Raw genomic sequence first — 64,566 nt, forward strand, 5'->3', positions numbered from 1 at the left:
CACCCAGGGGAAAGCCACCGTCCGCCAGGCTCAGGGCTGGGCGGGCATCTGCAGGCTGGCGCGGCACCGGCTCGATTCCCAGCACAGAGCTGCACAGTCGCTCGCAGCCAGACGGGGTCTCCCTCCATCCACACTCCACAGCCACCAGGGGAACCGAGGCCGCAGGCCAGTCCTGGAGCCCTCACCAGGGCCGCCTCCGCTGGGCCTCGGCCACCTGGCCTCCCTGAGGACAGCCTCCTCCTGATCCTTTCTGGGGAGACGGGGATCAGGTTTGTAAGAACTGGCCACATAAACAGCCCAGCTGGATGCAGGACCAGGGCTGATTCAGTGCAGAGAGGGCAGGAGCCAGGCCCGAGACTGGCCGGCAACATCCGGGAGTGGGACAAGCAGGCGTCCCACCTGGCCTGCCGCAGGTCCTGGGACGGGCCGAGGGTCCAGGGAGGGGCCGTAGGTCCAGGGAGGGCCTTGGCTGCTCAGGTGAGGTCTGTGGGCCAGTGGAGGCAGTGTGCCTGAGAAGTGCAGAGCTGGCCCCCCCAGACCTGCGAGACCTGTGATGGACCAGGAGTCCAGGTGACCCCGCTGGGGCAGGCTGGGCTGAGCCGCGGCAGGGGGAGCCCCCCCACAGCGGCAGGCATGAAAAGCGCCCCTGCACATTCTGGTGTCTGTTGAAGGAAGGACCAGAGACCCCCATGGGGACATGTGGAATAGTGACTCCGGGTCCTAGCGGCTGTCCCTGCTGGCTTTGCCTCCTGCCTTCCCAGTGGCCCCAGCCGCCCCCCAGGATGAGGCAGAGTTCAGAGCCAGACCCAGACAGGCAGCTCCTGGCCCTGTGCCAGCAGCCACCTTCCTCGCCTTCAGGTGAACCTGTCCATCACGGTGGGCTGGCCGGAGTGGCTGTGGCCACGTGTGGCCAGCCACAGATCCGGTGCCCACACTGCAGCTGCAGCAGCCCAGCGGTGCCTGGCCACTCGGAGCGGCACCTTCCCTGGCTGCAGAGTGCCAGACCCCAGGGGCACCTGGGGCTCCAGGGTGGCCCCGGGGCCCGTCTGGCTGCAAGGCTGCTGCCTGGGTCCCTCCGCTTGGCTTGCTGCTGGTGTTTCTGCTGCCATCGAGGTGGAATCTGTGTGCCCCTCAGCTGGCATCCCTGCGGGCAGCCAGGAGGCCCTCACTCCAGGATGTGGTGCTGGGGACCCAGGGCAGGGATCGGAACAGGAAGCGAGGCACTCCCCCTGCCCTGGGTGACTCGCCGTGGGGACTTGGCATCCGTGTGTCCCAGAGCTCCTGATGCCCACATCCATGCAGAGAAGCAGGACACCCAGGGTGGCTGGGACTCGGGCCCCAGGGCTGGCGGGCCTTCTGCCACCTCTGCCTTCCACTGCCCAGAAAGGAGGTGACTCTGGGGCATTGCACAAACGGTGTGAGCCCACGGACGCTTGCTGTCATTCACAGTTAGGGACAGACACGCGCCACCCTTGAGTGGGGCTCCTGAAGGCAACTTGATGAAGCGGCAGGAGCCCGGGACACAGGGCGGCCACCGCAGCTCGTCCTGATGTAGTAAGACACTCCTGGGGCATCGGAAAAGTGGCTGGGCGAACCAGACCACTACCGCCCGCCGTCACTGCCGCTCGACAGTGGACGATGGCCTGTCCTTTGCTGTGACCGACTTGTTCGGCTCAGTCTCTATGATGACTCCTGGTCACAACACGAGCTGTGAACGCTGTTCTGCAGAGTTGAGAGCCATGGTCTAGGGGGCCCTGGCCCCTGGGCGAAGGTGTCAGGATGGGAGGCTGGCCAGACTCCCTGTCTCAGCTCCCCCCCACCTCCCGGCTGCCTCCACATGGGGCGAGGGTCAGGGTGGTCCCTGCACATCATGTCCATCTGGCAACGGCAACTGTCATCACTAGTCACCAGGTGAGCAGCCACAGTGGCGGTGGCAGTGCGCCTGGCCTCACCCGGGCAGGGAGCAGGGGATTTCTTCTTCCCATTGGACAGGTGCTGACCAGAAAGGCCCAGCAACTTGCCCACAGCCACACAGCCGCAAGGTGCAGAGTCGGGACATTCAGGAGCCCCCAGTGACCCAGGGATTCCTCTGCTGACCGCCTCCCCATCACCAGCATCGGCACTTGCTGCTGACCTGCTGAGCTTCTCAGAGCCCTAACTCAGCCCCGCTGGTCGAGGCCTGTTGTCTGGGTCACCAGCTCGGCTTCGTGTTTCTCAGGGGACGTTCAGTGGGTTGGTGTTGGGGTGAAGGGTCTGGGGGCAGAGGCAGAGCACCGAGAACCTAGTGGGCCCCAGGCAGGCCAGCTTCTGCCCGCTCCAGGGGGACAGGCACTCGCAGGGCTGACGTGGGTGGGTGGAGATTCAAGGAAACGCCAGAGGCTCTGGCCACCAGAGGCTGGAGCTGACCCGAGGCCTGCTGTGATTCTGCTGCCCACCTCCAGCCTCTCGGGGGCCATCCCGCATCTTGGGCCCTTTCTCTGGGAAGCCCTGGCCCGTCCTTTCAGCTCTGGCCACAGTGGGGACAGGATGGCCTGGTCAGAGCCGGTCACTCCTGGCCACAGGCGCTTCGTGGGGTGGGATGATACTGACATCCTCGTTCTCACACACCCCATCCTCAGGGTGACCTCAGAATCAAATGCTGGCCGAGAGCGGTGGTGCTCGCCTGGAATCCCAGCAGCTCGGGAGGCTGAGGCAGGAGGATGGCGAGTTCCAAGCCAGCCTCAGCAACAGCAAGGCCCTAAGCCACTCAGTGAGACCCTGTCTCTAAATAAAATACAAATAAGGCTGGGGTGTGGCTCAGTGGTCAAGCGCCTCTTAGTTCAATCCCTGGTGTCCTCCCTCCAAAAAAAAAAAAAAATATCTATATCTATATCTATATCTATATCTATCTCAAACGCTGTGCTGGGAACAACACTGAAGAAAGGAAAGAGCTCTGGGCTGGGGAGGGCTTGGTTGGCAAAGCACTTGCCTTGCGTGCACAAGGCCCCGGGTTCAATCCCCAGGACCTCCAAACAAAGAAAGAGGGGAAAACTCTCAGAAGGACGAAGGTGCTTCCCTGGTGGGCCTGGCGTGGACTGGGACCCGACGTGTAGGAAACCCTGTGCTCCACAGTGAGGCGCGGACTGTAAAGTGGGTGATGGGGCTGAGCAGGTGGTCCTCCAAAGAGGCTTTGCCGCAAACAGCAAGCCCAGGGGACGAGGCCCAGCACCCCTGGTCGCCCGGGCAACCAAAGCACAGCCGCCCAGAGGGAGCACTGCCTTCGCCAGGTGCCGTCGACAGAGACAGGGACAGCCAGTGTCCAGGAGGACGCAGAGGGGCGAGCCTCGTGCCCAGCTGAGCGGCACAGCAGCAGCAACTGAGGACCCCGCGACTCCTCTCCTGGGCACACACCAGAGAGGGTCAATGTTTGGGTCCATCCAAAACCTTGTACGAGGTTCGCAACAGCCAGAGCGCAGACACCCGGCCACCCGCTGATGAGCAAGTAACTCGTGGTCCGTCCGCGCGACGGCACAGGCCTCAGAAGGGCCGGGAGCAGACACGCCACGACCGGACCCACCCCAGACAGAGCCGGAGTGAGGGCAGCCAGGCACGGAAGGCCACATGCCTCAGGGTTCCAGGACACACAGACCCACGGGGAAGAGCCGTCGTGGTCCCAGGGCTGGGGGTGGCGCGGGGGAGGGAGGTTTCCGGGTGCTGAGAAGGTGGGTCACAGGACGGTAGCTCACAGGTGGAAGACGGATCACCAAGGACATCGAATGGCAGCCCTCAGGGGGCTGAAGGGTCCGGTTTGTGAATTTTATCTCAATAAAACTTTTTTCCTCAAAGATTCTTGTGAAAAACTCAAAGGGATCTAGGCCAAAAGGGAATCTGCTGATCTCTCCTTGGTGGTGAGTGGGCCAGCGCTCTGGCTGACCCGACAGGGTCTGAAACAGCGGGTCAGCGCCTGGGCAAAGCTCATCCGACACCTGGCTGGGAAGAGAGGAGGAAGCTGCAGCTAGCACCAAGGGCAGTGGGGCCTGGCACCACTGTCCACTGCAGCTGGAGGAGGCCTGAGGTGGGCACTGGTGGGGTGGAAAGGGGCTCCTGCCTGGGTAGGCAGAGGGAGCCGTTGGGGGAGGCCTGGAAGAGGAGCCAGCCCCCATCACGGCTCCATGTCCTAGATGGCTCCTCACCACCTCTCCCTCCACTCTTCACCAGCACGTGTCTCCAGTGTCCAGGGCACAGAGACGCTGAGGTGGGGCTGCAAGTGGACTTGGCAGGCAGGGTCAGCCAGGCCTGCAGGATGAGACAGGTGCTGTGATCTGGACGGCCCCAGGCCACAGAGCCCAGGGCAGGAGCACCCATTCTGACTTTGGAGGGCCAGCGGCCTTCCGGAAGGAAGGGGTCACCAAGCTGAGGCCGCGGCTGGAGCATGGCGCGCGAAGGCAGAATGCAGCCCAAGCCGGTGGGGGCAGGGGCTGAGAGGGTGGAGTGAGGAGGGCTCAGCAGACGCCGGGGCGGCAGGGCCTTGAGATCCAGGAGGGGGAGCACTGCCCCGAGGACCACGTCCCTGATGGCACAGTGTGCCAGGGCCCAGCCCACTACTGTGACTTCTGCCTGCCTCTCCCTAGCCTTGGAGCCTTGTCACTGTGTCACCGTTGGACACAGCCCTTGCCCAGCCTCTGACTTCTGCACCTCAGACGAACCCACAGCCTCCCCAGCCTCTCCTGGCCTCCCACCTGCCCAGGGGTCCCCCATGGGGTGAGCGGGTTGGAGAGGCGGTTTAGGGAAAATGGCACCAGGAAGCCACGGGCCACCTCGTCCTAGAGTCTGCTCACACACTAGCTCTGGAGGAAGATGGGGGCAACGAGTAGAAGCCACCGTGGGCAAAGCGATTCTCAGATGCCTTTGGGTGCTCACCAGCCACGTGCTGAGCCGGAGGACCAGTGAGGCCTCCGTAGCTCTCCCCAGAGCCCGCAGGCTGTGTACCCAAGAGCCGTGCTGGTGATTTCAGCTGGTGTCCAACAAGGTCAAAACGTAGTCAGAAGGAGCCATGGGCGAGGGTCCCAAAGGCACCCGGGGTCGTGCCCTTTGCTGTACGCAATGAGCTCAGATTCAATAAGCGCCTGGAGATGGCAGCGGTTTCCTCACCTCTTCACGGTTCACGATCAGTCAGACAGAGTGCAGGCTGCGTCCTCTGCCCCCGTCACGGTGCCGGGTGCCAAGGGGGAGAGGTCCTCCCAGGACCACAGAGTACAGTTAGCACATGGAAGAGGGACAGGTTCTGTAGCTCGGGGAGGGAACGGGGGCAGAGGGGGCTCTGAGGAGAGACGCCCACCTGGCCTGGGCCCTGGAGAGAGGTGCTGCAGGAGAGTCCAGAGGGGCCTTGGTGAAGGTGCGGGCACTTTCCAGACCACACAGGAGAGGCGTGAATGGCCACACAAACACACTGAATGTGTTTGTGTCCCCCAAGTGTCAATGTGACCGAAGGCGTGGTCCCCAGGTGGCGGACCTTTGAGAGGTGGGTCTTGTGGAAAGTTCTTGGGTCACTGGGGGCATGTCCTTGGAGGGCACTGTGGGATTTCCGTTTGGCTGTGCAAGATCGTCCCCACCCACGGGCGTCTGCCTGGCGGGATGCAGTCCAGGGTGCCTCTCGCTGGAACTGAGCCAGTGTAGATCATGCCCCTGAACTCCATCTTGGTGAGCTACTGTAGAGGCCGTGGTGTTCGCTGTGGTGGCAGAGGGTGACCTGCCACAGAGGTCTCCTTGTAGTGGCATGGAGAGTGATGTTTGGCATGAATGTGCCAACGGAAGAACACACAGTGAAGAGAGTGAACGAACCCACGGAGAAGGGTCTCAGCTGTGTTGCTGGACAGAAGACCATCCATAACGGACGATTCCAGTTACGCCATGTTCAGAAACAGTGCAGCTAACCACGATGCCCAGGCTGCACAGCCACTGGCAGGAGAACTGTTCCCCTGGGAGGAGGAGGCTGTGGGTGGGAGGCACGGTGGGTCTGGGATGCAGACAACACTTGATTCCCGACTCGGTCCCCACTCGGTGGTCATGACGTGGACATTCTCCATATAGTGACTCACTATTTGGACGAATGTGCAGCTTGACCACAGACAGCGGCTCGAACTTCCTAGGAAGGTGTTAGGGTTCAGCTGGGAGGTGTCCCCCAGCTCCCACATGAGACCCTGCAAGACGGTCCAGGGGAGAAACAACGGCTTGTGACAGTCTCACCTCTCAGTGATTAACCCCTGCCAGGGATCAGCTGGGTGGCGACTGCAGTGGTGGGTGTGGCTGAGGAGGGGGCAGTGGGCGTGGCTTTGGGTACATATTTGTATCTGGAGAGTGGAGTCTCTCCTGCTCCCGGACCACCACGATGTGAGCTGCTCCCTCCACCACTGTCCGGCCAGGATGCTCAGCCTCACCTCAAGTTCTGAGGAATGGAGCTGGCCTTCTGTGGACTAAGACCTCTGAACTGAGAGCCCTCAAATAAACCTTCCTCCTTATGGTTGTTGTGGTTCCATCCTTTAGTCACAACAAAAAAGCTAAGGCAGAAGGGGGCATCTACACACTTGAGACAGAAGAGCACAGTGGCTGCAAAAATGTGCTCTGATCTTGGCTGGGGTTGGGGTCAGTGGCAGAGGGCTCACCTGGCATGCGTGAGGCACTGGGTTTGATCCTCAGCATCACATAAAATAAAATAAAGTTCACCTACCACTAAAAATGTTTTAAAAACTTGCGCTCTAGACTTAACTGCCTGCACATTTCCACCTTGAGCAAGTGACTTGACCTGTCTAAGCCTCAGTTTTCTATTTTTTAAAACAATGATAATAATAATACCTGTCTCATAAAGTTGTTTTAGGATTAAGTAGGATAATAAGTGTTAAGTGCTCAGTCTAGCCAGCACATAGACATGATTCTTTACCATTGTCATCGTTGTCATCACCATTATCATATCATTGTCATGATTATCACCATTTCACCTTCCTTATTATCATTGCCATCATCACCATCACCATCACCACCATCACCACCATCACCATCATCACCATCACCATCACCATCATCACCACCATCACCACCATCACCACCATCACCACCACCATCATCACCGTCAATATCACCATTACCATTATCAGCACCATCACCACCACCACCACCACCATCACTATTACCATCTCCATCACCACCATCTCATCATCACCACCATCACCATTACCATCACCATCACCACCACCATCTCATAACCTCCATCATCACCATCATCACCATCTCATCATCACCATCATAACCATCACCATCATCACCATCACCATCTCATCATCACCATCACCATCATCATCACCACCCCCACCATCACCATCACCATCACCATCACCACCACCATCACCACCATCACCATCATCACCATCACCATCATCACCACCATCACCACCATCACCATCACCATCACCACCGTCAATATCACCATTACCATTATCAGCACCATCACCACCACCACCACCACCATCACCACCACCATCATCACCACCATCACTATTACCATCTCCATCACCACCATCTCATCATCACCACCATCACCATTACCATCACTATTACCATCTCCATCACCACCATCTCATCATCACCACCATCACCATTACCATCACTATTACCATCTCCATCACCACCATCTCATCATCACCACCATCACCATTACCATCACTATTACCATCTCCATTACCATCACCACCATCTCATCATCACCACCATCACCATTACCATCACCATCATCACCACCATCTCATAACCTCCATCATCACCATCATCACCATCTCTTCATCACTATCATCACCATCATCACCATCACCATCATCACCATCACCATCTCATCATCACCATCACCATCATCATCACCACCCCCATCATCACCATCACCATCACCATCACCACTACCACCATCACCACCATCACCATCTCATCATCATCATCATCATGACATGACCATGACCATCATCACAACCGTCATCATCGTCACCATCATTGCCATTCCCTTCACTACCATTACAGCCTTTCCTTCTTGCTCACCCATCCAAATCTCTTCTACATTATCTTCCTCTTCCTCCCTCCCTCCCTCCACTTCTCTTTTCACCATCTTCATCTTGAAATTGAATGCCTGATGACAGTGCTCTCTGGGATTCTGGAAGGTTCTAGTTCTCACTAAGTAAGAAGTGAAATCAGCCTCCCATTTTCCCAAAGCTTTTTCACTCTCAGTTTCAAACCATCTGTCCCATCGACAGAACACACGTCCCGACTCTTGGCTCAGAGTGAGCTTCCTCTCCTTGCACTAGAAAAGCCGATCCTGTCTTCCTCCTGCTGTCCTGCTGTCACAGTGGGACCCCACGCCTGGACCACAGCTGGCTGCACCAAGAGTGGAGGCCTGGTCCCAGCTGACCCCAGCCGAGCCTCTTCCAGGAGTCAGGAATCAGGCAAGGGACAGTCAGGATGGAGAGAGCACACAGTGGTGGAGCAGAGAGAGCCGGTCCTGGAAGACAGAGACCTAAGGCAGCCTGGCAGAGGAGAGGCTGAGGGGCCAGGAAGGGAGACTTGGTCCTGATGCATCTGCCAGCCAGGAGAAGGGTGCTTACCAGAAACCCAGCCAGCTAGGACGCTGACCTGGACTTCCAGGCCCCAGAACCGTGGGCAGCGAATGTCTGCCGTCTAAACCCTGCTTTGTGGAGTTGCTGCGGCAGCTCTTGCTTCCAAATGCTCTCCGAAAAGAGCAAGAGGTAAGTGTGTAAGTGATTGGGCCTATGGCTCTATGGCCCCTCTCAATGGTCACCTCTGCTGTCAGAGTGAGACCACAGCCGTGAGAAGGGCATAGCCACGCTCCAGCCAAGCTTCACTGGTACAGACAGGCAGGGGCCAGATCTGCTGCCCAGGCTGCAGTTTGCGATCCCTGGCTTACAGCAACAGCAAACATTTATTTTGTTCAGAAACTTCAATTGTGACAGGTGTGGTGGGGGCTGCTTCGTGGCTTAGCTGGAGTGCTGGCTGGGGCTGGAGGACTGCCCAAGGCAGTGCCTGTCCTTGGTGCATCCAGCTGTGGGCTGGAGCTGCCTTCTCTCCCTGTGGGCCTGTCCATGGCTGCTTGGGCTGCCTTTCACCATGCGGACTCTTGTAAGTTCAAGTGTCCCAGGAGCGCAAGGTAGAGGCTGTGACTGCTCATGAGTTACGATCTGAAGTCACACGGTGCCACCTCTGCCCTCCTCACAGCCAGCCCAGGTTCACCCGGTGGTGGAATGAGTGTCAACACCACACTGCAGGAGGTCCTGCCTGGAACCGCCTCCTCTTGGTAGACACAGTGCAGACAGGAAGGCCTTGGGTGACTGGAGACGGTGGCTAAGTTCTTTGAGCAGGGGACTTTACATAGAAAAGCTAGGAAGCCTCTCTGGGGCTGCGTCCAGAAAGCTGAGGCCAGAGAGGCGCGGTTGGGACCCCGGCAGCCAGGCGTACGTCCTCTGCATCGCCATCCACTGCTGCAGAGGGGGCCCTTTTCCCAGCCTGGAGGGTCCATCTGGGCCTAGGAAAGAAGACTGTAGGCCCCACCACCTGTGTGAGGTGCTGCTGCCAGGCCGTCACCGGGCCCAGGCTCAGGGCCCGCGGAGCCCTGCGTGGGGCATAGTTTTTCTTGCTCCTGACTGTTTTCCGGTTGCTGGGTGGTTCTGTGTTTACAGCCCTGAGAGTTCCCTCCACAATGAAATCAATACTGCCAGCCCTGTTTTATGGGACAGCGATTTCCAGATTGCACAAGTGCCTCTCAGATCTGCGTTCCAGAGAATGGAGCCCGCCAAGCCCGCCACGCTGGGGTTCCTCTGACCAGAGGGGATGAGGGAGGGTCTTTGGAGGCAGGGCGGGATCAGGACTGTAAGGTGGGAGCGTGCACACCGCCCGTGGGTGGAAGGCGCTGGCCAGTACTTGCTTGGAACTGATCGCCACTTCCCAACGGGATCTCAGTTGCAATCCATGGCTGTGTGAGGAAAGGCTGTCGCATCAGCAAAAAAGGTTGGAGATGAAATGGAAGGAAGGAAATGCAGAGTGAACTGAGAAAGATGGAAGGCTTTATCTCAACAGGGCCTGGGGAGCAGGCTGAGGCTGGGCACCCCTGGAGGAATCCTCCACCTCCTAGCAACAACAGCACCCTGCTCCCCAAGGCTTCCTAGGTGCCAACAGCCTGCTCCTTGAATTGTCACGGCAACCCTGAGGGAATCCGTATTATCACCATTTTATAGACAAGAAAACTGAGCTCAGAGATGTTAAGTGACTGTCCAAAGCCACACAGCTGGAGGGCCCTGAGATCAGGACTCAAATCTAAATTTAGCTAGGACAAGTATTTAGCCTGTTGCTCACATAGTCACAACATATAATTTTTAATTAGCACCAAACAGCCCTGAAATACTATTCCATACCCATTTAGATAGATAAAGTAAGCTGAAACAAAATAAGAGATAATCTCCAACGTCGGCCAGTAAAGCGCAGAACTGGACAGTTACACCGTGGGTGAGAGGTAAAAGGTGCTAGGTGGACTGGGGAGCAGTCTGGTCACTTCCAATAAGAGCCAAGGGCACAGGACCCAACATGTCTGCCTACCAGCACTTAGAGGGACTCCTGAGAACCAGAAGAGCCAGCTAGAAAGTGCACAAATGGCAGAAGTGAGCTCCCCACACAGCCCCAGCCGGGGAGGGAGGCCCTGTTCCCGCCCGCCTGGTGGTCTGTAGGGAGGGGCTCTGTGCCAGGACTAGAGGCTGAGGTGGAAGTCTAGGCGCTGGTTTTCTCCAAAGCTTCTTAACCAAAGGTGATGCCCCCCATTGGGAAGCTGGGTGCAGGGTCCCTGGCCAAAGAGGCTTGGAACAGCCTCCTCTCCTGCTCTGGGTCTCAGGGTCCACTGCCTGGTCAGGGAGCCCTGGTTGGCCTGGCTCACCTGAGGCTGCCCAACCTTAGCGCCTCTGCTTCTGCAACCCACTGCACCCACCGCTGCCATTTGCCTTGCCCTTACTAGCAGAGCTGGGGACCTGGGATCCTGCCTGCGAATTCATGGTCCAGGAAATGTGCTTTAAATCCGCCCCAGGAAGCTCAGATCCAAGAATCAGGCACCGTCTCTCGGTGGGGGGAGCCAGTGGAGAGCCAGAGTGGAGAGCCAGAGTGGAGACCCAGGGAGCCTCCCCTAAGCGCTCGGCCCTGGGGTGGGGGGTACCTGTGGCCAGGGCGCACGGGATTTGGGTGATTCTGCTCCAAAACTGTTCGTGTGGCCCGACTTTCACTAACTCGTGGGGGGAAGGAGCCCACCAAGTGCACGTTTTCTGGAGGTCATCGCGCGCCCCTCGCCTACACTGGACCGCAGCGGCTGGAAGGAAAAGGGCAGGATTGTTTGCCACAGGCAAAAGCCACCTGTGGTTCGCCGCGAGCCTTGCGGGTCCGAGTGGCCGATCGCGGCACCCACGCGGGCCGGGCTCGGGCGCCTGGCGGTGGCAGGGCCCGCTGCGCCCGCTCGGGCGGTGGCCGAGGGCGCCTTCCCGTCACGCGGTCGCCGCCCTCCGCACGCAGGCCGGGGCCGGGGGCCGGGGCGCCGCGCGGGACCCCCGCTCGGGCGGCGGCCGCGGGCCGGGAGGGGGCGCGGGGCGGGGCCGGGCGGGCGCGCACGCCGCCGCCGCCCCGGACCCGCCGCATTGCTGCTGCCGCCGCCGCCCGGCGGCCCGCGGCCCGCGATGGTGCAGCCGCCCGCGCCGCCGCCCGCGGGCCCCGCCGCCGCCCTCGGGCGCCCGCAGCGCGGCAGGGGCGGGCGGGGGGCTGCGGCCCGGGGCTGAGCGCGGGCGGGCGCGGCGAGGGGCTCGCGCCGAGGTGGAGCCGGGCCGCCGCCGCCCGCGGCCCCCCCGCGCCCGCTCCCCTCCCCTCCCCCGCCCCTCCGGTCCTGTCTCCAGCGGGAGCGCGAGACGCTGGTCAGGCTCCGCGGCGCCGCGGAAAATGAGCACTCGCCCCCGTTGACTCGAGTCGCCGCGCCGGCCGCGCCGCGCTGCCTTCTCCATTGCTCCCCGAAAAGCGAATCAAAACAAAAAGCCAGCAGCCAACCAAGACTCCGGCTCGTCGCTCGCCCTGTTTTTTTCACCGCCTGCGGGATTCGCGAGCCGCGTTACATGCATGTCCAGTGGGGGTAGGTTTAATTTTGACGATGGAGGGTCCTACTGCGGAGGCTGGGAGGACGGCAAGGCGCACGGCCATGGCGTCTGCACCGGCCCCAAGGGCCAAGGCGAATACACCGGCTCGTGGAGCCACGGCTTCGAGGTGCTGGGCGTCTACACCTGGCCCAGCGGCAACACGTACCAGGGCACTTGGGCGCAGGGCAAGCGCCACGGCATCGGCCTGGAGAGCAAGGGGAAGTGGGTGTACAAGGGCGAGTGGACGCACGGATTTAAGGGGCGCTACGGGGTGCGGGAGTGCACGGGCAACGGGGCCAAATACGAAGGGACCTGGAGCAACGGGCTGCAGGACGGCTATGGCACGGAGACCTACTCGGATGGAGGTAGGTGCCCGCGGGTCGGGATGGGGCCGGGTGGGTCGGGTCGGAGGAGGGACCCTCCCCAATCCCCCCTCTGTTTATCTCCAGGGAAGTTGAGCCTCTCCCTCCCCTTGGACTGTGGGCGCTCAGGGCATTTCTTGGGTTCTCTGGAGGCCTCAGTGGCCCTGGCTACAGGTTGCCCCAGGCCTGGTGGGGGGCAGCGCCGGGGTGCCAACTCAAGGGTGTCGGGGGCTCTCCAGCAGCAGAGCCAGGCTGAGGGCTGCTGCCTGGGCAGTGGATGAGCGCATCACCCAAGAGCAGGCCAGAGACCTGCTGGCAAGGCCAGGCTGGGCCGGTGGCCACCTCTGGGACCCACTAGGGGTGGAGGGGGTGGCTGGAGAGGGCCCACTTTGCTCCAACACTGTTGCCCCCCTGGTGTGGCTGGAGTCAGGTACCAGCTTCTCTGCTTGTTTTCCTGCAGTGCCCAGGGCCTCCCTCAGTTCTGATTCAACCCAAGCCAACGGAGAGGGAGACTGGGAGCGCTAGAGGGGGGGATGCCAACCCAAACCAAAACAGCCAGGCAGTAAACTTCTAGGTGGTTGGACGCGGGCTAGCACTGTCGAGCAGGCTGCTGGAGGGAGGAGGGAGGCCATCTGCTTAGCGAGAGCCCAGGCATCTCTCCTGTCAGTGGCTGAACCATTTTTACCGTTAGTCGGGGAATGGCTCTGGATCTTCATTCTCAGATGCCACCACATCCCGGACAGAGCCAGGTGCCGGAAGCCAGTGAACTGCCTGTAAGATGGTTTCTGTGCAGGAAGCCTTGGCTGGCTTGGCAGCTGCCCTCTTGCCTAGACTCTCCAGTACCCACAACTCCATGCCTCTGAGAAGCAGGGAGCCATAGCGACTGGTCTCAGAAGCCAGACCCAAACCCAGGCGGGCCCACCGCCCCTCCCCCACTGGGAGCTCTTGCCCCCAGGCGGCTCCCGCCTCCCTCCAGGCAGCTCTGCTGTTTTGCAGGCCTGGATGCCTGGGAAGGGAGTGAGACGCAGCAATGACTTGTGCTTCTGCCGGGGATAAAATCATGAGCGTGAGCGTCTGTGAGCTGGCCCTGCCTGCCTGCGCCTGAGTCTCCTGCAGGAAGCCCAGAGCTCTGCCCCTCCTCATCCAGGAGTGATGGAGGGCTGGAGAGTAATTATTATTTTGGCTTATGCAACTGAAAGGCAGGGCTCGTTATTACCCAAAGAGGAGGCGGAGTCTGGGCAGTTAATTATATAATGCTCCCGCCTGCCGACTCCAGGCCCAGCCCGGTCCCAGGAGGCCTGTGCTCTTGTTTTCATGGAGCAGGTCGGAGAGCCCCATGGCCCCTGGGCCTGAGGGCCAGGAGGGAGCAGGCAGCCCTGCTTCGGAGCCAGGCGTGGGCCTGTGTGTGTGTGGGTGCGCGCGCGCGCTTGCACACGCAGGCCTGGCAGCAGTTGTGGGTGGCAGAGGCAGGCAGGCAGGCAGGCAGGCAGGCAGCCTGGCGCTCCCAGCTGGACTCTGGGGGAGCCCAGGGCAGTTGTCGCCCCCAGGGCTCTGGCTGGACTGCTCTGCAAAACTGTCCTCCAGAGGGCTCCCAGTGAGTGGTGACTGCTCCAGAGTGTGCTCCGCGTCCTGGGGCAGGCCAGCTTCACTGGGCAGGTGGGAGGAGGTCTTGGCCTCTCCTTGCCTGGGACGCTGGTAGGGATCTCTTGGGGTGAAGTCATGTCCCCAGGCCTTGAGCAGCTCCGGTGGCCTGAGGAATTCTTTCCCTCATTGAGCAAATACCTCCTGGGCACTTGCTGTGACCAGGTGCTCCGGGCTGTGGGAACACACAGTAAGCCAGGATGGCCTCCCTGCCCTCAGGGAGCTTCTGTTTGGGGAGAAGAGTGGAGACTCCCTGGCGATTCTGCGGGGAGGGACCATCTGCTGGGCTGGCTGTGAGCCCCTCCCTGCGAGGTTGATGTGGGCAGGTTCTCGGGGCCCCCTCCTTGGGCTTTCCAGCCTTGCGCCCAGCCAGTTCCCAGAGTGCTTCCTGTGTGTCCTGCTTTGTCCTGCCCATTTTGCAGGCGAGGCCAGTGAGCCTGGCTGTCCACACTAGCTGGAGTCCTGGTCTCCAGTCTGGGGCAGCAGAGGCTCTGTTCGTCCGGGGCCACGCCCCCTTGTTCCCACCCCACCTGCCTGCCAGCCGCCCGCGTATCCACCTTGTCTCAAGGGACTGTGGTCCTCGGGTCTCCTCCTCCCTCTTGGCTGACCACATAGCATGAGGGAACATTGAGTTGACCCTCTGCCCAGGGTTGACCAGGCTCAGGCATCTGGGGCTAGTGCTCTGAATGTAGTCCCAACTTCTCATGGGAATGGAGTGACCACTCAAGACTTGCATGCCTGGGCAGTCTGTGTGTGTCCACAGTGGGGTGTGGTCACCTGCCAGAGCAGGGCAGGGGTCTTGCCGCCTTCTCCCTCCTGTGTCAGGGGCAGACGGAGCCTTCAGGAGGGAAGGGCCCACCGCCAGTCCACTTGGCTTTTGTCCAGGAGGTGGGAATTGGGGGCAGCAACTGCAGAGCTCCCGAACTTCAGCCCAGCTCCAGTGCTGACGGGGGAACGCGGCCTCATGGAGAATGCAGCAGTGGCGGGTGTCTCCCCCATCGAGCTGGGGCTGGTGTGGACTGCGCTTCAGCTGGGACACTCTGCCAGCTCCTCCTCCGGCTCACCCTCCCCCGGCTCAGGCAGGCGCTGCTCTTCAGTGAGCCCAGCAGCTCCCACCGCCTGCCTGCGTGGTGTGCCTGAGCCTGGGCGGCAGGGCAGACGCTCCCGCAGAATCTGCCACCTGGCCTTGGAGCCTTACCCTGCCTGAGCTCTGTGCTGTGGCCTTAGGCAAGTTACTTAACCTCTCTGAGCTTGTTTCCTCGGCTGGCAGAGGGCTGGTGACAGAGCTGTGAGTGGCCAGGAGTGGCCTTTTGTGTGCAGGTGGACCTGCAGGAATGCAGCAGGCACCTGTTGTGGGCCGTCCTTGTTGCCACTGTTGGCAGTGGTGCCACCGTGATGGCCATTAGAGCCACTGGCCAGGCATGATGGGGTGCCCTGCACACATGAGCAGGCTGCAGTGCCTGTGCCATGTCGGGCTCCCAGCTCCACACCTGCAGAGGTGACCCTGCAGGTCCCACCCTGGCTGGGGAGCCAGCGCTCGCAGTGGGGAATGTGGGGGAGGGAGGGCCGGGGGTCCATGCTCAAGCCACCTCTGTCCCCTCGCTCGCGTGGAATTCCTGTTCTTTCCCATCTCTCCTTCCCTCTGGGTGCAATGCCCAAGTGCAGGCCGGCTACCTCACCTGTCCCTAGGGCCCTGAGTCCCCCCGTGCCTCCCCGCTCGCTGGACGCTGTGCTTTCTGTGCAGGGAGATGTGTCTCCTAGGCACTGTGGGGACGCAGAACCCTGGGACTAAAAGTCACCCCCTCTGATCATCCCGCCCACATCCTGAAAGGTGTGAGTCACTCACACCCGGCCTCTCGCCCTCCTGCACAGGCCGCTCCCGGCCCAGACTCCTCACCCACACAAATCACACACACCCACAGCCAGACGGGCCGCCCAGGCGCCTGCGCACACAACACACCCGCCACAGTCCCCACCCCGCCCCAGCGGCCCTGTGCCCCCTCCCCGTGGCTGCACCCTCACCCCGAGCTCTGCTCCCTGCAGCCTGCCCGGGGAATTCCGCCGGCTCCCGGGTGGCACGCCTTGCTTCCGTGGGAAACTCAGCGCGCGGCTAGTGCCTGTGGAGAGAGCCCCGTCCTCCCCTCCACCCAACATGAACTGCCCACTGGTGTAGTGTTGGTGCTTGCTGAAGTCCAGACGCTTCCTCCTCCCAGGTCAGGAGGAAGCGTCCCCTGGACACAGACACTGCACCAGTAGATGCTCGTCCCACAGCAGAGCACGGAGCCCTCCCGCAGGCTGGGGGACGGCGATTCTCAGGGATGCTCCTCCAGCCACGGGTGGGGTGAGGCTCCATGGCTGAGGGGGGGGGGTGAGCAGGTGACCTCCCCTCACAGCTGGGAAGGGGGTTTGGTGAGCAGCGTCCCCTCTCCCAGCTCCTCCGCAGGGGCCTGCCGAGACCCGGAGGCAGTGAGTGGCGGGCGCTGGTGGGAGTCCCGGCTGAAGCCAGGCTTCAGGGTGGCAGGAGGCAGGAGCGGGCCCCAGCCGCGTGCTCTCGGGGCCTGGGGAGAGGGAGACCTGGGAGGCTGGGACCTTGCCTTCCTCAGTTCCCAGTCGACACGGCCACCCGCCTCGAGCTAGTGATTTGTGTGGAACTTTGTGCCTTTAAATGACAAGTACGTCCAGGTCTGTGAGTGCTAGGAGGGACGCCTGCGGAGTGTCCACGGTAGACCCTAGTGGGTCGCTTTGCCCAGGGCGCAGGGTCCTGGTGGGAGAGGCCACCGCCTCGGGGCTCTGGCGCAGCGGCGGCGGGCTCTTCAGGACCTTGGAGAGCGGCATTCCAGGCCTTCGCTGTGCGGTTCTCTGCAGGTGACCTCCTGGAGCCCACACACGTCCTCACTGGGGACCCCCTGGACCCTGGGCACTCCTCGCTGAGGACCACCTGGCCAGGACTTCCCGCGGGCGGGGCTCAGAAGTGTGCCAGGCCCTGCTGTGTCCGCGTGGGGTTTCCGTTCCAAGGAGCCTTGGCCTGTGTCCCCGACTGTCAGTCTGTTCTGAGGGGGCGGAGCGCCTGCCAGGTGCCGCCACCTCCTGGTGGACTGAGAGAGTGTCCCAGCCTCCCGCCCGCAGGCCTGGGGGCTTGAGGCCCTCCAGGGCCCTGGGCGGCCTCCGCTGGTGTGTGCAGGGCTCTGCGGTGAAGCAGGTGCCCGGCTGGAGGCCGCCAGGGAGAGGCACCGCTCCCCAGTCAGCACCAGTCCCCTGCCAGTCACAGAGGCCCATTCAGCACCGCCCCAGCCACACGTGGCTCTGTGAATTGAAATTCAAAGTTAAAGTGAAGCTTAAGGAGTCGGCTCATTGGCCACATTTCAGGTGCTCGGGAGCCTCTGTGATGAGTGGCTGCCACACTGGGCATCACAGACACTGACCCCTTCCATCATTCCAGAAAGGCCCGTTGGACAGCTGTGGCCTGGAGTGTGCATGGCATGCCGGGGGCGGGTGTGTGGCTGGTCCCTGCTGTGAGACCAACTAGTGACGTGGAGCTACACAGAGCGGTCACTCACAGGATTTGTGGAGTGAGTGGACATGCAAGTGGCCGTGGCCGTATCTGGCCACTTCTCTCACCACCGTCACCGCACATGTCCAGTTCACCGTGAGAGTGAGTCACGGCCTCACTTTGGCTCTCTTGTGAAGTCCCTGTTTTGTCGCGGGCTCTGTGGTTGCCCGTGAGAGACCCCACGTTCTGCACAGGGCCGGCCAAGCAGCGAGGGCTGCGGCCATGTGCTCCTGGTGTGGGCAGTGGTGGAGGGAGGGGGGCTTCTGATGCTGCTGAGTGAGTGGCCTTCTGTGCAGGTGCACAGGTGGCCTGCGGCCCACCATGTCCTCTCCCCGGTCCTCCATGTGGTGTGTCCAGGCGTCCGAGAAGCGCTCCAGAGTCCTCCTGGGTCAGGTCACACAGCTGGGGAACCTGGGCCCAGCCTCAGAGTCCTCCTGGCTGAGCTCGGCGGCGCGTGGTCCCTGGCTGGCTGTGACCATCGATGGGGAAAGAAGAAACAGATACCAGAACCAGGGCTTGTGACTTCCTGAGTGACGAGGGGTCTCCTTGCTGGACTTTGGGGATCTGTAGGACGCTCCACAGGCAGAGCTCTGCATGTCCTGCGGGAGCAGCAGCGGTGCCCAGGGCAGGGGAAGCCCAAGTCCAGTCTGGAAGGATGGGCATGGTCATCCCCAGGCCCCGGCCACTGACCTCTTGGAGGCCTTTCCTCTCTGCCTGTTTTTTGGCGTCCCTGATGGAGCACTGAAACCTTCTCAGGAATGCCGCGGGTGTTCACTGGGAGGCTCCCTGGCGCAGGCTCTCCTGGCCTCTGCTGCGGCGCCGTGCAGGGCTTGGGCAGGTGGAGTGCCCACCGTGGTCATTACCTAGGCCAGTGCTTGTCACACTTGAGTGTGTGTCAGCTGCTGGGAGGCGAGCGAGCGTCAGGACACAGATTGCGGACCTGCCTCTGACTTTCTGGGCCTGGGATGTCATCCCCAAATTTGTATTTCTTGCACGTTTCAGGTGCTGCTGCTGCTGGCGTGGAACCCCACCTTCAGCACCCTGGCTCTTGGCCAGAGCCTCCCGACGCCGACTGCGTGTGGGAGTCACCACCTATGGCCCCTGGGGGGACCCCAAGGGTGCAGAGTCCCGGGCTCCAGGGCACGCGCCACTGCGTGCTCCTGAGCTGCCCAGTGGTCGGGGACAGGTCTGTGACAGCATGCTAGTGTTGGTCTTGGCCATACACAGGTGGTGCTCACACTGGGCCCACTTACAGGTACTGACTGAGGTGGTCCAGGTGCAGCCAGGAGCTGGGTTCTTTTCTGACTCTCCTGGTGAGGCTGAGATCGAGGGCAGACGGAGGACCTCTGTTTCTGGGCGTGGTTTCTGCACATGGGCGCCCTCGGCCCTGGGGTCCATCCAGGACCTCTGAAGCCAGACGCAGAGAGGTGGGGTCCCAGTCCCAGGATTTGATAAAAGTGATGGGGCTTTCGGTAGAGTTTTAAAACTCAGGGTCAAGTGACTCGTGCGGTGGACACAGTGCTTCCTTCACAAAAGATGTGCGATGACGTTGACGTGAACCCCAGGTGTGCGTCACTGGGGTGCACTCAGAAAATCCTGGAGTCAGGAGGACCGCGGCGGAGCTCAGTGGTGGAGGCTTGCCTGGCGGAGCGGAGGTCAGCGCCGAGTCCCCAGCACCACACACACGCACACAGTTTCTGCAGAGCCTCGTGGCCATGCCTGTGATCTCCGACTGGGGAGGCCTAGGCAGCGGATGGCAGTTCAGGGCCAGCCTGGGCAACTCATCAAGGGCCCGTCTGAAAATAAGGAGATAACAAGAGTTGGAGTGTGGCTCAGAGGTAGAGCACTCGCTTAGTATGTGCAGAGCCTCCTTTCCATCCCCAGTACCCAGATAAAATCTAGAAGGCCAGGCGTGGCGGCACACACCTGTGATTCCAGTGGCTCCAGAGGCTGAGGCAGGAGGACCGCAGGTGAGAGACCAGCCTTGGCACCTTAGCACGTCCCTCGGCAACTTAGTGAGACTCTTTCTCAAAATAAAATATAGAGGGGCTGGGGATGTGGCTCAAGTGGTAGCGCGCTCGCCTGGCATGCGTGCGGCCCGGGTTCGATCCTCAGCACCACGTACAAACAAAGATGCTGTGGCTGCCAAGTACTAAAAAATAAATATTAAAAAATTCTCTCTCTCCCTCTGTCTCACTCTTTCTTTAAAATAAATAAATAAATAAATAAAAATAAAATATAGAAAGAACTGGGGAGGTGGCTCGGTGGTTAAGCTCCCCTGGGAAACCAAACCAAACCAAAACCAAAAATATATATTAAAAAGAAAGAGAGAAGGAAAAGAAAAGGAATTGGAGCCAGGCATGGTGACGCATGCCTATAACCCCAGCAGCTCAAGGGGGCTGAGACAGGAGGATTCAAGTTCAAGGCCAGCCTCAGCAACTTAGTGAGGCCCTAAGCAACTTAGTAAGACCCCGTCCCAAAATGAAAAATCAAAAGGGCTGGGATGTGGCTCAGTGGTTCATGCCTCTGGGCTCAATCTCTGGTACCAAAAAGAGAAAAGAAGTTTGAGGTCTCTGGTGGGCTGCTGCCCAGCAGCGTCTGAACCTGGGTCCTCTGAGCTCAAGGAGCCTCGGCAGAGCTGTTGCCTCTCTTCCAGGAGAGAGCAGGTCCCTGCAGACTTGGGGTGTTCTGTGCATTTCTGGGGGTTCTACTCCTTGAGGCCCCTCCACGACCCCCACTGGCACCCTGCGTTTTCCGCGAGGGCCTGACCCTGCCCAGGTCCATCTTGGTGTGCACAGCGAGTGGACGGCCAGGTGGGAAGCCAGATTCCTGGGGTGAGGCGCCTCTCCTGGACCCTCCCGCACGGCCTGCACCCGGGCACCCCACGGCCTGCACCCGGGCACCCCATTGCCTGCCAGCCTTCCGCAGTCGGGCCTCCTTCTCCCGCCTGCACCGCCCAGCGCAGCGGCCTGCGTGTGAATGTGGACTTGGTCGCTGCCCTCTCCCGCAGGGGCCGCCCCTTCTCAGGTGGCCCTCTCCCAGGTCTGCGTCCGCAGACCCCCGTGTCACAGGTGGGAAACGGAGGCTCAGGGAGGGAGTGGCAGGGGCGAGGGGAACCAACAGCACATGGTCGCAGGTCAGATCCCTGCACTTCCAGCCCCTGACCTGGGCTGCCGTAGGATCCACAGAGGGCCACTCGGATGCTGTCCCACCGCCGTCCTGGGGACCCCCAGCCCCAGAGGAGCGCCAGTCTCCCCCCAAGTCTGCTTCTGGAAATGAGAACTGGGTACCCAAGGCGGAGGTGGCAGGGGTCTTCCTGCTGGGAGACCCAGGAGGGGTTTCAGCGGAGGGCCTGGTGCTGAGGGAGGCCAGGAAGCCCTCCCAGGGGCTCTGAGGCTGGGCTGGTTGTGGCCTGTGAGGCCTACACCCGGACAGCTGACCGGTGGTATCTTGGTGACCTTTTTTGATGACATTTTTAGTGAAATGTAATTCACATATAAAACGGGTCCCTTTGAAATGTACAGCTCAGGGCTGGGAGGGTGGCTCGTGGTAGAGCGCCTGCCCAGCTCTGTGTGAGGCCTTCTGTCCCTGGCCTGGCACGGAGCAGGACGGGGTCGGTCTTGAGAGTCACACCTGTGCCAACAGCTGCTCCCCGTCTCCGCCCCTCGGGATGGGTGTCTGAGGTTTCCCGTTTGACCCTTCACGGGGACAGAGTCCTGGGGCCACAGCCCTGGGTGTCTGGCTCTTTCCTGAGCAGGGTGACTGGTACCACCCCTTCTGTGCTGACAGATGGATGTCCGTTTCCCTGGACATTCGGGTGGATTCCGCCTTTTGGCTGGGTGAACACCTGGCGGCCTCTGCTCCTTGGGGCCCTGGACCCGCCAGGCCCCGTGGGGACGTGGACCCGTGTTTGCTCAGCGGCTGTGCCCTTCCGGCCCCGCCTGCAGTGCGCTGCGGCCAGCCACCATCCTTGCCAGTGTGTCTTCGAATGGGCAGCTCCCACGGGGCTGGCGTCCATTCAGTCTTACTGTCGAGTCGTGGGGTTCTCTGCGGGTGGCAGAGCCGTGTGAGTGCCACAGGGCACTGAGCTCAGCTGTGTTGGGGCCCTTCTTGTCTGGCAGGGACTGCGCACACAGTAGGCGCTCAGAGCGTGTGTCGGGACAGAGCTGGGCTCACTGCCCTCCACTCCCAGGGAGGCCGGGCTTGGTGCGCTGCCGCACAACTCAGTTCTCTGGAGGTCGCAGTTGGCGCTCAGAGAGCCATGCTGTGGGGGAAGGAGGGCGTTTTATCAAGCGCCAGCTGTGTGCCCGTGTCAAGCTGGGTCTGGGACCGTGGTAAATATAGGGCCCAGGGCCGCTTGGGGTTGGACTGGCTGGGGCCGTGCCTGTCTCCGTTCAGAGCTGATAGGGCAGAGTAGGGGGCCAGAGGCTGGGGAGTCTGGGGCCTGGAGAAAGCCACTTCAGAAGTGACACTGGACTGAGGGTGGCAGGAGAAGTTGGCAGGGGGCGAGGCGTGGGTGGGGAGGAAGGACGGCAGCCCAAGTGGCAGGAGGGGCCTTCATGCACCCGCAAGGCAGTGGGACAGGACCCAGGCGCATGGGGGCAGACCCTCAGGCCTTCCTCCTCAGGCTGCACCAACCAGCTATGTTGTGGCCAGCGCGAGGACTGGCCAGCATGAGGACTGGCCATCTCGGGTCAGGTCTGAGGACATTACCTGTACCCCCAGGAGAATGCACAGAAACGTAGCAGAGGTCAGGGTTCTTTGGGGGCTGGAGGTGGCATGGTGGCAGTGACGTGAGGCCCTCACAGGAGCAGTGTCCTGTCAGCTGAGAGGCAAAGGGAGGGACATGTGAGTCCTGGGAGAGGCAGGATGGAGGCAGAGCCGGGAGACGGGGACGGTAGGGGACAGGAGGAGGCCAGGAGGCCGTGTGGAGGGTGCAGAGCCCCCGTCTCCTGGGGGGAGGCTGCACTGAGGGCTCCCGTCTCGCCTTTGAAGCTGTGTAGTGACCCTGGGAAGTCCTGGCGCCCGTCCTGGGGGGACGCTGAGGGGAGAGAAGCAGCCGCTGGCCTGCAGCCCGAGCACCCAGGTGGCCCACCGCAGGCCCCTCGAGCCCCAGGGCTTGGCTGTACCCTGGCTGTCCTCGAGCCACGGGGCACCCCTGCCTGCCTCTCCAGCCCTGGAAGGGCCCCTTGGGCTGTAAGGGGCCCTCTGGAAGCTAGGTCCCCGGCTCTGGGACCTGGAACTGACAGCAGGGCCTTCTCCCACCTGGACAGTGGACACTGGGTGGGACTGCAGCTCCAGGCCTCAGTTTGGCCTGGAGTCCCGTCCACTCGGTGCTGGGGGGAGATGGTCACCATAGTCCTGCAGAAGGGGGTTCAGGTGGCCCCGTCGGCATGTCTCAGGAATAGCTGCAGTGGCTGGTCTTGTGTGAGTCGGAGGCCAGCCTGCTGGGCCCCAGGCCTCTGCAGCCCTTCAGTGCCTCCTGCCCCAGGATGGTCAGCGCCTGCCCAGGCTTCCCCTGACACTGCCCACAGCCTCCAGAGTGGGCACTTCCATGGAACCACCCAGCACTCCCTGGTGTGGGGAAGAGCCAGGGCCTTGGGCCAGTGGGGTTCACCCAGACGTGCTGCAGGAAGGGGCAGTTCTCTGATGGGTGTCTCCGTCGCCTCTGGAGAGGGAGCCCAGGGCCAGGCCGTAACTAGTCAAGGAGCAGTGCCCTCCTCTTAGCCAGAAGGGCGTGGCTGGTGTTTGCGGGTGGCACAGTGACCTGCTTTCATCTCAGTCCTGACCTCAGAGTGACTTTGTCCTGGGGTTCCGTGAGGTGCTCATGCCAACAGGCGGCAGGTGGCCACGAGCTCCCAGGAGGACAGGACGCTCGGGAGGCCCCCCATCCAGCCCACCTCCCCACAGGGGCTGGCTGTGGCTGGGGGCACCAGGGTCAGCAAGGACCCCTCCCCTGAGGTGCTGAGTCGGCACAAGGGGCCTTAGTGGCCGTCCAGGACCCTGCCTGGCTGGCTGGACCCTCGAGGGCTGGCCTTCCTCCTCCCGCACCCCCCACAGCCTCAACCTCCCTATGGCTTGGGCCTCAGTGTCCTGGGAGGTCCCCAGGCAGTGTCTGGGCCCCTGGCCGGAGCCTCACTGTGCCAGGTAGCGGTGAGGCAGCGTGCAGAGCCTGGGGGGGGGCGGGACCCTGTCGCCTGGTCGTCTTCCCTGGATCTGAAGCTGCTCTAAGAAAGTATTGGTCAAAAAAGAAGAAGCAGAGGGCAGGATGCAGGCTTTGCTGGGATCACGTGGGGCACTTGGGAAGGGCCGACCCTCATGGCCGACGGGGCCTCTGAGGCTGTGGTCCTTGGTCAGGCCTCACCTGTGCGGCTCCTCACGTCTCTGGTTCCCAATGCCAGGTGGCACGGAGGTGACTGTGGAGGTGGCATGGAGGTGACTGTGGAGGTCCCGTGTGCTGCTCACCCCAGTGGGGTGAGCCCTGGGGTCTGGTCTTGCCTGTGACGCCCGCTGGCCCTGTGGTGGTGGTATCTGGACACTAGGCTGTGGCTCCTGGAGTGGCCGCCCTCCCCTGACCCCTCCCTGCCTCTCTGGCCCTGCGATGGTGACTCCCACTGCGGTTCCTCTGGGACCCGGGCCTGCTCTCGTGGCCTGCTCTTTCTGGCTTTCTCCCCTGGCCTTCTAGACACGGGGTGCTGGCCCCAGGCCCAGCGGCCTCCAGGTGTGCAGGCCTTCACACTGCCAGCCAGGCTCAGGTCCCCAGTCCCCGGCCAGGTGCAGACCTGACACTTGGTTTCTGCAGTTAAGGAGAACAGTGTCACTGGGGGTGCTCTGGCGGAAGTGTCCTTCGTCCCTGTCCACTGAGACCTTCAGCCCTTAACAGGGCCAGTGCCCAGAGTTTACGGTGAAAGACGAGCTGAAAACAGGGTGGTGCTCGGAGGCAGGTGGCCTGGGACTCCTGCAGCTCCCCTTCCCAGGACCAGAGTTTCAACCCGTCAGAGGTGGGTGCCTCTGCCGCGTGCGTGGAGCGGGCGGCTTGTCCCCTGTGGCTTCTGCTGAGGCAGGGGGACACTCAGCTGCTGAGAACCCCCTTCCTTGGCCTTCTCAGTATTGTTAGATCACAAAATCAGAGAGGAGATCCGCTGTGTTGACGGTCACACTGTGCCATCAGGGCCAGCACCCGGGCCGGCCTCGCCTGCGCTGTCCCGTCTAGAATGTCACCGACATTCTTCCTCTCCGTGCAGCTCCCCGCCTGGGACCCCCGCACGGATGCGCCTTTATGGTTGGCCGCCCCTCCCTGTGGCTCTTCCGGAAGCCCCTGGCCTGGGCTGTGCTGGTCGCACGTCGCCCCTTTCTCTCGCTTTCCGCCCTCATGTTGGTGGAGTCCACCGGCAGTGGCTTCTGAGAAAGGACTATGGAAGGTGAACCGGTGTGACTTGGTGACTTGGTTGATGGACTGGCGTAGCGTTGGGACTGGAAGTCACTTCGGCTCGGAGCCCGCGTGGGGCGGCTTTCCGCGGGGCACCGCTGGGTCGGGGTTGGCCGTCCTCCGCCCCTCGCTGCTCAGCCCAGCACCCGCCGCCTGCTTTCCTGGCCTCGGACGTCTGTGGAGTCTGCGTGGGGCGGCCCACCACCTCGTGCTGCGTGTCTTGCTGGGCGCTCTCCCCTGCTCGTGCCCGTGTCTGTGGACCCCCGCGTCCTAGTGGGTGTCTCTGGTCCTTTGCGCCTTTGCTCTCTGAGCCCCTGCGCGGGCCTCCGGGATGGTTCTCGAACTTGCTTGGCATCTTCCACCTCTTCCCTTTCGTTTTGGTTTCTGAAAGATCTAGAACTCATCCTCCAGCTTGCTCACCAGGGCTGAGCTCCGGCCACCCTCTCGTGGGTCCTGGGGGCTTCTCCCTCCGACCTGCTCTCTGCATCTTCTCGTTTGGGGGTGCAGCCTCTTTCTCTTGAGGGTTTCGGTCCTGGTTCCTTGATGTCTCCCCCCCAGGGCTTTTCCTGATTGTACCCACCTTCCCGTCCAGCTTTGCCTGTGGCCTCTCCCCGCGGGGGCTTCCTCCAGATGTCTGGTGACCTTGGCACAGAGGCTCTGGGCGTGGCCTTTGCCACTGGCCTGCCTTGGTTCCTTCAGGGGAGCCCTCCCGTCCCCGGGCAAGGCCATTCCTACTGCCAGCGTCCTCTCTTGGGCAGGCCTCTGTCCCCGTTAGCACTGTCCGGAGTCCAGAACTCCCTGCCTGACCCAGCCCTGGGATACAAATGACCAGCATGGGTGGGCCCACGTCCAGCCCCGCCTCCAGCTGGGACAAGTCCCACAGTGCTGGGCCACCCTCGCCGTCCTCCTGCCCCACACCCCTCTTCTCCTGCAGGTACCCAGCTCCAGATAAGTCCCACTCACGAGGATGCCCATCCTGGGCCCTTTGTGTGGACAAGCTGACCTCTGACCCCCGTCCCCAGCCACTTGGCAGAAGCTGGGTGCAGGGTAGGTGCCACTGCCTCTTGGTGCCAAGGGCTCTCGTGGCCTTTGTCCGAGGCTCTGGCCAGGTCGATGCTCTGTGCACACCTGTCCTCGCCCAGGTCTGGGCCACCTCATGTGGAGAGTGAGGGACCCGCAGTGTGGCCCTGCCCTCAGGGAGGTCAGGGCCTGGTTGAGCAGGAGGATGCACTTGGAACACCCAGGGGCCTGCTGCTGTCCCCAGCCCGTCTGCAGCCTGTACGGCGGCCAGCCCATGGACTGTGGGTGCTGGGTGAGGGGCACTGTTGGCCGGTGTTGTGTAGCAGGGGCAGGAGCTGCTCTGGCCGGGCGGGTTGGACGGGGGTGGGCAGCTTGGGTTAGAGGAGTCTGCAGACAAGGCTCAGGGACAGACAAGCCGGAGAGGTCGGCCGCGTTCTGATGTGGGGTGTGCTGAAGGTAGGGAGGTTCTGGGCCACAGTGTCAGGCTCCGTCTCCCCAAACCTCGAGGTTCTACTCTCTGGGCGGGGGTTGGTATGGAGGAGGTGGCTCGGGTGGCAGGCGGCAGGCAGTGGCGGGGAGTGTGGCCACCGCAGGTGCCGTGCCCTGCTCAGGCGTGGCACCCAGTGGGACCCTGCTGCCAGGATGACTGAGGACCAGCGTGGCCGGGCTGCATGTGGGCAGGCAGTGCTCAGTGACCTGTGGTGCAGAGCGCTGGCTCCTGTTGTGTAGATAGGGACACTGCCGGTCCGCGAGGCCTGGAAACTGGCCTGCGGTCACAGAGCCAGGCCTGCCGGGCCTTCTTACTGTGCGCTGGGCAGCATGGAGTTCGCCATCTTGACCTCTTCTCCCAGGCGGCCTTGGACTCCTGGCCTCCGCGGGCTGGCAGCGTTGCTCGCTGCCCCAGGTCTCCAGCCTGTGGGCGTGCAGCCTCGGGGCACTAGGTCAGTCGCCGTGTGGCACATCGTCCCAGCGATTTCCATCGCCCCAGGAGAGACTTCATACCCAGCAGCAGAAGCCCCCCCACCCGGCCTGGGCAGCCCCTTTCGACTTCCTCTGTGGACCACTGGCCTTCGGGACCCGTCCCTGGGCCCACTGGCCCTGGCCTTCTGTGTCTGGCTCTTCCTGCTGCACGACACCGAAGGCTCCCGTGGTGCAGGCCGTGGGCTGCTCCCCTCCTCACAGCCGCGGGTCCCTCGCAGGGCAAGCGGCACTCCCTTATCCTCGCCTCTGGACGTGCGGGGGCCTCCACCTCTCGGCTCCTGGGACAGAGCTACCGAGAGTGGGGCATACGGTGCCTCAGCCCTGGCCTCTTCGGGGTTGTGGGGTGTGCTGATGGTCACCTGGGGTCACCTGAGGACACACACCGCCCCACACACTGCCTTCTGCCCTGTCCCCACTGAGGCATCTCCTGGGTGCCTCCAGCAGAGTCCCTGCAGCTGCCCTGGGCAGGGTGCTGTGGCCACCCCAGGCTGTGGGCCCCTCCAGGGCCTCCCTGTGTGCTGCAGGCTGCAGGCTCACTCTGGGTCCTGTGCCTGGTTGCGCCACACAGTGATGCCTCTTTCCTGCCCCAGTCCCTAAGGGAGTGGACCCCTCCTGTGGGGAGCAGGAGGCAGGTGTCTCTGACGGTGGCCATCGGGGTGTAGGTGGTGAGCGCTCTGTGTTCCCTGGGCCTCCACGTGAGCCAAGGTGGGAGTGCAGGCAGAGCCGTCCCGCGGAGGGACTGCTGGCCTGTCCCCGTAACGGGGCGCTCGCTGCCCTGGGTACTGACCCCTCTCTCTGTCTCCCCAGGGACGTACCAGGGCCAGTGGGTCGGCGGCATGCGCCAAGGCTATGGTGTGCGGCAGAGCGTCCCCTATGGCATGGCGGCAGTGATCCGCTCGCCCCTGAGGACGTCCATCAACTCCCTGCGCAGCGAGCACACCAACGGCACCGCGCTGCACCCGGACGCCTCCCCGGCGGTCGCTGGCAGCCCGGCCGTGTCCCGGGGCGGCTTCGTGCTGGTGGCCCACAGCGACTCCGAGACCCTCAAGAGCAAGAAGAAGGGGCTGTTCCGGCGCTCCCTGCTCAGCGGGCTGAAGCTGCGCAAGTCGGAGTCCAAGAGCAGCCTGGCCAGCCAGCGCAGCAAGCAGAGCTCCTTCCGCAGCGAGGCGGGCATGAGCACGGTCAGCTCCACGGCCAGCGACGTCCACTCCACCATCAGCCTGGGCGAGGCCGAGGCCGAGCTGGCGGTCATCGAGGACGACATCGATGCCACCACCACGGAGACCTACGTGGGCGAGTGGAAGAACGACAAGCGTGCGGGCTTTGGCGTGAGCCAGCGCTCGGACGGGCTCAGGTACGAGGGCGAGTGGGCCAGCAACCGGCGGCACGGCTACGGCTGCATGACCTTCCCCGACGGCACCAAGGAGGAGGGCAAGTACAAGCAGAACATCCTCGTGAGCGGCAAGCGCAAGAACCTCATCCCGCTGCGCGCCAGCAAGACCCGCGAGAAGGTGGACCGGGCTGTGGAGGCGGCCGAGCGGGCAGCCACCATCGCCAAGCAGAAGGCCGAGATCGCAGCGTCCAGGTAGGCGGCCCTCGTGCCCGGCTCCGGTCCTCATGCCACGTGGGACCTCAGAGGTCCTAGGGGCCCGTGGGCAGGGTGGGGCAGGGACGCAGGCAGCGGGAAGGGCCAGGGCCCCCAGTCTCCCCTGGGCTCTTGTCTGTCCTGCATCTGAAAGTGTTCACTGTGGACTGTCGGGGGACGGTGGCTGCCTGAGAGGGGCTGTGGGGTGCCTGTTGCTATGCGGCTGCCCAGACTGGCACCCGAGATTCTCCATAGCTCTGCCACGGCCCCGTGGACAGAGCAGCCAGGAGGAGCTCAGGCGAGACTTGGTGCTTTGGGCCAGCGGCTTCCTGGCCCTGGCTGTGGGACAGTGAATTCCAGTCTGTGGGACAGTGAATTCCGGGCTGAGCGGGGCTGCAGGGCCCTGAGGAACAGGTCCAGAGGTGGCCGTGGGTGGGTGCCTTATGGACTCAGGGCTTCTCTAGGCGTGGTCAGAGAGCAGGTGCCTAGGGCCAGGGAGGACGCGGGCCTGCTCCTGGGGAGCTGCGGGGGCCAGTGTGAGGACCTGGCTGATCCCAGCTGGTCTGTGGGAGCCCGTGGGAGCTCAGGCACTGCAGGTGGTGCACCTGGCCCAGCGGGTCCTGGGTGGTGTCGTCTGGGCCTCAGACGGCGCCAGAGACAGTGCGCTTGCTTCCCAGGGCCCCGGCTTTCCTGGGACAGTGTCCAGCCCTTGGTGTCCAGGGAGAGCCTGGGGCTGGGGAGGACCTGCCTTCTCTGACCCGCCTGTGGACAGAGGGGAGAGACAGGGAGAGACTGGCGTGAGCTGTGGTGAGCCCTCTCCACCCCGGCTCCTGCCCAGCCTGCGGCACCTCTGAGGCTAGACGTGTGCACCTTCAGTCCCGCTGGCCGCCCTGACCCCAGGCCCATCTTCTGTGTCGGTAGGATCAGAGAGGGTTCGGTCCCACCGGGGTGCAGCAGGTGCCATGCAGTTGGATGGGCCTGGTTCCAGATGTGCTGCTGGGGGCTCTGGAGCCTGGCCCTGGGTGCGGGGCCTGGCTGACTCCAGTGCCTGCTTTGCCCGCGCAGACGTGGGCACCAGTGTGCAGCTTGTCACCCCTCGCTCCCCTCCAGGGTGCTCTCCCAGGCACTGCAAGCTGAAGGGTCTGGCAGGGAGAGTGTGGCTGAGGGAAGGGAGGCATCCGGCCTTCGCTGGCTGGGGGAACCTGCTTCGCAGCCTCTGGCCTCGGTCCCGTGGACCACGTCCAGTATCTCCATGGCTGCTGAGCAGCCAGGGCAAGTGTCTCACCCTCTCTGAGCTTGGACATGGTCTGGTGTGTGGCTGGCCCTGTTGTCATTGCTGATGTCATCTCCAGTCCTACTCTGGAGGCCCAGCAGGGGCAAGCGAGTCTGAGCTCCTGGGTTGTGACCCAGCGCTGCGGCGATGACCTCGGTCACTCAGAGGAGGAGGCGCCAACCTGAACTGTGGACCCAGAGCTGAGTTTTCCCAATGGGCTTAGACTTGGGGGAAGAGGGAAGACCAGAGGCCACTGTCCAGAGAGAAGCAGCAGGTGAATGGCGGGGCCTTGGGCTGGTGTGACGGCCACCCAGCCACCCAGCAGCAGCTGTGCAGAGTCTGGCCTGGGCAGACACGGTCACTGTCACTGCCAGCAATGACTGGAGCTGCTGGCAGGGCTGTTGGGCCAAGGGCGGGCAGCACCTTCCCTGGGTCCTCTGCAGACACTCCAGGACCTCCCTGGGGCTCAGTGGACATGGCCACAATGAGGGCAGGAGAAGCCCGCTGTCCTGGAGACCAGGGGGGACACGTGGAACTTGGATTCTGAGGTCGGTGCCATCACTGCCGTCCCACAGGGGGATACTGAGGCCTGTGCTGGCCCACAGCCAGCTAGGGCCCAGGCCGTGGCCGTCGCAAGGTGGGACGACAGGGCAGAGTCACAGGGAGGGAAGGGAGCCAGTGGCCACACGTAGCCATGTCATCGGTCCTGTCCAGGAGGCTGGGGGCCCATTTGCTCCGTGGGCCCCCAGACTTTATAGCAAAGGGTGTGAGGTGGAACCTTCCGGCAAAGTCAGTGAGGAGACCCAGTCCCCGTGGGGTCCCCCATGGTCGATGAGTGGGGCCCTCAGATGGCATCTCCTGCAGGTCACCTGCTCTGCAGAGGGTGGACGAGGGGTGATCCCCTGGATGCTCCTGGAGGGGACTCGTGGGGTGGTGACTGCGTGCCCTTGGGCACCACTCAGCACAGCAAGTGCTTGTCGTGACACAGCCTGGGGCAGGGACCTCGAGAGACCCTGCAGGAGGCTGGGTAGGGTGGTGTGGGCCGGAGATCCCGTAGTTGTGGAGGCTGAGGCAGGAGGATTACAAGTTTGAGACCAGCCTTGGCAATTTAGCAAGGCCCTGTCTTAAAAAAAAGAGACCTCGTAGGACCCAGCTTTGCCCAACATGCTCTCTGGGTTTCCCCTGGCAGGGGGAGAAGGACAGGGCAGGCAGGGAGGCCTGGACGCGCCCAGTGCCTCTGCTTCAGGGCGTGCCTCCTCTCTGGCACTGACCTTGCAGCCTGGAGTCAGCTGAACCCTGGGAGGGACCCTGCCTGCTCAGGGTGAGGGCCGAGGAGGTCCGGCAGGGGAGCAGCTTCCCCAGGCCTCCCCTCCCACAGGAGCAGCCTGGAGTGGCAGGTGCCTGGGGGCAGGGGTGGGCTGCGGAGGTCAGGAGAGTGCAGCTCCATGACGGTCCCTCCGTGAGTTGTGGCCAGCTGGTGTCCCCGTGTCCCTGACCAGACGCTGCAAGGTGTGTGCATTTGGATCAGAGGCGGGAGGGTGACTTCCCCGTGCCCTACGCTGCCCGGGCTCTCTGGTGACTGGGCTGGAGGAGATAAGACGCTGGAAGATGTGGAACGGGAGGGTGGCATCTTTGTTAGTTCCCATTAAAGTGACGCACTCACATTTCCTCGTGAAAGTAGGACTGTGACGGGTCTGTGTGAAGAGCCACTCGAGCTGTCCGCCTCCTCGGAAGCAGCTCGTTTTCAGACCTTGGTCCACGTGTCTGCAGGACAACAGCCCTGTCCTGCTGTGGTCTCCCTTTCCTCCCTCAGCTGTGGTCTGGGGATATTGTATGGAAACCCCAGAAATCAGTGACCAACAGTTGTGAACTGGTACTGTTCCCCGGGGTGCGAGCCCCTCTGGCACCTCCCACTCCATCCCACCAGAGGAGACGGCCTCGTCCAGGGTCTCCACGCGGAGTACCCCACCTGCCCGTTGCTCACCCAGCGGCCACCAGGTCGGCAGAGAGACCGCTGTGGCGTCGGCGTGTCCAGCCGCCTGGCCTTCCTGGGGAGAGCTCTGTTCACTGCCGAGGACTGGCCTCCGACGGTGGCCGCTTTTCCCTGAAGCTTCGCATGGACGCCTGGGAAGGCGCAGTGTCCGCAGGCTCCGCTCCCGTGGCTCGGGCCTCCGAGTTTGCCACACTAGTGTCCTGTCCTCCCAGCGCTCCCCTCTCTTGATGGGGACCGTCTGCGCTCCCTGTGCCCAGGCTCTTTCTGGGGCTCACTTGCCCTCTGACCTCAGACCCAGGAGAACCGCCTGCTTTACGCCTGAGCGCGAGGCCGTCGTCAGGGCACTCGTTGGGCCTGGCGGGTCTGCGAAGGCCAGCTTCGCCTGGTCCCTGGTGTCATGCCCTGCAGCGGTGCTGCCCGGCCTGGCGTGGTGCAGGCCAGCAGAGTCCTGCCGGTGGGCGGCTGTGGCCTGGCACCCTCAGAGACCGAAGCAGAGAGACGGGCATGTTAGAGTCCCGGGCAGCGAGGAGGTGGGTGAGGGGCTGGTGGGCTCCCCTCAGGGACCTGGCTGCCTCCGGGCTGACCCGTCCCAGCCACCCAGGAAATCTAGACCTCGGGCCTGAGTCTGGGGGCTGCTGAGGGCTGGAGCCAGTGCCCACCCACACCTCAGCACCCCTGGTCCTCGCCCTGTGGGCCAGGAGGACCAGCTGTCGGGTGTGGTTAGCTCAGTCACCGTCCCTGTCCCCTCCTGGGAGCCCATGTGCTTCAGACGGCAGCCCAGGGCCACTGCTCCCCTCACAGAGGCCTTTGCCTGGCTCAGAAAGGCACCGCGTCCAGGGAGCCCTGGGCCTGGGGGTGGAGCCCAGGGCAGCACAGGACCCACAGCCAGGACTCTCGCTTCCCAAGAGAAGCCATCGCCACTTAAAAGGCCCAGGGCTTGGACTGGTCTGGTGACCGGTGGGACCTTGTTCCCTCTACTCTGACCCCAAGCCCACCGGTTGCAGCAGGAGATGGCCGGAGCTGCTGTGGGTCAGCGCCAGGCCTGGGCCTCCCCCCTGCCCTGTGGCCTGGGCTGACACCAGCTGCCCCGTGTCCTGAGTTAGGCAGCAGGACTCCTGGCCTGGGGCCATGCAGCCTCGTCACTGTCATCTCCATCAACGTCACTGCGTCAAGCTGACCCCGTGGCCCTCGGCACCAGCCCCGCAGGGCGTTTGGCCCTCGTGGCCAGGGTCCTGCCCTGCTTGCTGCGTACTGGAGCCCCACTTCCTGCCGGGGGCAGCTGGGTCTCCGGCTGCTGTCCCTGTGGGTCAGTTCTAACCCGAGTCAGATGGCGTCTCGCGGCTCCCGGCCAGCGCCCCAGGCCAGCCTGCCAGAACACCCACCCCGTCCCCTGTCCTGTAGGAGACCCAGTGCAGGGGCCCTCGCTGTCCTCCCTTGTGGAGGACATGCCAAATCAGCCTCCGTTTCCCACAGTGAGGCGGGGTGCGCTGGCCACGGTGCAGCTCACCACCCTTGGGGGTCTGAGGGCCAACTTCCTGTGACGTCCCGTCCAGCCTGGGGTCTAGCCAGTGCCGGGGGAGGCTGCTTTCTCTTCCTGGCTGTCTGCTTCCTGTGTCCAGTCTGCCCTTGGCCACCTGCCTGTGGCTCCTCCCACTTGGACACGTGGTCTGTGTGGTTGGTGGGTGGGGGTGCCAAGCTGGGCCTGGCCAGAGCCCCGTGATTCAGCTCACCCCTTGCATTTCACGAGAATGTCCTGGCTCCGAAGCTGGGAGCCAAGCGCACACAGGGTCGGGGTCTCCTCGGCTCCGAGTCCTCTTGTGGCCTTTCCCCCCCTGCCTCCTAGAGGCCCAGCGGTCCTGTCTGGGCAGACGCCACCCAGGCCCCCCTGCAACCTGCTGAAGGGCCCAGTCCCCAAACAACGCAGCCGGCGGGGCTGGCTCTTCCCTTGGAGTGTGGGGGACGGGGTCAGCCTGCAGCACCTGCAGACTGACCAGAGCCCAGGTCACAGGATCTGCACAGTGAGCCCTGAGGACATGGGGCCCAGGGAAGGAGGACAGCACAACAGGCTGGCCCTGTGTGACCCAGAGAGCCGCAGCCCCGGGGAGACGAGGAGCAGAGTGTCTGGGCAGGCAACATGGCCGTGAGTGCCCAGGGGCAGGTTTCTGTCCAGGTGAAGAACGTGCTGGAAGGACCTCGCGTGGCTCAGTCCTGGGAGGGAGTGGACCACACGTCCTGAACCCTGTACTTTAAAATAGAAAGGCAGCCTCGTGTCGCGTCAAACACTGTGACGTTAAACAGGTAGCACTGACTTGAGGTAGAAGCCGGTTCCAAAGGAGCCCTGAGGGCCCTGGTGCTCAGGCCCCTCTGTCTGAGCAGCCCCGTCCCCGGGCTGGGACCAGTCACCAGGGAGGGAGTGTCCCACAGGGAGGAAGAAAGAGGGTGGGTGCAGCCTGCCGTGAGGACAATCAGGACCTGGCCACCAGGCCTGGGAAGCGTCAGTAACCTGGGCACATGGGCCCAAGTGACCATCGGTGACTTCAGTACCAGGGGTGGCAGTGGCTTCAGTACCAGTGGCTCCAGGAGGGGCCGTTCTTCAGGACCTTGGTGGCCCCTCCTCTGCAGAGTCTGCCCCGAGCACCTGGAGCTGCGGCTGCCGTGCTGCCCAGCCTGGCAGGGCCTCTCACCTGCTCCAGACGGCCCCTGTGAGCATGGAGACCTTTCCTGTGTCATGGGCTCAGGTGCCAGACACCAAACTGGCCTCAGGGGTCGCTCAGCAAACTGAGTGGGTAGGTGAGAGCAGGCACGTGGGGATCGTGGGCCGCAGAGCTGCTGAGTGGCCATGCCAGGGCTCTGCCAGGGCTGTGCCAGGCCACAGCTGGCTCCTGACTCCCTCCTGCCAGGTCAGGGTCAGCGTGGGGGACTCGCCCGTCCCTGGCTCCCCTCCTGCCCGCCTCGCCCTCCCGTCTGCCCTCGCGCTGTCTCCCTCCCACTCCTGCCTCTTTCCCTCCTCCTCACCTTTCTGCCCTGCCCTCCTCCCTCCCTCTCCCGGGTACCCAGGATGTGCCTGGGATGGCTGGCCTGCCGTGCAGGGTACCGCCACGTCGTCACGGGTCGTGGAGGGCCGGCCCCCGCGGGTGGTGTGGTGGTGGGAGCAGCTGCGCTTCCCGACCTGGGGAGTCGGGCCTCTTGCCGCAGCCAGGCTGCCACAGCCGCGTCCTCCCCTTCCCAACCCAGATCCCGTCAGTGACTGGCCCCGTGGGTGGCCGGCTGGTGCCCGAGGAGTAATTACGTGAAGTGCTGAACGGGGAGCGACTACTGGCGGGGTGCCAGTCACAGCGACCTCGTTTACCACTTAGCGCAGCTCGGCTGGAGCACCCACGCGAGGTCCCAGACGGCCCCACCCTGTGTCTGCACTTGTTTGGAGGAGCAGCCCGAGCAGCCTGGCCCCAGGAGACCAGCTCGCGGCCATCTCACATTGATTGGTGGTGGCTGCCTGTGCACTGGGTGGGAAGGATTCTGAGGTCGATCTGGGCTGGGGGCAGGCCTCCATTGATCAGTGGTGTCTGTCACGGCCATACATGGGTGTGAGTGCCGGAGAGGCTGCGTGTCGTCCACCCTGTGTGTCCACCTGGTGGTGTTCATCCTGCCACTCTCAGGCGGTTCCCAGGGCAGAAGACCAGCCTGTTGATTTGAAGTTCTACAAAGTGAGTCTCTCATGTGCTCTGGCCCTGGTTGTCTGAATTTTTTTCCAGTTTTTGGAATTGCAGTAAATCCTTGTGACATGAAATTGTCACCTGAGCCATTTGCGTGTAGTTCCATGGTGTCTGATGCATCGTGCAGCTGTCACCATCCGATGCAGAATTCTCTGCATCTTGCAGAACTGGGGTAGAGGGCCAGGGAGCGGAGGAGCTGAGGCCGGGGAGCCTGCTCTGGGAGGAGAGGCTCAGGAGAGCCTGCAGGGTCAGCACCCTGGACAGCTCCTCAGCCCCCCTGCAGGGTCTCTGAGCCTGGGCTAGCCATTCCCTGTTGGGAAGGCAGGGCCACCTCTGTGCTGTGTCCTACACTGCCAGCCCCCGTCCTTGCTGTGACTTCATGTGCCAGGCAGGATGCAGGTGTCCAACTCACAAATGCCACACTACCCCCACTGAGGACTGAGCCCAGGGATGCTGTGCCACCGAGACCGGGTGGGCCTGGCTGACCATCTAGGCTGCTGTAGCTTGTGGTCCTCCTGCCTCAGCCTCCCGAGTCTCTGGGTCATCGGGTGCACAACTGCACCTGGAAAATGTGACTTTCAGGACTTAGTATCTCAACATGACCAGTTTCTCTCGTAACTTGCGTCCTCACAGTCACCTGAGGAGGGCTCCAGGACCCCCGATACCCATGGCACAGAGAGGCCCTGAGCCCTGGTCTGGAGTGCACGTCAGCTGTGCTCTCTCACCGTGACTCGGACTCAGGGCCTCCACCTCCTGCTGCAGTCGGGACCCCTGTCCCAGGTGTAGGCTCCTCCGGGCTGCAGCAGTGACCGGGACACCCCACCTGCTGAAACCCTGCAGGGGCCCCGTCGTGTGCTGGTGAAGGCACCCGGTCTCCCTCAGTGACAGCCAGGACCCAGGGCTGGTGCTGCCAACCTCACAAGCCCTGCGCTCACCAGTCCCAGCTATCACCACTGTTGGGCACCCGGTGGTGACCAGAGAGATGCCTGTGTGGGTAGGACTGGCCGTTCTGGGAATGCGGCGACGGGCCAGCTGGAGCACAGCACAGGCCATGCGTTTTCCTTCACAAATGCTCAGTGACCACGCAGCTGCCCCCCCCCCCCCGCAGCAACACAGGACACACGGGCCCAGAGCCCCAAGTGCCACCTGCGCCCTGTCCTCCTGGCCAGCCGAGCTGCCCTCCCCTAGCAACCCCAGGCGTGCCCAGGTTCTGCCCGTGCCTCTTGGTCACTCAACAGGCTAAGCCCTGCCCCTGTCATTCTCTGGGCTCCTGATGCGCTCAGTGCCACTTCCCCCGCCAGCCCGGGTTCTGGTGGTGCCCGAGGGGCGGCTGCGAGGAAGGCAGGTGCCCCGTCAGCAGAGCCCTCTGCTCCACGCTGAGGGAGCCGTGCTGCGCCGAGAAGCATGCACTGGAGCATTGGGCCTCGGAACGATGCCCGTCGGGCTCTGAATGCCCCTGTGGCCAGCCCTGTGCGCTGTCACCAGTGACTTGCCTCTTGTCATGGCCAGGCCCGGGTGGCTGGGGGGAGTCCAAGCTCAGGGCCTCCTGGGGCGACGGCCAGGCTGCTGGCGTCTCCTGTGGGCTGTCACCCAGTCTGCGCCGCCGTCTGCGCTTCTTTCTCGCGACTTCTGCTCTCCACTTCTCAGGACACCTCCCCGCGTGCGCACTGTCTTAGGAAGCACAAGAGCACAGAGCCTGTGCCCAGGCAGGGCCCTCTGGCCCACAGTCCTCCTGCGCTCCTCTCACCTCCCGTCTGAGGCCCGCGTAAGTGCTGGCCAGCGGCCAGGCGCAGCCCTCGGCTCCGCGCCTCCGTCTCTCCTCAGCCCTGCTGGGGGGAGTGGCCCGAGGTGTCCTCCAGCACCTGCAGAACCGTCTCAAGGCACACTCACCCTGCCCCGGCTGTCCCTGCATGACGCGGACATTCTGCCACACGGCTGGTGTGCCCTGGCAGCTTGGGCCTCAGGCACCAGGGCCAAGGCTGCCGTCCACCTCCTGACCCAGGTGTGAGCCCGGTGCGGCCTCTGCATGCCAACACAGATCCTTTCCTGGAGGCTGGCTGAGGAGTGGGAAGGGGTCCATGCTCTGAGGACATCTTGGCAGCTGGACAGGATTGTCCTGGGGGCTCCCAGTGGGCACCGTCACTGGAGAGAGGTCTGTGCCAGCCGGCCAGTGGTGTAAGGGAGCCCTGGGTGGCACCCTGAGTGCTGGTGGCTCTCCCTCCTGTGCTCATGGTACTGCAGCCACGTGTGGGGAAGCCAAGGCGCAGGGTACATGTGGGACCTGCCCAGATGCTTAGTGGCAGAGCTGGACCCCTCTTGGTGCCTGCATAAGCATCTCAGGGCCCGGGCCACTGCTGCTGTGTATCCAGGTTGACCCCTGCCCCAAACCCCCACCACCGAGAACCAGGGCATCTAGCCTGCAGAAACCATGCCCCTTCCTGGCCCATCTGTCTCGCTCCTGGCAAACAGCTGCACTTGGTGGTTGTTCCCTGCATGGGGAGCCCAGCACCAGCTGCCCACGCCCTTCCCAGCCTCAGCCGCCCCTCTGACTGGGGGAGGAGGAGCAAGGGCCTCTGCCTGTGGGGACGAACCCAGCCTGTCCTGCAGAGTGGCTAACCTTCTTCCTCAGGGCAGCTGCTCTGGGTACCACCGGGGCCCCTGAGCTGACCGGTGCCGCGGCCTCTTGGGTGACAGAGCCCCTGCCTGCTGGCTTTGGTTGGTGTTTGCTCCTGCTCTCAGGCCCCAGGGGAGGCAGAGCCACGGGGTGCTCCCTCGAGGTCTGTCCCCAGGGAGCTGCGGACAGTGACAGCCCCTCCTCGGTCCTCAGGCCTGCTGTGTGCTGCCTCTGGGGACTGAAAGCCGGCCAGGAAGGCTCCCGGCTGCTCCTAGCTGTCCCGGCTGCCTGCTCCCGTCTCGGGCCTCAGTGGCCTGGGGCCTGGAGACGGCTGTGTCTGGGCTGGGGGTGGTCTCCAGCCCCTGGCGCCCCTCCACTCCAGCAGGACCCTCCATCACGTCAGTGGGATTTGAGACTCAAGGTGTCTGCCTGCAGGGTGGAGGGGTAGGGTGCTGCCCAGGGCCCAGGCTGGGAGCCACGCTGCTCTCCTCCGCGCCAGGTCTAAGAGGGCCTTGGTACCTTTACGCCTGGCTCTGCCACAGCTGGGAGGAGCAGGGCCTGGGACTTGAGCCTGAGGCCCGTCCCCCGCGGGCCCCTGGGCTGTGCCCTGGGAGAGCTCTTCTGCAAGGCAGGGTGACCCACAGGTGGCACACGTGGAGGCGTGATGGAGGGTGCCCAGCTCTCTCTCTGCTGGGCACCTTTTCCACAGGGGGAGGAGGAGGCCTGGACTGAGGGGTGGTGGGCAGCATGAGGAGTGGGAGAGCCACCTGCTCAGGGCAGGAAGCAGAGCAGCACAGTGGTGGGACAAAGTCAGCTGCCACCTGTGGGTGACCTGGGCGGGGGCCCTGGGGACCTGCTGCTCTGTCTGGGGAGCTGGGACCCAGCAAGGCTGGGGTCCCCTGCCTGTCTCGCAGCGAGTGTCTGAGCAGCAGGCAGAGCCCAGGCCAGGCTGTGTGGAGCCCCAGGTGTGGGCACCGTGTTGCCTGCTGTCCAAGGGGCTGGGTCCAGGCCCAGGCTTGCAGCTCGCGTCTGGCCGCCCAGGCATGGAAACATGGTGGGTATCTTTCCCTGGAGTCCACCCCGGGCACTGTTTCCTAGACTTCTAAGAGCAGACAGGGTGGGGCAGCAGGGAGTGGCCAGGGGGACTCCGCAAGGCCACCAGCATGGTGGAGCATCATTCTGGCATGAAGGATGATGCCCACCTGGAGACCTCCATTTGCCCCGGGCTCGAGACCCTCCAAGAAGCCAGCTGCAGGTCAGAGTTCTAGGCTGGCAGGGAGGTTCTCACTGCTGTCCCTGCTGTCCCAGGTCCCTGCTGTCTCAGGTCCCTGCAGCCAGCCTGGCCTTCCAGGGAGTAGCTGGCTCTTGACCTGGGGCCCTTCCCAGGTCAACCTTGTTGGTCCTCCTTCTGAGCCTTGTATGGTTCGCAGGCTGGCCAGACAGGGCCGCTGGGGTCCCACTGTGCGTCCGGCACTGCTGACAGGACACTGAGCCCCCCAGACAGAGCAGCAGGTCCCCAGGGCCCCCGCCCAGGTCACCCACAGGTCTCAAGCCACCAGAGGAGGCAAACCTCCGTGGGGCCATCCCGGCCAGGCCCGTGCTTGGCGCGTGTGTGGAATCTGTCAGGCGTGACGTGCTCACCCAGGAACACAGACGTGGATAGAAGCCCGGGTCTGACTGTGCCTGAGGGGCGCGCAGGGAGGTTCTCAGAGCGCCATTGGTGAGAGGTTCTGGCAGTGGGACAGCCATCCCTTCCGGGCGGCCCTGGGCCCTCTGCAGACACCGTGGGGACTCGTCCCTTGTTCCTGCATACAAGGCCAGGCTTCAGGAGGGCGTTAGAGAGGCAGGCTGCAGGGCTGTCTAGATGAACCTGTGCTCTACCGTGAGTGGGAAGCCTCCCCTCTCGAGCCCAAGACCTCAGCTGACCCTGTCCTCCTGTGGCCTGGGCCCAGCCTGGCCGGTGGAGACATGACCCCTTGCTGAGTGGGTCCCTGGGCTCCTCGCAGCTGCAGTTTGCCTGCGATCCCTGGTGCATGGGGCGCTGTGGGGTGAGGGAGAAGTGGGGGCCAGGTCCAGGCAGGCTGAGGGGAGGGGAGGCCCGGGGAGGAGGGTGGAGGCTGTTTGAAAACCAACTAGTGTTGGCACCAGGCGCTCTGGGGTTGTCATGGCGACTGGGATGCCTCCCTCTCCCCCACTCCCAACCCCTAGAGTGCAGCTGGCCCTACTCGGGCCTCCTCTCTGGGCTGCTGGGCTCCCAGCCAGAGGTGATCAGCCGCCGGGCAAGGGCTCCATCTCCTGAGGCCTGGCGTCCCACCTGTGGCACGGGGGAGGATGGCCGTGAGCTCACGGCCGGGACAGGATGCTGAGCAGAGCCGGCAGGCAGAGGGGCCTGACCCGCAGTGACAACTGTCTGTGGGAGAAGTGGCTTTCTTTAGAGTCGCCGTGGCCTCCCGAGTCTGCCCTGGGTGTCCCTGACCGGGGGCCGTGGGGCAGGGAAGGCTCCGTGAGGCCGCGAGAGGGCACTGCAGGAGGAGGCGCTGAGAGGAGGGTGACACTCTGGAGGTGGTGTCAGGCGGACTGGGACCCTACCTCATGCCTCACACTGAAACAAATGCCCAGAGACAGCGTGCCCAGGTGGGAAGCAGGGCACCGACCGGCTCCTTACTGTGAAAACCCTGCAAGGCGGCAAGAGGAGATCCAGCACATACTGACAGCAGGGCCGCCAGCCGCAGCCACGGTGGCCTCTCCTGTCCCCCTGGGAGCGCTGGAAGGATGGGGACAAGGTCGCAGTCCACCGAACTGGAGACGGTGTGGGGGACGGCCCTCCGGGGACGGAAATGGGCACAGTCTCCAGCCGAACACTGGCATCTCCAGCAAAGGGCAGGCCGAGGGACATCTCGGTCCATCTCAGACTCACAGTCGCACTTCTGGGAACTGATCCTGAAGACAGATTTGTGCCAAAGGTCAAACCTACGAGGTTACACAGGCCATGACTGCAGGTGGCAGGAAATGGCAGAGCTGCTCCCTCTCGTCTCGGGCAGAATCCATGACCTGAGGCACCCCTGAGGTGGCCTGCAATTGCTGGCATGGAACCGTCTCCAAGGTACCCCACGAGGTCCCGGAAACAAACCCGAGACAGAGCACATGACGGTGGGTGGCGTTTGTGCCCCAAGTTCCTCAGCTATTTGAGGGCGGGAGACCTGGGCCCTCAGCTTGATGGGGTCGGGGGAGGCTGAGCTTCCTCATCCCGAGGACCTTGACCGCACCCACTCAGATTCTGTCAGGTTTTTAAACATGCACACGGCACAGCGAGGTGCTCTGGAGATAAGGCGATTGAAATACGCAGCTCATCTGTGACCCGTGCACCTTCACGTGGCCTGAAGGGAGTCTCCTAGAGTCTTAGGAACCCGTGTCGTCACGGCCACGTGACACGTGAGTGCAGTGTGGATATTCCCACTGTGCTGACCCATCGGCCGGCCAGCACTCAGACAGCAGGTTCTGGGCTCCAGGTTGTTAGGCTGGGAGCTCAGCTCGCCCAGGACGGGCACAGGCACCAGGAGCAGTCGGCTGGTGTCAAGTGGGACCCCTCAGGGAGGACACAGGAGCCCCTCGGGGATGGACACAGGAGCCCCTCGGGGAGGACACAGGAGCCCCTCGGGGAGGACACAGGAGCCCCTCGGGGAGGACACAGGAGCCCCTCGGGGATGGACACAGGAGCCCCTCGGGGAGGACACAGGAGCCCCTCGGGGAGGACACAGGAGCCCCTCGGGGAGGACACAGGAGCCCCTCGGGGAGGACTCAGGAGCCCCTCGGGGAGGACTCAGGAGCCCCTCGGGGAGGACACAGGAGCCCCTCGGGGATGGACACAGGAGCCCCTCGGGGAGGACACAGGAGCCCCTCGGGGAGGACTCAGGAGCCCCTCGGGGAGGACTCAGGAGCCCCTCGGGGAGGACACAGGAGCCCCTCGGGGATGGACACAGGAGCCCCTCGGGGAGGACACAGGAGCCCCTCGGGGATGGACACAGGAGCCCCTCGGGGAGGACACAGGAGCCCCTCGGGGATGGACACAGGAGCCCCTCGGGGAGGACACAGGAGCCCCTCGGGGAGGACACAGGAGCCCCTCGGGGATGACACAGGAGCCCCTCGGGGAGGACACAGGAGCCCCTCGGGGATGGACACAGGAGCCCCTCGGGGAGGACACAGGAGCCCCTCGGGGATGGACACAAGAGCCCCTCGGGGAGGACACAGGAGCCCCTCGGGGATGGACACAGGAGCCCCTCGGGGAGGACACAGGAGCCCCTCGGGGATGGACACAGGAGCCCCTCGGGGAGGACACAGGAGCCCCTCGGGGAGGACACAGGAGCCCCTCGGGGAGGACACAGGAGCCCCTCGGGGAGGACACAGGAGCCCCTCGGGGATGGACACAGGAGCCCCTCGGGGAGGACACAGGAGCCCCTCGGGGATGACACAGGAGCCCCTCGGGGATGACACAGGAGCCCCTCGGGGAGGACACAGGAGCCCCTCGGGGAGGACACAGGAGCCCCTCGGGGAGGACTCAGGAGCCCTGGGATGCGCATGGGGAAATGCCATCACAGTAAGGGCACAGGGACCTGTGTTTCTGATCTACCCCTTTTGCTCTGAGACAGGCTCTACTTTCCTGATACTCTGGAAATCCTGCCCGTCACTGCATGAGGTGGCCACGCCTGTGACCCCTGCCAACTGGGAGCTGAAGCAGCAGGGGCAGTTCCAGGCCAGCCAGGACAAGTTGGTTTGGTCCTGTGTCAAAATAAACATGAAAAGGTCTGGTGCCAGGCGCACCTGGCCTCATCCTCAGTCCCTCCACCACAATCCCCCCGCGCCTGTCCTTGTGGACCAGCTGGGCCGGGGTGGGAAGGGCCGGCACGCTGTGGTGGGCCATGAGGTGCCGTCCAGGGTGAGGGCACACGTGCTGCGGGTTGCCCGTGAGGGGCGCTGGCTGTGGAGGGCTGGGACCTGGCTGCTGTGCTAAGGGCCCGGGGCCACCCGGGTGGGCTGCCCAGGAGTTCCGCTTCGGGCCAGTGTCTAGCGCCTCAGTCTTGCTGCCACGGCTGGGGAGCCCCTGCAGGCTCACCCCAGCCCATCCCTGGCCAGCCGAGGGCTCCTCTCACAGGCCCACTGCTCATGAGCTGGTTCCTTCCTGTCCGCAGCCCTCCAGGGCCCCCAGCTGGCCTTGGGGGAGGAGGGGACCCTGTTGACGGAGGCTGGCCTGGCCCTTCTCTGCTCCAGCCCCTGGGCCTCCACCCACTGGCTCCCCAGCCTTTGCCACCCCCTCACGGCTGCCCCCTCCAGGACGCCCTCCCCGAGCAGGATGAGCCCCCTGCTGCCCCTGCACACTAACCCCGTCGACGTGCGTTAGTGCTGTCTCCCCTCAGAGCTCCTCACCGGGCTGGGCCTGTCTGTCCCCACCTGTCCTTAGCTCGGCCCTCAAGCAAGATGGCTTCATGAGTGACTTGAAACCCAGGCCTTCCCAACTCTGGCTTCGGCACCTGGCCGGTGACATGAAGCCGTGATGTGGGGATCACTGCCGGAGCTCTGTGGTTGGAGGTCTGGCTCTGTGGACCTTTGGGTCAGACACTGGCAGCTGGTGGCTGTGCTCCAAGTTGTGTGGGGTGCAGAGATGGGGGCTCTTGTGAGAGACCTGCTGTGACCAGTGGCTGGCCAGCTGTGAGCCTGGGGAGCACGTGCCCATCCTGGGCCCTGGGCTGGCACTTGGCTCTGCAGATAGCCATGGCAGGATCTGCCCTGCTGACACTGGCCTGCAGGGCCTGGGGAGTCCTGATCCAGTCCCTGGGGCTGACCTCTGTCAGGCCCTGCAGCCCTGGGCTCCATGGCTGGGCATCTGCATGGGGCAGGGCCTGCTGCTCCCCTGACCCCCACTGTGTGGGACTGTCTGCTCCCTCCCTCCAGGAGGTGGGGTTGCCTTGGCAATCCAGGGAGGGGACAGTTTCCTGGTCTCCAGTGAAGTCTCGGGGAGGCCAGGCTTCCTGACCGGGCAGGGGACTCTTCGTCTTTGCCCTAGAGTTAGGTTTAGTCAGAGCCTGGCTGAGCCGCGGGTTAACGGGGCTGGCTGAGGCCAAGGACCCAGGGAGAGTTGAGGATGAGCAGTGGCGTCAGGTGACACTGTTGTGGACACCACACACTATTGGCTTCCCCACGCTGCTGAGGCGAAGCCCCACAGGCGGGGCTTACACTGCGGGTTCACACCCCCTCGGGGATGCCGGGAGGCAGAGGTTCAAGACCCAGTGTTGGTGGGGCTGGTCTTCAGGAGGCTGGGGGCCACGCATGGTGGCACGTGCCTATGACCTCAGCGCTCAGGAGGGTGAGGCAGGGAGATCACAACACCAAAGCCAGCCTGGGCAACTTAGCAAGGACATGGGGGACGGGGCTCAGTGGTAGAGTGCCCGGGTTCAGTCCCCAGTGCCAAAACCAAACAGGAAATAAGCGGCCGGGGAGAGCCTGTCCCCACCTCTGTCCTTCCTCCCGGGTGGCGGCTGGCTCCGTGTCCTCGGCCTGCCCTATCAGGTCTGACCCTGGGTCTAAGCCCCCGTTTCCATGAGGACGCCAGTCACGCGGGATCAGCATCTGCCCTGAGAGCCGCGCAACCCCCAAGCCAGGTCCCCGTTGGGCACGTGGGCTTGGGCCCCAGCGTGTCTGTCCTGGGGCACAGTTCCACCCCTGGGAGTCCCGCACGCCCCTTGTTCCACCTGAGAGCAGCCACAGGCAGGCAGAGGGAGCCGTCCTCCCGGGGTGAGCTGGGCCTGCAGTGTCGGGGCACGAGTCCCTCTGCTTGCAGCCTGACCTCCTGCCTGCCTGCTGCGTCTCTTCACTTCCACGGGCCTTGGTTTCCTCACCCGGGGGGCTGTGGGGGCTCGACACCCTGCCTGTGCCCCCCGTGGCCCCGTTCCTGGTGTGCCCTTGTGGCTCGGCTCCCAGTCAGCCACGATGCTCTGTCCACGGCTGTCCCCCACCAGCCCTGTCTCTGATGTCACGGCACGTGCTCACCCAGATGGGTGTGGATGAGGGGGACAGATGCGGGGGATGGGGAGGGAAGGAGAACCTGGATGCAGGGCACTGTCAGAGGCTCCCTGCCTGGCCTCCAGGTGGCCCTGTTACTGTCCAGCTATGGCCCCTCACCTGCCCTGTGTCCTGGACTCGTCCTGGGCCCCCAGCAAGCAGCTTGACCTCATCTGCAAAATGCGGGCATTCCATGGGGGGCCTGCGTGGGAGGGGCTGAGCCAAGCAGGCGACCCCCGCAGCCTCAGGGAGGGGGTTCCCCGGGTGTCCCCTGCAGTCCTTGGCCAGGAGGTTGAAGCAGGACAGTGAATGAGAAGAGGGTGAGGGCCGCTGGTGTTTGTTAACTTCCCGAGGCCCCGACTGGTTTCCTTGAGCCTCAGCGGGAGCCTGGGTGGAGCGTGTCTGTGAGGCAGTGGCGCTGGCCTCGCGCTGCTCTCCCTCCACTTAGCGCCCTCGATGGCCACGGCCGCTCTTCAGCTGGAAGCAGCTCCTGGGTGTTGACTGTTGCCCGCGAGAGGGTGGATGGCTCCGCCAGTGCTGTGCACAGGACCCTGCTCAGGGACTGGCCCCTGCCTTGTCTCACCTGGATCTGGCTCTCGCCCGCCAGCTTTTCTTCAAGGGAAAGGCGTTATCCTGCCGGGAGATGCTTTGTCCCTCCACTGTCTAGCGGATGGGGACGCAGACAGGGTGGCCCTGCTTTCCTGGGACTCAGGGTTAGCACGCCAGCAGTTGTCGGAGAGGATGGTTCTGTATCAAGGCAGATCTGAGGCTTCTCGAAGCTCTTGGCAGGTGCACGAAGGCTTTGGGGTGGGGCCGTGGCACCTGGGGTCTTAGGGAGAGCTGAGTCCGGTCAGGTGAGGGAGACAGAGAGGGGAGAGAGCAGTGGGTCCAGGAAGAGCCACCGGCCTGCAGGGTTCACGTGCTGTGTGACGAAGCCAGTCCTTGGCGGGAGGCCTGGGCCAAATCTAGGAGGACGAAGGCGTCTGTCCCTGGAGCGTGACTCGGGGGTCTCTGGGCCCCCAGTGCTGCGGTTGACTAGCAGTGCCTGCCGTGGTCAGAGGAAGGCAGGACGTGGCCGCACACCTGCCACGTGTGCCCTCCCTCTAAAGTCCCGGGGGTAAAGCTCTTGTGGAGAAGAGCCAGAGGGGCCCGTGTCCTAAACCCATGCTCAGCTGCCAGTGCTGCCCATGGCCATGGAGTCAGAGGTGCAAGAACAGACTGCGGGAATGCCTTCCTCTCCCACCAGGAAGCCACTTCCCTGCAGGCACAGGAGACCCGGCCGGAGGTGAAAAGGGCACTCTGAGCAGACTTCCTGCCTCTGGAGTCTCGCTGTGGCTCCGGGGCCTTCCTCTGCCGGGAGACCCCCAGGTAGTACCTGCTCCCTGTCCTGGGCAGGCACTGGAGGCAGGAGCCCCTCTGCCCATCCTAAAGGCCTGGGCGGGTGTCCTGGAGTCCAGCCTGAGCCTCCACAGCGAGCCTGGCCCCAGGAGGAGAGCCAGGCAGAGCCAAGGTGCCGGGCGCCCAGGTTTCCTGGGTGCTGACAGACTGCCACTTACCAAGGGCTGAGCGGACACTTGTTCTCCCGTGTTCTGTAGGGCGCAGCGGCACAGCCCGTCATCCAGCTACTGGGGAGGCCGAGGAGGGGAATCGTGGCTTCTCTGAGCCTAGGCAACTTAGCAAACTCCCAAAATAAAAAGGGCTGGGTGTAGCTACGGTAGGGTGCCTGCCTCACGGGCGCAAGGCCTTGGGTTCCGTCCCCAGCACCACATGCGCAAAAGTCAAAACTGTCTCTGGACTATCAGCAGGGTGGAGGCAGGGCTGCTCCCTGTTGGGGGCTCCTCTCCTTCCAGCCTTCCAACAGGCACCCCTCGGGAACGAGCAAGAACCGCGGATGGCAGGTGACCCCGGGTGCACGCAGCCCAGCTCTGGGGCCGACCGTGCCTCATCTGCCGGGGCACCCGCGTCTCCAGCAGCAGTTTTATCGAGTCTGTGTCTGACGGACGTTGTTGCCCTGGCACCCTTTCTGGGGCTGTTTCTGTCACTGTCCTAGAGAGGTTTTCCTCATGGTGCCCGCGTCTGTGGTCACACGCCTCGTGCCTGTGTGCACAGGGCACCCAGTGCAGGCGCAGGAGGTGCTGGCATCTCAGTGACACCAGCTGTGCCGACACACGCCTTCCCCTTGGGGTGCAGGTCCCCTGGCTCTGGTCCGAGCTGGACACCATTCCGATCGTCCATCCTCGGCTTCCTTTGGTTGCATGGCCTCCCGGCTGGCCAGCCTGTGCCTGGGAACTCCCTGTTCTGGACTGTGTGTGCAGCGCCCTGCAGGAGGACCCAGCTGCCTTTGCCCACTGGATGCCCGGCCCTAGCTGGCTTCTGCCAGTGAAGTGCCTCCTCCTGGCTGTGGACGTCAGCCCACACCATCCCAGCTGGGCAGGGAGACCTGTCCCAGGCACATCTCCTCCCACAGTGTGGCTCAGAGAGGGCGGGGTCACGGAGCTCATCCAAGTTTTTGGCGGCCACCTCTGCTCCAGGTTGCAGAGCTGGTCATGGGGCCACACCCACAGGGCCTGCTGGGCGCAGAGGATCAGCCTGTGTGCAGGGCACGAAGAGCACATGGAGTGGCTCGCTCTGCCTCTTGTCAGAGAAGACGCTGGACACCACCTGCCCCACACCATCCAGGTTTCTGTGCCGGGTTTCTGTTCTCGCGACTAAAAGGCTCAGGGTCACTCCAGTTGAACTGGGCTGACTGGGCTGCGCGAAGTAACCACACAAGAGACTCAATACCTTTTCCTGTTTGGGGTCACCGTGACGGGTCCTCTGACCTTAAGGGTCCGCAGAAAGAGAGAGCGAGAGCAGGCGCTGAGCCCTTTCATTGAGGAGAAGCTATTCAAATGAGGAAGGGGTCAGGTTTCAGGGAGCTGAGTCTATCTTCATGATGTCCATGTCAGCAGGTCGACTGACACCTGGGTAGGCCACACCCAAGGGCACAGTAAGAGGAGGGCACACACAGGCACTTCCATGGAAGATTCTATCCTAAACAGGGCAAGGGGTTATATCACAAAGGAGCAGGTGAGCGCAGCTCCACCATGGGGCTGTAGCAAGACACACCCATGCACGAGACACCGACCCTCGCACCCAAGAAGGGTGCCACATTTCTGCGACTGAGCGCCTCAGCACCCAGCCGGGGGGTGTGACTCAGTCACATGTAAGGTTGGCCTCCCACACTGCTGCACTCACTTCCTGTGGCCGCAGCAGCCCCCATCAGGGTCTTCGCAGAAATCCCCAGAGCCCATCATTTGTACAGCGAGTGTGCATGAGTAACAGTGGGGAAGCCGCGGAGTCCTGTGGTGGGGAGCTTCCTCCGGGTCAGGGCCGAGGCTGCCCCCTCTTCGGAGCCAAGTGCAGGGCGAGCAGCCCGAGGACAGCGAGCCCTGGCTCTTCCAGAAGGGCCTCCCCAGCGCTCAGTCTCTTGATCACTGTGTGCCTCCTGCTGGGGGCCTACCCCAGACCCTGGGACAAAGGTGACCGGGAGCTTCCTGGGCAGCTTCAAGTCTCCCTTACCAACTGACAGCCCTGTGAGGCAGGAGTTCCCAGCAAGAACCCGGGAGTGGAGGGGACCGGGCCCCGCTGCCCAGCTGCTGTGCGGTACAGCCTGAGGTCAGCCCTGGCCCAGTGCCAGCATTTCACCCGCAGCAAAGGGGCTGGGTCCCGAGACAGTGGCAGGTGTTTTGTCCACACTGAATGGTGGCTTAGAACCTCACAGGTCACTGGTGGGACGGGAGGGAAAGTTAAGGGCACAGGGTCTCCCTTGGGGGTGATGCAATGTTGGAGGTGATGGCTGCACCCGCGCTGAAGGCCAGTGGGTGGTGTCCCTCCATGTCATGTGACTTCCACTTGGTGAGGGAAAAGTAAAAAGAAAGAAAACCTTAAAAAGTCTATTTGGCATGAGGTTTCCAGAATGAGTGTAGACAAAATGGACTGTTGGCTGGGAGGGGGGTGACCGATAGAGGCCACGGGTCCCCTTGGGGCAGGAGCACCTTGGACAGTGGCACAGCTCTGCGTGCCTGGGAACCACCCTGAGGCGGGTGCAGGCCTGTGGGTTCTTTCTCAGTGCAACCGCTGTGGCCAAGGAGACCCGGGACCATGGCAGGGACAGGCTGCCCGGCTGGGCTGTCAGTGAACTGGGGGGTGCGTCGCTTGCCCTGGGTCCTTGGCCATCCAGGCTCCCTGAGGCTCCAGCCGGGCCTGGTATCTCCACAAGGGCAGGCCATGTTGGACCGATGCGTTGTCAACTTTGCAACCTTGCAGAACTCAGGGCACCCCGCTGCTCTTGCTGGTTAGTGGGGCTGTCCATCTGGGCATCAGAGGAGGCACTGAGCAGCGGCAGGCAGGGGTGGCCACCCTGAGGCTGCCCGACTAGGGTGAGTGTAGATGTCCCGCAAAGCCCCGAGGTGGGGACTGCAGCAGAGAGCCCCATGATTAGCACACATGCTGATCAGCTGTGCCCAGCAGGCCACCGGCTCATCAGAGATAGTAAGTCAGGTATTGATTAGTGCTTTATTAACAGGTTTATCTCTGACTCCCTGCCTCTACTGTGTGTGATTACAAACACCAGATTCTCAAGGAATCTTCTAGAAGGTGGTCCTCGTACTCCATGGGACACGCAGCCATAACTATGTTGAGAAATTACAGATTCTCCCATTTCCAAGAAATAAAACTATGCGAGGACAGAATCTTGCCAGTGCTGAATTCCTGCCCAGGCTTTCTCTCGGGTCTCTGGGGCCTCCCCCCAGCAGTATGGCGGAGCCGGGCAGGAATGCCTGGAGCCACGGACTCCTCTGCCTTGCTTCATTTCCTGGAAGCTTGTCTGGTGGCCGTTGACGTTTCTGTGTCTGCATCCAGGATTTTGAAGAGAGCAAACCCGGTCTCTCCCAAGACTCGAGGGCTTCCAGGCTTAGCCTGTGGACGCCCAGTGACAGGTGCTACAGGGAGAGGGATCAGGCAGCTTAGGGCTACAGAGGACTCAGCGTGTCCCCAACAGGCGTCCAACCCAGTCCTGAGCATGCTGGTGTCAGGGGCAGGGCCTTTGACAGGTGGCCGGGTCATGAGGGTGCAGACCCCACAATGGGATCAGCGCCTTCTAAGAGGAGGCCCCAGAGTTTCCTGCCCGTGCAAGGACACAGTGGGAAGGTGTCATCGGGCGCTCGAGAGCGGGTTCTCCCAGACGTGGAGCCTGCTGGCACCTGGATCTTAGACTTGCAGTCCCCAGACTGGGGCAGCCTTGGCCAGCCTGCAGGACTGAGTGGGAAGAGGCCGCCAGAGCAGAGCTGGGGGCAGCCCACAGCCGCCCAGCTTGCTTGCGGTCACGCGGGCACTGGCGTCTCCTTCTGTCAGCGGGGAGCCCGCCCACCCACACCTAGGGTCATCCTGGGCCAGAGTTGATGGGGGGTGACTGACCGGAGGGCATCGGGGCACTCCTGCTGCAGGACTCATTGGTGTCCCCTGTCATGGCACCCCTGGGGTGTGGCACCACCCTGGCCTGGGCTCCCTGTGCACACATGCAGGACGCTGGTCGATAACGAGAACACACACGTTCTGCAGCACATCTGACATGCCGGGCTGGGGGATTGGTGCCAGTGATGTTTGTTGAATGAATGAGAAAGGTCCAGAGGGCCGGAGGCAGCCGTAGTGCACCAGCCTCCGCTCTTGGTCTTACTGGGTGTGCAGGATCCTGGGCACGAGGCCTCAACCCCACCACCTCTGCTTCCCGTCCCCCTTCTCATTCCTCCCGTATTCCCCCAGGACCTCCCACTCGCGGGCCAAGGCCGAGGCCGCCCTCACCGCAGCTCAGAAAGCGCAGGAGGAAGCCCGGATCGCCAGGATCACTGCCAAAGAGTTCTCTCCTTCCTTCCAGCACCGGGAGAACGGTGAGTCTGCTGCCCCCCAGGCTTCAAAGGCTGGGTGCACGCCGGGTGGTCAGGACATCAGATGTGTCCCCATGCCACAGGCCAGCTGGCCCCACATGGGTTCTGCCCCAGAAGCTGACATCCTACCGGTGGCCACCGCTTTTGCTGGAGCTGCGTGTCCTGGCAGGGCCTCCTCAGAAATTTCAGGTGGCCCCAGGGTCCATGTGTCTGTTTCCAGGTGTGCTGCCTCTCCCTGTCTGTTGCCGTCTTTCTAGAACATTCTGTGATAATGGATATTTCCATCTGTTTGCTGTAACGTGGCAGCCACTAGCCTTGCGTGTTGAGAGAGACTAAGGAGCTGGCCCTAGTTTCATTCAGTCCTAACTTGTCTGCTTTTGGATGCAAATGGCCTTGTGTGGCCACTGGCTGCTGCATTGGCAGGTGAGGCTCTGAGTGCTGGACAGCAGCTCCTTCCATGTCCCAACAGGTTCAGGAACCTCAGCCTTCCCTGCAGGGGCCCATGTGGACCGTGTGTTCTCTTCTGGACTCCATACGACAGGCCCCAGGGTCATGAAGGCCTGCTGTGGTGTGTGGTGGAGGGGCTGTGCTGGCAGAGGTCACAGAGTCATGGTCCACTGGCTCCCAACCTGGCCTCTCTGGGAAGCCCAGGGGACAGGGCTCCCTCCTGTCTGCACCTCTGACCAGCACACGGGAGGGCTGAGTGGAAAGCTGCTGGCGTCTGGGGATGGATCCAACCCTGCAGCCCTGAGCTGCCTCCTGGCCTTGGGGCAGGGATGGAGCCAGGGTCAGTGCTGGGCCAGCAGACAAATTGGTCCTCGCTATCTGTTTTCTCTGTGTCCTGCCTGTACTGGCCCCAGGGCGCCTCCCGCAGGTGTTCCTGGCCCAGACATGGAATGTGGCCGTCATCCCTTCTGCACTCTTCCCTGGTGGGTCCAGGGTCCTGGCTGAGCCTGCTGCTCCTAGCTAGAGGTACAGTCAGGAACACAGAGCACCCCTGCCTGTGGCTGAGTCGGTGGGCTCTGCTTTGTCCTTGATGGGACCTCAGCTGTGACCTTGGGCTAAGAAGTGGCGTCCTGACAGGTCTGCATTCTTGTGAGTTGCCCACCCCTCGTCCTCCAACCCCAGCCTCTTCTCTGGACACACTGGGCCCAGGTGTGTGAGCTGGGTGGACACAGGCCACCAGCCCTGTGCTCAGACCACTAGGCGCCTGGTGACACCAGCCACATGAAGAAGCCTGGAGGACTTGATGCACAGTCCCCACCATGGGTCACCCAGGTCCCAGGCGCAGGTCGCGAGCTGACTCCACTGCTGGGGCCTGTTCTTGGCCTCTCAGAGCCTCGGTTTCTCCAGCTGTGAGGGAAAGGGAGGGCCACAGTGTCTGAGCTCCTGGGTGCGCTGAATGGCCCAGGAGCATCGTCCACCTGCGGCTCCAAATGCGACTTTGTTGGGAGGAAGGGCTACCTAGATGCAGTTAAGGCCAAGATGGGGAGGTGGGATCATCCTGGATCAGTAAGCTCTAAATCCAGCCTGGAGTTTTCTTAAAATACTGCCCAGAGACACCCAAGCCAGGAGGGTGTGGCCACAGCCCAGGAGTGCTCACCAGAAGCCGCAGAGGCCAGGAGCAGATTCCCCTAGAGTCCTGGCAGAGCCCCACCACAGCTTGGCTTCAGAACCCCACCCCTCAGACCCCCAAGAGAGAACGTCTGCTGTTGTAGGCTGTGGCCCCGTGACCCTGGTGTGGGCCCTGGAGCCCTGGGAGGCGGATGCTGGGCCCAGGACCATGGGTCCGGCTGGCCAGGCCTTGGCTGCTGTTTCTGTCCAGAAGCTGGCTCCTGGAAGCGTCCCTCTTCCTCAGGACAGAACTGAAGCTAGGGCTGCTGAGGCAGCTTGAGCCTGGGCTCCATGCAGACAACATGAAAGGATCGAGGCCAAACTTGGAGATGGGCAGCTCAAGGCTAGAGCCTTCATCTTGTCTCCTGCTCTTGGGCTCTGGAGCATGGGCAGCTTCACAGGAACGCTGTGGGCACTGGACACTGCCCAGCCTTGGCCCAGGGACCTGGAGGACCTGGGCCTGCCCTCCTTTCCTGTCCACCGGGTCCTGCTTCCAGGAGCCTCTGGGGTTCTTGGCTGTCCCTCCTGGGCCTTCCCTCCACAGTGCCTCCTGCCAGGAGTTGGATCCTGTATCTCTGATTAGTGCTGAGCCTTCTGTGTAAAGAGTACTACAGGCAAATGAGCCCAGGCCAGGAACTGGGGGCCATTGAGGCCACTGGGCATCTTGCAGCTACTCCTCACAACCAGAAGCTGCATCTCCTCTTGGCAGATGAAGTCGAGGTTGAGAGCAGTAGCTTGCCCGAAGTCCCGGAAGCCAGGAGGCAGAGCAGGGCCTGGCTCCCCACCCTGAGCTGCACCTGCTCGGACAGCAAATCCCAGGGTTTCAGCCGGGGAGAGGGCCACCCTGTATAAGCCGCCTGCACCTGGAGGACCTGCAGCCTTCACCGGGGAAGTGGGGACATCCAAACCAGGAGCCTGGCTTTCTGCCGGGCAGTGTCCAGTGCCCACAGCACTCCTGTGATGCTGCCCATGCTCCAGAGCCAAAGAGCAGGACACAAGACGAAGGCTCTGGCCTTGAGCTGCGCATGCTCCAAGTTTGGCCTCGATCCTTTCATGACGTCTCCAGGAGCCACAGCTCTGTGCGGTGAGCTTGAGCTGAGCACCACCTCCCCACACGGCAGTACTGGCAATTGGGTGCCAGCCTTCCTCTAGGCCTCACAGGAAAGGCCACAGGGCCATTTGCACTCAGTGTCCCAGCTTGCCAGACCCCTGGTGTCTGGGCACAGGGATGGTGGCCCTCAGAAGCCCAACCCCAACCAAGGGGGTGGCGTGGTGAGGCACAATTATGGGGGCTCTGAGCATGGGGCCCTGAGGAAAGCAGACGAGGTGGGAACCCAGGCTGGGAGGTGGACACACGGGTCTCAGTGTGGTTCTGCATGGACCCATCCCCAGCCTGGCTCTCTGTGTGGATACCATGGAAGCCCCAGCCCTGTGACCACAGAGGACCAGTCACTGGAAGGGGCTCTGAGACTGCCTGGCCCACATCCCCATGACTCACGGGGACACCAGTCTAGGGGGCTGTCCCTGGCCCAGGGCCACATGCCAGGGTCACCACCCTGCCCTGCTCCCTGCTGCCTGGGCACCTGAGATGAGATCAGGGACACAGTCTTGTGTTGACATGTGAAGTGACTGTGCCACTGTCGCTGGGGCCTGGCCTGTGCGGGGCTGAGGACAGATCAGAGGCTGGGGTGCCAGCCTTGCGGAGGCCTTGGCCAAGGAAGTGTGGGCGCCTGGGCTGGGACGCGACTGAGGCAGATGTCTGTTCACTGTGGAGGCCTGAGCAATGCAGGGAGGGCCGGACCTGGCCTCATGCTGGCCCCAGGCTGGTCCTGATCCCAGGGGAAGGCACTGGCCAGAGGCAGTGGGGTTGGTAGTCACGCCTGGCCTCACCAAGCCTCAGGACGTGTAGGAGGCCAGCCAGTGTGTGATGAGGGACCAGGCTGAGGGCTTTCCACTGCCATTGCTGTGACCTGGGCCGCCCAGGCATCCTTAGAGTGCATACTGGGCAGCGTGCCCCACCAAAGGGCCCTGGGAGTCACTGTTACCAGTCTCTCCCTCTGCCCCTGCGCCTCCCCTGAGCAGGGAGCACCCTGCCCCGGGGCCTTAGAGGAGCAGGCTCAGGGTGACCCCCACTGTGTCCCTTTCTTCTCACCAAGGGCTGGAGTACCAGAGGCCGAAGCACCAGGGCTCCTGCGATGACATCGAGGTGCTGTCCACCGGCACACCGCTGCAACAGGAGAGCCCCGAGCTGTACCGCAAGGGCACCACCCCTTCAGACCTGACCCCGGATGACAGCCCGCTGCAGAGCTTCCCCGCCAGCCCCGCAGCTACGCCTCCGCCGGCCCCCTCCAGGAGCAGGGCGGCCCACTTCTCACGACAGGTCTCAGTGGACGAGGAGAGAGGCGGGGACATCCAGATGCTCCTGGAGGGCCGGGGAGGGGACTACTCCCGGAACAGCTGGGGTGAGGAGAGGGCAGGGGGCTGCAGGGGCGTTTGCAGCAGTGCCCTGCGCAGCAGCCAAGGCACCGAGGACTTCCGCACCCGGGGCGCGGGCCACAAGCAGCCCGGGAACCCCAAGCCCCGGGAGCGGCGGACGGAGTCCCCCCCAACATTCTCGTGGACTTCCCACCACCGGGCGGGCAACCCTGGCTCCGGGGGTGCCAAGCTGCAGGAGCCCGACGAGGAGCAGCTGAGCAACTACAAGCTGGAGATGAAGCCCCTGCTGAGGATGGACTCCTGCACACCAGAGCCGCACCCCCAGAGGAGACGCCACGGCCGGGGCGCGGGGGGCGACCGGCGCTCTGAGGACCGGGGCTTCGGGCTGCAGAGACTGAGGTCCAAGTCCCAGAACAAGGAGAACCTGCGGCCGGCCTCCTCCGTGGAGCCTACCGTGCAGAAGCTGGAGAGCCTGCGGCTGGGGGACCGGCCTGAGCCCCGGCTGCTGCGCTGGGACTTGACCTTCTCCCCACCCCAGAAGTCTTTGCCTGTCGCACTGGAGTCCGATGAGGAGAACGGGGATGACCTCAAGTCCAGCACAGTAAGTGGTGGCCTCCCGGGCCCCAGGGGCGGGAATCCAGGGTTGTCCCCCAGCTTCTGACCTGTGGCCCCCTGAAGGTCTCTCTCGAGCGCCTCTCCAGGGGTGGGTCTCCTATTGCTCTGGGTCAGTGGCAAGAGGCAGGCAGAGGACCAGGACAGAGTGCCTCAGTGGGCTGGCCCTGAAGACCTTTCATCTGTGCCGGACGCAGGGCCAGGCACTCACTGGGCCATGGGAGGAAGCAGATGTCTGTGCTGCTCCCAGGAAGCCAGAGTCCAAGGACAGCCCCTGGGTGTCCCCCTCGCTCCTGACCTCCTTCACCCTGCAGCCACGGCTCTCCCCATTCTCCCAGCACAGTCCCAGAGTGCAGTGCCCCCCGGAGTGCAGTGCCCGTTGTCCCCCATAGGTCCTCGGGCCCCATCCTGACCTTTGGGGTCAGGCTGAGACCACCCAGGTTGCTCACACCCTGTGGGAGGTCAGGGCATACTCCCATTTGAGGACCTCACATGAGACTCATGCTCCATCCGGGCAGATCTTCCCCACCTGAGTTCCCTGCGGAGGGTGGGCATTTTGGGGGAAATAGCCCCTGCCTCAGAGCCAGACGGGGCTGGGGGTCTCAGGGTCTTGCACAGGTTATACCCAGAGGGGAGCTGAGGGCCATGTGGGTGCAGGGTAGGTAAAATGGAGAAGGCCAGAGGTCTTCGGCAGGACCCCAGCTTGCCTGCCCACAGGCACAGGCAATGCTCAGACCTCTTGGTTTCTTTCTTCACTGGTAAAAAAAAAAAAAAAAAAATTCTAAAGGCTGCTGCTCCACAGGGCAGACAGGAGACTGGGCTCACCCAGGCGGGGGTGGGACTCACAGTGTGGGCTCAGGAGGGGGCCCCCTGCAGGTGTGTTGCCGTGGCTACAGCAGGGCTCCTGAGTGATAGTCTTGGTACCCCCAAAGGTACTGTGGCCTGCGAGGCCACTTCCGCAGGTCCCTAAAGCGCCTCCCCTCCTTAGACACCCACAGCAGCCCCCGTGGCTCCTGCTGGCACTCACGCTCATCCTCCCTGTCGCAGCAGCCAGGGTGCCTGCGCGGGGCTATTTTGGGATGGAGGAGTGATGGGCAGGGGTGGGAGGTGCGGATCGACGCTATATTTAGCCCACTGAGCCCCACTGGCTCTTTTGGGTGCTTTCGACACTAAGCCCCCTCTGGTTGGCGTGCCAACGTGGGGCCAGCCTCAGCCAGCTCTGGAGTGGGGCGGCTGCAGGCAGAGGCAGGGGCTGCAGCCCAGCCATGGTTGGTATTCCCCCTCAGCCCCAGGAGCCAAGATGGAGACTCCAGGGCCCACCCTGGGGTCCCAGCTTCCTGCCCAAAGCAGGCAGGGTCTTGTTCACTTGCTCCCACAACCTGGGGACATATTCTGGGGGCTGTCACTGGGTCTGAGGGGAGGTGGCCTGCTCCACCAACATTCATGGTGGGGAAGTGCGTGGCTGTTGGGGTGACGTGGGTGCTGAGGGCCTTGAGGCCTGCTGCATCCCCTCCCTGGGGCACAGCTCTCCACAGTTGAGGCTGCTCTGGGCTGGCAGCAGGGCCAGAGGTGGGATGTCCTGTCCAGCAGCATTCCCCTCATCCAGGGACTCTACCCCTCACCACAGTCAGGGTAAGTGGGCAGAATGTCAGTCCCCACCCTGATGAAAGCATCTGATCCACTTGCTTCTCTGGGGCTGTCCAGGGTTCCTTGCTGTGAGGGCAGCAAGGGTGGAAAGGAACCTAGCCATGGGAGGCCCCAGGTCCTGGCAATTCAGGGTGAAGTTATCGTGGGCAGGAATGTCCAGGCTTTCCCTCCGGCTCTGCCAGCAAGTGAACTCCACAGCCTCCACTAGACCCTTGAGTGTTTCTGGGCCTGATTCCCTGTAAAGGAAGGCTGTGGCACAGGTGCCAGCTCTGGACTCCCCCGTGGCAGGGGACAGCTAAGGTTCAGCAACCTGGTTGATTCCAGCACCCTCCCCCCAGCAAATCTCTGCTGCCAGGAGTCCAATGAGCAAACTCAATGCCAGGCTGTGAGCTGCAGGGCAGGGTAGGCGGCCAGACCAGGGTGCCCCTGCCTACAATGCAGATGGAGCCCAGTGGGCCAGTGGATCTGGGGGCCACGCAGGCCCAGCTCCAGAGCTAAATGGGCTGGAGACCTGAGGCTGGGTTCTGTGGGCATCTTTTGCCATTGTGGGCGAGATGGCTGCCCGCTGTCCAGCTCTCACAGACCCTTCGTGAGGAGCGGCGTGGTGGCATGCTCTCCACCAGCACCCTGCCTCACAGAGCGTTCCAGGCCCTGCAAGAGCTGTGTCACCACGGGGTGACAGCCAGCAGCATTAGGCAGCCTTTCGACAGGATAACAGTGCACGCCCAGCCCTGTGAGCCAGGAGAGGGAGGGCGAGGGCCTGGCCACCCAGGCATTGGAAAGGTGAGCACCGGGAGCTGGGGCAGGGATGGACCTTCCTTGACCACAAGGACAACCATGTCACTCAGCTGGCCATGCAGCTGGGAGAACTGCCTGACTCGGGGACAGAAAGAGCTACAGGCTGGCTGGCAGCCAGACAGGAGGAAGGCGAGGGCAAGCTCAGGCTGCTCCTCTGCAGCTGGGTGTGGGGAGCCCACATGTGCATGGGGAGGAGCTGCAGCTGTGTCTCCAAGACACCCCAGGGTTCAGGTGGCCCTGTGAGGCTGCATCTAGAGGACTCTGAAGGAGCCACCTCCTCCATGAGGGGGTACCCATCGTTTTAGCCGACAGCTATGTTGAGAATTCACGCACCATACGGCTCACCTGTCCAGGGCAGGCAGTTTGGTGGTTTTGGTGTATTTAGGCTGTGTACCCATCACAACTGTCTGACTCTAGACTACTGCCATCCTCTGTAAAGACACTGCAGACTCACTGGGCCGTCCCTCTGTCCCCACTCTGGGACTTGCCTCTGTTGGACGTTTCACACTGATTGGATCATATGGTGAGCAGCTTTTTGCTGGGCTCGCCTCACCCAGCATCAAGACCCGGCCCACTGTTGGGGCACACGCCAGCTGCACTCCTTCCTGTGGATACCCTCTGCACGGGCAGCCCCATCTGCCGTGGCTGCTCACGTCTGGGACGCATGGTGTGCTGCCATTTCCTGGCCAGTGTGCTGTTGCCTCGAGCAGCCGTGAGGCTTCTGCATGGATGCGTTTCACTTTCATTTCTCTTGGGTCCTCACCTAGGAGGGAACCCTTGGGGGAACTGGCAGACTCCTCCAGCCTCATCTGACAGGAGAGGAGCAGGCATTTCCTTTCTGGGGAGAGGCATTCCAGCCCCCTCCCTCACCTGTATTGCAAGCCTGATGCCACCAGGGCCTGCTCAGTCTGGGAAAGCCAACCTCATCATGGCTCTGACGTTTGGACACAGGGGAGGAGAGGGGCAGGGAAGCAGCTTGGGACCCTAGCGCAGGTCATCTCCACTCCAGGAGATGTGGAGGCTCCCAGCCACTTCTTTACTTGGGTGTAGCCAGTGTGTGTGTGTGTGGGGGGCAGAGGTCTTCTGGGATCAGGCCACCACTATGGGCACACCCGGGGCTGGGCTGCTGTGCCCCCCTCCAGGAGGTGGCCCGCCCCTCCCGGGTGCAGCAGGTGTGCCTTCAGCATTGCGGTGACACTTGGTCTCGAGGAGCAGCCTCACAGGACAGAGCTGCCAGCATCCTCTCCTGAGGTCTACCTCAGAGGCCTTGCCTCCACCTGTCCCTACCCAACAGGGGCAGCCTGCAACTTAAGGGCCAGGGCCAGGCACTGATGCAGGGCATGGGGAGGGGCTGGGCTGCACCTGAGACAAGCACCCTGCATGGAGCCTGGAAGCTGGGCTCCGAGAAGAGTCCGGTGGCTTTGAAGTCAGCTGCTGCAGTTGCTCAGGGGCGGTGGCTTGAGAGTGTGAGTGGATTAATGGGAAGGTGACTTCACGGAGGACTGCTGAAGGGCTCTGAACTTGAGGGCCACCCGGCGTGGGAGCACAGCTGGTGCTGGCTGGCCACCGCGAACTGGCGGGTGCTGTGAAACCATGCTTCGCTGTCCTAGCAGCTGGAGGCATCTGTTGACTGACCACTGTGACACAGGGTGTTTGGGGAGCCCGGGCTTTTGAAAAGGCCCCCACTGTCCTGGCCCTCCACACGGGCACACATGGTGACCCACCTGTGCTCTCTTCCAGGGCTCAGCTCCCATCCTGGTGGCCATGGTGATCCTGCTCAACATCGGAGTCGCCATCCTGTTCATCAACTTCTTCATCTGAGAGACTGTCCCGCTCACAGAAGCACCGGTATGCAATGGGGAACTGGAAAGGGAACGCCCCGCTCGGACAGCCCCAGGACTTCCAGTCTTTTCACAGAAGAACACCACGGTTGGGTATTACTCACAGTTTGCCTTTTTTTCTGGGTAATGTTTTTTGGATTTTAGCCAAATTCTTTGCTTGTGTAACACTATGCTGTGTGGCATGGCAGAAGGAGGCCAGCACGCCGACCCTCCCGCTTGACGTGGAAAGAGAAGGGATCCGGCACACCAGCGGCAGAGGAGTCGTGGTCCTCGCCCTTCCCGCTGGGTGTGGACAGAGGTGGTGGTCGAGGAAGCGCTCACAGGGTACCCAGCTAGCCAGGCTAACACGGAAGGCCGAGTGACTTTGCTTTCCTCTGTCTGAACAGCTGGCCTTGAGCATGGGCGCCAAGCATGGGGAGTAGGGTGTCCTGTCCTGCTGGGAGCAGCCCAGGCCTTTTTCTACTTCAAATCTGTGCTGCATCCTCAAGGGGAAGGAGAACCACGCTTCTCTTCTCCCACACACCAGACCACGGCCTCCCTCCTCTTGGCACTGCCCCATGGCCTCCTTGTGAGGCCACCTCCCCACACCGAGTCTTAACACAGAGTCCTCCCTGCCCCACCCCACTCACTCACCATCACCGCCGGCCGGCCGCTCAGCACACACAGGGAGGCTGTGCTGCAGGCGTCCGGGGTGACCCAGATCTGGCTGGCACAGCCAAGTGCTGCGGGGCTGTGCCCCAGGCGTGAGGGCTGGGGCCCACTGTGCCATGGACAGTCTGACATCATGCCTGGGCTCTGAGCATGTGGCACTTTTGCACTTAGTATGCAGGATGTATATTCAGGCTTCCGTCCCTGGCAGTGACGCCCCAGAAGCTGTCACCTCTTGCTGTTACCTCCACGGTTCTCACATCTCTGTACTGTGCCTGCCTCCACTTCCCCAACAGATATGCATATTCCTTCCAGATGCCTCAGTGCTACTCCAGCGCAGTTCTGGCCCCGGGACAGGAATGTCATTGAAACCCAGTGGCTTGACTTTACTAGACGTTGTTGCATACCTGACACCTCCCCAATGTGCAATGTTCAACTCGTTTCGGTCAAACAAAAACAGGTTCCTTACGTTTCTGCCTTCTCTACCAGGGTCGTTCCATTATCCAAACAAACGAGGGATGCCAGACCGTCTGGTGGCCGAGGGCAGCCCAGGCATGTCCGTAGGCAGGAGCCTGTGCGCATGCCTGGGAGGCCGGCGTTCCGTCCGTCTCATGGACCCTGCCTTGCTTTGCTTACGTTAGCCGTCTCTGCTGCCTTTCGAGCAGAGCTTCTTTACTACACTGCACTGGATTGCTATATTTTTAACCAGAAATAAACTAAAGATTAGAGCATGTTGCAGTCACATTCAGTTTCTATTGTTTTCCGTTATCCATTCACTCCCCGTTCCTTCTCACAGTTTGGTTTGGGGGGCACAGGTGAGGGAGGGATGCTCAGCAGATGATCCATTTCTGACAATGTTCGTTTCTAAAGGGATATTACATCTTTTGTACATCTTTCCGTTCCTCTTTTTTAATATCAAGTGGTTGCTGCAGACCTGAAGTGAACCAAATAAAGATTCCTGCTCTTTGCAGCTCTAAGAATCATCCATGTTGGGATGTGTTTTGTAATTGTTTGCAACTCTTTGTAAAAACAATGAGACTTCTTTTGTACATTCCAGTAACTGCATGACACAAAGGGGACCTACAAACGCAGGTGGTTCTTTGCACGCCATGCCACAGGTATGTGAGAAGCAGAGCACAAACCTGAGGCTGGGCAGGGGCACATGTGCCTCCACACCCATGCTCGCAGATGCTTGGCCAGCACAGCACTCTGCTGCCAGTGACACCACCGACAAGACCAGACCCTGCCCAGAGCTTTGTCTGCAGCCTGCAGCAACTGCAGAGGGGAAGCCATCTCCCCTGTTCCTGGTGCAGTCCGAGGATCTGAGCAAGGCCAAGATCCACTGGGTCTGGCGTCTAGACAGCTGGTTTCCAGCTGGTGCATGCACCGGTGGCTGTACCTGTCCAGAACCCCCACTTCCCCCACAGGGTCCTGGTGGGCCATTGTGGGGCCAGATGAGCACAGCAGCAGGCAGGGCCAAGCACCAGGTCCCACACTGGCTCCCAGTGCACAGAGCCACATCCTAAGAACCATTTTCTTCCTGTCAGCCTCTTGCCTACTCCAGGAGGGGAAACCAGATGCAGAGAGGAACCTCGTGTCTTTCCTGAGACCCTGCTACTGGGCTGCCAGGAGTGGGAATGACGCTGTGTTCCCTCCCACCGCTGAGCAGTGTCCTTCATGGAGACTTTGAGGACTCCCTGCACACTGGACTTCTGTCAGTCATGTAACATGCATGGGTCATTCCAGAAAAGCGCTCATCCATTCTTTTGGATTCTAGGTTTTGTAACTGCTAGCACACAGGTTCCCCAAAGACGAAGATGAAGCCTGCAGCACAGAACCCGATGTAACTGAAGGGGAAGACAGTGGCACAGGAAGTTCTGCATAGTGCCCAGGGTAGTGCTCGCTGCCCAGACTCTTCGGGGGTGGGGCCCACAGGGACACAACCTGATGCTCCTTCTGCACAGCCCAGTCCATCGCCCAGCCAATAAACTGCTCTTTTTGAAACCCTGCTGCACGAGGTGTGAGCAGACACGTACACTCCTCCCTGGATGTACTAAGCCCAGGATTCCTCAGTGAAGTCTCAGGCCAGGCTGTGCTGGCTCCCCCCACCACACCTCCCTCAGGCTGTGGCACTTGGACAAAGTGGCCACACACCCTGGCCCCAACCCTCCCTGCTCCTCTTCACCCGCAAAATGGCTCCAGTTCAGACAGACCACAGGGCACCCCACATGAAGACGGAAGGACGTGGTTCTGAGCCTGCAGGTGCCAAGCCTGAGGTACCTGGGTGCCAAGAAGAGCATCTGGGAGACACAAGGAACATCTCGGCTTTGGGTGCTTGTTTAGTTTGGGTTTGGGGCTGTGCACACTTTTGAGTGTCAGCACCAGTGTTACTTCTCTGGCAGGCCTGTACCCACGTGGACCTGCGGGCTGCAGCGGCCAGGGCTGCCCTCCAGGGCTAACAGCACCACAGGCCAGGACCTCTGATCTGCTCCAAAACATCACGGGATGGTTACTCATGTCACTTCACCTGTGCAATAAAACACTTCACGACAACAGCGCCAGGGCACCTCTCTCTTCTAGATAAAGCTCAGTTTCTTTAACTCTTCACAGGTCTCGTCTTCCACCCTTCTTGCCTTTGGTCTCAGAAAATCAGCATAAAGGTGCCTACGAGACCCTCCTACATCTCCACAGCTTGTCGTGCTATGTGGCTCCTGGCTTCCCTGCCGACCGGAAGGCACAGCTGACGCATCTGCACCTCACAAAGCAGAGTGAACAGACTGTTCTCAGGAGGTCCCCTCCACCTTGCGCAGGACGAGGACCGCCTCCTGGACTCCAGGCAGAGGAGGGAGTGATTCTGAGCTCTGCTGCCCAGGAACTCAGGTGTGCACCCAGCTCTGTTCCCTTGCCCAGGCCTGCCAGGCAGGCAGTGCAGACTGAGAAACAATCTGTCCCCAAGTGCCAAGACGTGTCGCCAACTCAGCCTTAAAAGAAGCAAGAAACAGTAAAGTTGCCTTTGTTTCGGAGAAAAAAGCTGATCTTCATTTTCCCAGTGTAGCACCGTGCCTGAGGTACAACTCAGGGACAGAGATGTCTGAAAGGCAGGAAAACAGCCTGCAGTCCTAAGCCCCTGTGCTGGCCCTTCCTGGGGAGCTGCAGGACAATGGCACCTGAAGAGATGCAGGTAGGAGGGAGCAGCGTGTGGCAGGACGGGTACGGCCCCTGGAGGACCCTGGGCGCGATTCTTGGAGGAAGGCTGGAACATGGGAACTTCAGCCCGGCCAGGTACAAAGGCTCGCTGTGCTGCTCTGTGAAAGGCCGGAGGAGTCCTAAGATGCAGACAGTAAGCAGCCCACTGGGGCGTAAGCTGCGTGTGGAGCCTGGGTGCTGGGTTCTGGGAGGGCAGGGCAGGCGGTACCGTCACACTACCTCACTCTGGCCATGCCCGGCCCGCACGCCCTTGCCCTATCCTGGCTCAGGAACCAACATCCCACCTCGGCTGCAGGCTCCAGTGGGCTCCCTCAGGTCTGCACCCAGCGCCACATGGGGACATGCGTCTCCAGCTGCCACCACTGCTTGGTGACAGTTGCAGCCCAAACCAGGAAAGCCTCCTAGACCCCACAGTGGCTAAGGCAGGGTCTCCGCTGGATGCT

At 62.5% G+C, this 64,566-nt stretch overlaps 1 protein-coding gene across 1 annotated transcript; it reads left to right on the forward strand.

The window, feature by feature from the left end:
- Window positions 1-12,165: 12,165 nt before the first annotated feature.
- Jph3 (junctophilin 3) lies at window positions 12,166-60,248 on the forward strand. The gene is made up of 5 exons (XM_076839169.2): window positions 12,166-12,547; window positions 27,973-28,750; window positions 51,199-51,323; window positions 55,091-55,971; window positions 60,168-60,248. The coding sequence occupies exons 1-5, from the start codon at window positions 12,166-12,168 to the stop codon at window positions 60,246-60,248; spliced, it is 2,247 nt and encodes a 748-aa protein (XP_076695284.2).
- The last annotated feature ends 4,318 nt before the right edge of the window (window positions 60,249-64,566 follow it).

Source organism: Callospermophilus lateralis, chromosome 18, assembly GCF_048772815.1.
Source record: "Callospermophilus lateralis isolate mCalLat2 chromosome 18, mCalLat2.hap1, whole genome shotgun sequence".
In the NCBI taxonomy this organism is placed as follows: domain Eukaryota; kingdom Metazoa; phylum Chordata; class Mammalia; order Rodentia; family Sciuridae; genus Callospermophilus; species Callospermophilus lateralis.

What these genes read in the sequence shown, in the direction of transcription:
- Jph3 (XM_076839169.2), top strand. Translation starts at nt 12,166, where the DNA reads ATGTCCAGTGGGGGTAGGTTTAATTTTGACGATGGAGGGTCCTACTGC. An exon ending in GGAGACCTACTCGGATGGAG is followed by an intron (nt 12,548 to 27,972) that starts GTAGGTGCCCGC and finishes CTGTCTCCCCAG; the next exon opens with GGACGTACCAGGGCCAGTGG. An exon ending in CTTCCAGCACCGGGAGAACG is followed by an intron (nt 51,324 to 55,090) that starts GTGAGTCTGCTG and finishes CTTCTCACCAAG; the next exon opens with GGCTGGAGTACCAGAGGCCG.